Source organism: Vanacampus margaritifer, chromosome 13 (genome assembly GCF_051991255.1).
Source record: "Vanacampus margaritifer isolate UIUO_Vmar chromosome 13, RoL_Vmar_1.0, whole genome shotgun sequence".
NCBI classification, from domain to species: domain Eukaryota; kingdom Metazoa; phylum Chordata; class Actinopteri; order Syngnathiformes; family Syngnathidae; genus Vanacampus; species Vanacampus margaritifer.
This window is the reverse complement of record NC_135444.1, coordinates 5938866-6009844: the sequence shown is the minus strand read 5'-3', so window position 1 is coordinate 6009844 and position 70979 is coordinate 5938866. Positions and strand designations below refer to the sequence as shown.

The following is a 70979-nucleotide window of genomic DNA, read 5'->3' as shown; positions in this document are numbered from 1 at the left end:
GTATTAAAAAAATATCATCATCAGTCTCATAATTGTAGGCGATGAGGGGGATTCTTTCTTACTTGTGAGCTGGTTGATCTTTTGTTTGGCAAAAACAATAGCCTTCCTGGTCTTCTCCACCTTGTCTGCCATCTGCTGTTTCAGTGTGTCCTCTTTCTCCTGCAGCTCCTGCCTTAGTCTACCCAGATCAGTCTGAAGCTTGGATGATTGTTCCTGTGCATTATGCACCTCAATTTCACGCTCTGCAACCACCTTTACAAAGACAAAATGACAACATAAAAGGGGGAACATGTTCGCAGTCAAATTGTGCAATCTTAGTAACTAGAAATTTATGGCCATAGATTGTTTCACAATCATCAAGACCAATGAAAAACATATTTGGCGGCTAACCTTGTTTATATTCTCTAGCTGTCCCTCCAGCTCTTTAATCCTGGTGTCAGCTTGACTTAGAGAGTCTTTAAATCCCTGCAGTTCCTGAACTGAGGTTTGACGAGCCTCTTCTTCTTTGGATGGACCTGCAGCCTCAGCTAAAATCTAGGAGAAGTACAGTAGAAGATTTAATCAGGGTATAAACTATATAGGACATCAGATCATGTGGGACACACTTTACCTTGTCATGTTCCAATTTGAGCTCATCATACTGAGCCTTGTAGCGGCGTCCAAGTCTTCTGACCTGGGCAATTGTCCTTAACTTCTCCTGGATTTCAAGACTTTTTGTAACGACCTCTTCTTTGAGCAAATTTCTCTCATCTGTTATCTTGCTCAAGTTATCAAGCAGGTTCTGTATTTGGCTTTGCTGGGATGTTGTGAGATTGGTGTTCCTATAGAATGATGGTCATAGAACAGAATTAATTGTTATCTAGGTTGTTGTTGTTATCCAGTTAACTAAGGGCTGCCACACTTTGAGTGATGCTGGGGGACTCCCTCCCAAAAAATTCTAAGTATTGATAAGGGACGGGGGGTCCCAGAATGGCACATTCTCGAACGCACGCACGACAAAAGCTATCATTACAATTACAGTACTCACCTGGCAACCTCTGCTTTGATCCTGTTGTTCTCTTCAATGAGCTGCTGGATACGTTTAATATGTACTTCTTTCTCTGAATGTAGACGCTTGTACTCGTCTGGATCAGAATCTTTCTGCTGACTCACCAAATGCTTAAAAAAATATGCATAAAGCAGGGTAAATAAAAACAGCTAAAAATACATTTCTCAAAATCAACAACAGCATAAATAAATACAGTTCTGCTCCATGCATATGGGGCAGAAGGTTAAGGTTGCAGATTTGTAGCTCCACAGCTGCCCCCTGGAGGGCAGAAATGTCTCTGAGTTACCTAAAGTAAAGGCTGACACTGTTTAACGCTGCCACCGATTTCTTTTATGCACTGTCTTCACATTTGTTACAGTACTTACTGCTGGTAGGAAGGCCTATTGGCTAGATTTTGTGTATGGCACCAGTGAGGTGAGGGCCGTTATTCACTTTCCACTAACCTGTGTCCGACACTTCCAGCGCTTGATCTCCTCATCCAGTATTTTTTTCTCCATTTGTAGCATTCCACTCTTCTCACTTAGCTCAGTGTTTGCCTGTTTCAGTGGCAAAACATCTGACTCCAATTTTTGCACCTGCAAGAAAAATTAGGTGATTAATTAGAAGGAATAAAGGGGAATAAAGGCATTACATGCCCAAATACCTTATAATGTCTGTGTATCTGGTCAATTTTCACTTAAATGTAAAATGAATATTTTGGCCCACATATTGAAATTTTTTTTATGATAAACAATTTTTCTTTTGCAAAAAAATATAAATAAATCGAAAATCAAGTGGGGGTATTATACATAGGTTTATGGGGGGATGAAAACTCAATTTGCTTAACTCTTTTACTGCCACACATTATCCAAAAAACAACCCAGACAGTGCCAGCCAATTTCGAACATTTTAACTCATCTTTCAAGGAAAACAAGGAAAACAGAATATTGTGTGCCGTCACTATGTAAACAAGGTGCATACCAGATGAAAGATCGTGTTCCATTCTTTCATTAGAAAAAAAAGTATGTTTACCTTATTCAGTTTTTTCATAATCACCATTTGATAATAGGTAATTTGAGTGACATTGAGCGAAAATTGAAAAGATAAGGAGAAAGGAAGCTTTTTGTGAAAAGATACATTTTCTGCACAACAGTGACTTTGACACTAATCGTTTTTAGTTAGTGACACTCTGTGAATTAGATTTATTGTGACAAAGCAGAGTTTCCCACAGATTTGAAATCTACTTGGGTGGATGGCCTCCGGCGGTGGGGATGGGAGGCGGGTTGGACGGGAGATGGCTCTCAGTCCTGTTACTACGTCTACTCTAGCCTCACGATCCACAAGTGAATGATGGCAAACTAACGTTACATGCTATATATCCTGTCGCGACACGTTTTTCTTTTTCTTTGTAAATATATTTTTAATACATTTTCTTGAAAACTTCTTGGGTGGTGGCCAATTTACTTGGGTGACCCACCCAAGTATTAACACGGTGTGGGAAACACTGCAAAGGCTTTGACCATTCACGTCATCCTTGAAGACGTTCTATTTCACCATATTCATGATGTTTCATTGTAAAGTCCATATTGTCCATATTACCGGGAGACCATTGAAAAGAGATACAATGCTGCCATCTGCTGGCCATTATAAGTGGGTGTTTTGGGATTTTACAACCCAAAATGACAAGGCAGCTCTGCGCTGATGTTAACCTGCCCATTGAGAAATAAAACCATAGTAAACGTCAATTAACGTTTTCAGCTGCATTCATTTGGATTTTACTATACATCATTAAATGGTTTTGGCGCTAAAAGAGCTAACTGGATCGTAGGAGTTGTGAAAAAGGTGTAATTTTATTCAAATATCTTATTTAATATTTGGTGGTTTTGGCATAATTCCCCTACAGAACTAAGGCTTGGTATGTCCCACACGTGTGTTTTTGCCATTGCCAGACTTCTGGGTTGATTCCTTGTTTATAACCTCAGAGCCTAGTGTATTTTCAACAAGTATGTTAAGTAAAGTGTTTTGTGACACACCTCTTACGACTCCCTTTCTTAAGCTCAACAATAGGCCCGTTTCCACCGCAGGAACTTCGGGGTAAATTGACCGGGACAGCCCCGTATGTGTGCGTGTCTCCACTGCAGGAGCCTTCCCAACTGCGCCCCAAATTACAGGAATTTATGGGGACAAGCGGCAGTTCTACTTTAGAGTAGGTACTCTGTCGGTCCGATAAACTCCTGATCAGGGTCCGGCGCTGATTGGTTTAAATATATATCTTATCTTCATGCGCGACGATGATGCATTCTCGGCTATAGGCTCGTCCACCAAAAGAAGTCTCCTAAGAATCTTATGCCTGTTTTCTTTTCACTCTACTGTTAGCCTTTTCAAATTCTTCATCTAGACGCCATCTCCTCTCACTCAAACCATCCATCCACGGCAAGTACACAAAAATAAAAAAGCAGAAAAACCAGCAACCGCCTCACATTTTCCTCTTTCTGATTTTCGTGCCGTGCTTGAGTGGCATCACGGGAGAAACCGTCACACGGTGATTACGTGTTGATCGAAACTCGTTATGTCGTGAGTCAAGCCTTTTCGAATTGTTCATTTAGATGCCATCTCCTCTCACTCAAACCAGCCGGATATCCATGTAATAAAAATAAAAAGCAGAAAAACAGCTACCGCCTCACATTTTCCTTGTAGTTGTTCAGATTTTTGCGCCATGCTTGTGTTACATTACGGGAGAAACAGTCGCACAGCGTTGACGTGCCGATCGAAACTTGTAATGTCGCGAAACTGGGTCGTATTCTGCAGTGGAGACACGAGCAGGCCGGCTGAGAGGACAATTCCTGTGCAAGTCCTTAACCCCCCAATTACCACGAACCCTCAGCCAGAAAGTCCTGAAGTGGAAATCGGGCTAATAATTTTCACTGTTCACCAAAAATCACCGTTAAGAATGTTAATTATCCAATTTTGGTGTAGGAAGGTGTAAACTGCTGGGGGAAAAACAACAACAATTTTGTCTGAGCAAAAGATGAGTACGGTCGTATATTTGAGGGTGTGCTATTCTCGGAAAAAATACATTTATACACAAAACACAATTTACCTTGGTTTGTGTTTGCTTGAGTTCTTTCTCCAATTTGTCCTTTTCCTCTCGCAGTATCTTGTTTGTCTCCATTAAGATGCTCATAGTTTCAGTTTTCTTCATCAGCTCATCATGGTGGGCCAGGGTCTTTGCCGTTACCTGACACACAAGGGCATTTAAGATTTTAAATCAATCAGAATATAGTTTTCATTAATTAACTTCATAAAGTCAAAGTGCATGTCACAAAGCGTTCTACATTTTTATACGTTAGGACACACTCATTAAATAATAGTATGATAAAATGTATCCCAACTATTGGCTAGTGTCATACATATTGGGAAACAAAATTTAAAAAAAAAGGGGGTGGGGGACAGATTCCCACCTCTTGCTTAGGTTTACCAGTACACTGTTGAAAATAAGCATTACTTTGAACTGTGTGTTCCTTCAGCCTACAAACCTACCTGCATCCTCCCTCGAGCAGCACTCAAGCTGTCCTGATCCTCTTTTAGCTCTTGTTCCAGGTGTTCAACCCTTAGACGGTAACGCAAAGTCTCCCCTTGAGCAAACTCAAAACGAGACTCTGCAATCTCCTTTTCGCGACGCACAAACCTATGACACATAATGATAAAAAGATTGTAACTGTATTCTTACATTTTCAGATTATTCAAATCCACTTGTGTTACCCGAATCAAGCAACTTTTATTGCGCATGTTCTTTTTATAGAAGGAATTTTCACCAGGCTCATTCAGACACTATTGTAGAAAAAGTCTTTTTTTTTTTTGACTGTCATTTTAGCCAACACCTGACTAGAAGTGTCAAAATGAATCGACAAGTAATTGATTATTAAATGAATCGACAATGATTTGTAATGGAGTAATCATGATTATCGTTTAGAGCCAATGTTTAACTTAAAATTGTACAAATCCTGGAATTTCAGCCTCTCAAAAAAATTATTCTGATTTCTATAGTCCTTCATGAAAGCGGACGTATTATTTTTTGTTTTAATCAAAATAAGACATTTTCCAACATCTACTTTTACTTTGGAACAATGACTAAACCAGTAACTGAATCAGTTTCAAAAAGGACGAGGACAAAATTAACCCCTCTCGTGCGATATTGCCTAGTTTCTTTTTAATCACTAAACAATACCAAATAAACAATAATTGGATCATACACAACCAGGGAAAAATAATATATACAGTAATACAATTCATGGAAAATTTTACACGATTATTTAATGGAATTATAATAATTGATTCTAAAAATATTCGATAGTGACAGGCTAACAGCCCTACACTCGAACAATGACACCAAGAAGGACGGAGACAACTTATTTCATAGTGCAAACAAAAAATGTTCCTGTGTAAACATGCTACCTTAGAATCTCAAGGACTTGTTCTTGTGATTTGCCTTCTTCAGACAGGGAGATGTTAAGTGGATTCTCACTGGCAGCACGCTGCAAATTCTCAGCCATCTTGCTACTCATTGCCTGAATCTGATCATGCAAGAGAACGTTCTGCCTCTGCAACTCTTCACAGCGGTTTTCTATCTTGGACATCTCCTCCTGTGGGATTACAGAACGGAATGAATGAACGCAAATACATTTAATAGGACTCACTTGTAATCTAGTATGACCTATGAAATTGTCCCAAAACCAACCTTGAGGATCTTTTCCTGCTCCCCCCAGGAGATCCTGGCCTCCATTAGCTCCGCATTTGCTCTTTGGGCTCTCTCCTCTAGCTGATGTCTGAGCTCAACTGCTTGCAGGGCCTGAGCCTTGGCATCCTGCATAGCCTTCACATCTGCAGCATGCAACATCATCTCCTGCTCATACTTGTCTTGTGCTTCGGCTGCCAGTTTAGCCTTAAAAATTTTATAGAAAAGTACATTCAAATTGTATAAAAATATCCGCTATGCTACATAGAAGGGATTATAGAATGGGGGAAAAAACACATCTGCAGGCAAATGGACATCATTGACAGGTCATGTTCATGGCCAATAAAGATGGTGGCTATTTACCTGCTCTCGGCAGTCTTGTAAAGCCTGCAGCTGCTGGGACTCAGCAGCTGACAAGCGCTGTAGAGCAATGTGGTGTTCTGCCTGGGTGCTGCTCAGGTTCCGTTTGAGCCCATTCATCTAATAAGAAAGGTTGGGATGAAGAGATTTTTTTCCCCTTTTATCTTTTTTATTTTATTTTTTATTTTTTTAAGTAAAACCCCATTTTGGGGGAGACGCATTAAAAATGTACAATTTAGAAGAGTTTAAAAAGAAAATTGATTACCTGCTCATTCAGGGAAAGAATAGCCTTCATATTTTGTTCTTCCATATTACGTTTCTCTTTCTCGGCTTCCAGAAGCTTCTCCTCAAGCCTGCGGTGGTGCTCCTCAGCCTCCTTCACACGATTTTCAATCGAGGCATGAGCCTGCTCCATTACCTGCACATTACAAATATGATCCAATAATGAAACATTCAATCTTACAAAAAAAAAACAGCACACCAATAGAAGGTTTGGGGCATTTATCTGAGACAAACGGCTGAAATTATAGATAACTTAACAAGATGGGTGCATGACTTTATTTTAAGTGTACTTCACCTGTTTCTCTTTGTCCAGGGATTCCGCCAGACTCTGAGCCATGGCTCGGTACTGCTCCATGCTGGAAGTGGCTGTGTTAAGGTTCTCTGCTAGCTGCTCTGCCCGCGTTTCAGCCTGCAGCAAGTGACCCTGAAGATCTTCCCGCTCTTGATTTGAAACTTGCAAGACTGAGAAAAGGAACAATTCAATATCATTGTTCAAACATTCACTCGTATGTGAGTCTGGTGGTACTAGTCAAGGGAATATTTGGTGCATAAATGGGACAGATGAACATTGGAAATCAACAATTTCCTTGGATTTGTAATAGTAACAGCAATAATCAGTATGTGTGCATGTTTCTTTGTTCTAACCTCTAGTTTTGGGCGTGGAGGGGGAGCCCAGGATGTGACGTTGTTCGCTGCTACCTTGCTGCAACCTGAGGGAGTCGAGTTCCGCCTCGGCAACATTTAGCAGATCTTTTGTCTTTTGGTGTAAAGCCACTTGCGTCTCCAGTTGCCGCTTTACTTCCATTACTTGGATCTTAGAAGAGAAAGGAGAATTATTTTACGGATATTCTTTTTCTACTCTCAATTCAGTGTTTTACAACTGTGCAGTGTGTTGGGGTGGAAAGGCTTCAATAAGCCATCTCTTGTTTTAAATGGACAACAGTTGACATGCTAGGTCCCATCAACTTAATATAAACAAAAAGGTGCGGTGGCCAACAACAAAGAGGTCAAATAAATTGATTTTTTACTTCTTGGTTTCTGCTCAGCAAATAGCGCTGCTCCACCTCATGCTCCAACCTCTTCTGTAGCTGAGAGATCTCTCGCTCTTGCTTCTCTATCTGACTGTTAAGACGCTGACGTGTATCAGCATCTGAACGCTCAAGTGTAGCCTATGAAAAACACAATAGTTCATGTTAGGAACTGATAGTTTTGTGCCCATGACAGATCCAGATAATTAAATTCACCTGAATAGTCTGAAGGTTGGTCATCAAAAGGTTCTGACTTTGTTGTTGGCTAAGGATCATATCCTTTTCTTGATTCAACCTAGACTCAACCAATTTCAACATGTCTCTCTCTTTACGCAGACCCTCAGAAAGACCCTAAGAAGGAAGATGACTACAGTTAAATTTCACAAATGTCCATAGCAGCCATTTATCTTATTATAAAGTACCTCTGCCATTGAAAGTTTTTCCTGTGAAGCTTTTAGATCCTCATTTATCGTGTTGATGATTTGCTCATGCTTCTGTGTGGCAGAGGCCATTTTCTGCTCCTTCTCTCTGAGGGAAGCAATCTCTTTCCTGTATCCCTCAACATTGTCCTGCAGCATCTCATACCTGTCATTGTTGAAAGAAAGCTTTTTAATCCTAATGATAAATCAAAAATGCAAAAAAATCAACTTTAGCATAATAAGCTTGGGAATTATTATTATTATTATTTTTACAATTTGGCTCATGCCAAACATTCACAAAACCATATTTTTTTTGTTCTCAAGGAGCATTCTGGGTTTATTTTGGATGAAGTTAATTAAAAATTAAGTGATCACAATTAACATTGACTGAACATAAGCTTTACCGGTATGTCAAATTCTAATTGTAAAGCCACTAAGATGATAGAACTGAAAATTTAACCCACGTGTCTGTCATAACAGGGACTAGGATTGCTTTGCTGGTTATACAGTTGTGTTTGAAAGTTTACATACCCTTGGGGTATGTTAACTTATAAGCAGACTGTATGGTGAGAAAAAATATCCCAAAATACAGTAGCAATTGTTTTGATATTTTCAGAGGGTGAAGTTGACCTGAGTAGAGATGTGCATGTGAATTTTGGTGATGATTCATAGTATTTTTGTGTCATTAAGAGACATTTAGCTATTGTATATTTACAGTGGTGCTCATAAGTTTAACTTTCAAGCGCACTTGAATTGTACATGATGACATTGTGCCAGTTGGCTGGTGGAAGCTATGGAGCAATAGGAGTCTACCAATATAAATTAAAATGAACAGAAGGGTGATGAGAATCATATAATGGTTTGGTTCTCCCTTAGAAGTTCCACAGTAATTCAAAGATTCAGCCCAGCAAATGGTCCTGCTTTTGAAGATAGAACAGACCTCTTTGAGGCAAACTCCAACTGTGTTGCCGTTTTAGCATTTTGGGAGCGGAGGTCTGAAAGCTGCTCCAGGAGTTTGTCATTCTGCTCGGTCAGTGCGTTGTCACTCTCCGCTCGTTCCTTCTTATATGAGGAAAACACCTCCTGCAACTGCATATGCAAGAATACACATCTTATTACAACTCGTAAAAAGTTTTAGATACAAATACAGCTCAGGAGTATTATGGTCAACAGCCTGTATAGGTCAGCACAATAATCAGCAAATTTTGTAGTTTCTGACTGATGAAACCAAATTGCGCTGTTCGGACGGATTTCACTCATTTAAATTATTTTGCATTTATTGTGCAACTATTAAACAAATAATACAATTTCCAAGAGGAAATACATAAGTTTACATGCACTATAATTTTTCATTGTTATACACAACTTCATTGTTTTTTACTTTTGTACTCCATATGCACCAATAGGTTTCATGCTAATTTTTATTTACAGATGTTTTATTACAAAAAAAAGTTATGTTGGCCACAAATGGCAGGGTTACAATTTTCAAAATTGCCCTAATTTACTCCCACTTGAGTGTTTTTACTGATTTTTGAATCACTGAGCATTTAAATTTAGATCAAATCAAATCAATGCAACCTTCAGAATCAAAATCAAATTGACTCGCAACCTAAACCATAAAAACAAATTGTGAGGTTCTTATGCACACTACCAGCCCAACTCTCAACACCACCTCCACCCAGCTCTGTACGTAAAAAATATATAACGGCAACATTGATATACCTGTCGCAAAGCTGCCTTGGCCTCCAATGCTTCAGCAGAGTCAGTTGCCATGGAGACTAGTGCAGTGGGTGTCGCGGTGGTGGGAGTGGTTGCAGGTGAACGCCGGGGAGTGGATGTGAGGGCAAGCTCCTCTGGTGATGTACCTTAAACAGAAAATTGAGCTATAAAATAGGAACCCTAACATTGCATTAGATTTGAATGTATTTGCTTTGCGTGGAAGATCATATTCAACGTCGAACATTTTTTTCATGTACAAATAACAAAATGTTGATGATTTGCATTGTCAAGTGGTACCTTGCTGAGGGAAGCTGACACCCGTTGCCCGTGCCAACAGTACACGGTACATGTCCCTTTGCCTCATGATGGACTCTGTCATCTTTACATGCTGGCTGCGTTGCTCCCTCAGAGACTCCACCTCAGCCAGAGTGGTCTCCAAACTCCGCTCCACCTCATTGCGCCTGTGATAGCCCAACCTGATTAATCTAATTCTTCACACAGCCTGGATTTACATTACATTGTTAAAGTGAAATAATTCTGTTTTGCTTTGCTGTCAAGTAGTACAATTCAGACATGTCTGCAGATATGAAATCATTCATCATCACTTCAGAAAGCATAGCCTATTATAAAAATCATAGATCGAGGTGAATAACCATTTATTAGGGATACTGTAATTGAGAACAGTGACCAGTGGCGTAATGCTGAAAGCAATGTGAGGAAGAGCAAGCCAACTAAACGTACCAACTAATATAATTATAATCTTTTTACCAATATTCGCTCTTGTTTACTTCTGTGTTGCTGAAGCCCAGTATTGTCTCGTATTAAGTTGTTTACATTATGAACAGCTGCGCATGTGGGTTGTTCCATTCATTCACTAAATGTAAATAGAGGACACATAAATGTTGGATATTGGTCGCTTGAAAAATACATTTTAATAGAGAGGCAAAAATTGCATAGAGGAAGTAAGTTGAAATTTGACAATTAGACATGCAGTGTAATTCCAGCTGTGGAAACACCAAAGGGTGTCTTACAAGTACAGTGTGTAATAAATGATCACTAGATGTCGCTAATAGAATGTAGCCAAAGGCGGATTCAGCCAGAGCAGCTAACAAGAAGAGCGGCAAGCGGGAGTTGGTCTGAGCCATAGGCTAGAGTGGCTACCAAGAGCGGCCAGTACAATAATAAAATATATATATATATATATATATATATATATATATATATATATATATATATATATATATATATATATATATATATATATATATATATATTTTTTTTAAAGTTAGTAAAAGCTTGCAAAAGCAGAAGGTGACGAGCGATGGGAGCCCAAATCAAAGGACTCAGCAACGACCACCTGCAGGCCCCAACTGTGGAAGGTAAGCGGTGGTCGACCCATTTGATCCGACACAAGATGCAAGCACCACCAGGGCTAACTACATTAGCGAAGTTGTCCTTTGGGCATTCATAGAAGGGAGATGGCGGCGAAACATGTCAGCCCCATGTAAGGTGAAGCTCCAGCGATGAAATATAATTAGTGATTACTGGACCTACGATTATATTAAAAAATGTACACTGATGTGACAATTTTTGGCATATTCTCGAACTCGATAGTGGGTTTTTAAATTGAATGAATTATTAGTTCACCAATAGATGGCGCTAAATATTACACTGCAAGTTTAAAACATTAGCCGATAGAAAGGTAATTTTAGCAAAGGCCCAACAATGTCAAAAATGAAGGAAAAACGGAATCTAAGCGATAACTGATGGTAAAATTGAGTTCACACACAGAACAAATAAATAACATTAGCATACTTGTACCCAGAGGTTTCCAACTCTTCTTTCTCTTGGGCATCACTAAGATCTCTGAGGGCCACAAGAAGACGCTGGTTCTGCTTCTGTAGCTCTTCCACACTCCGGAAGGTCACCAGGTGCTGACTTATCACTTCTGAGGTACTGCTGACATCTGCAGAGTTCAACTCCTCGTCAATTAACACGTGGTTTCCTCTGGCCTCCTCAAGCTCAATAAGGAGCACGCGCACCTTGGGATGTTTGAAAATGTATAATAAAAAAATAAAAAAACATCATCCTGATTCTAAAATACACGCCAATCTTTTTTCTAATCAAAAGAACCTACCTGCTGACCCATGTCTGCAAGCTGCAGTTCAAACCTTTTATTGTCCCTTTCTGCAACAGAGCATCGCTTGTTGGCTTCATCAGTCTCATTCTGCAGGCGGTGCACTTCCTAAAACGCACACAAATGAGCAAACATTGAAAGCTGCGTATAATGGTTAAAATGTTAGCAACAATAGAAAAAGTAGGATGTCCAGTATTGTAATATCTTCCAGGCAAATTAACAAATTCAAATAAAAGGGGCAAAACAAGAATCAAACTTGAAAGTAATTAATGAAAATTTAGGGCTCATACGCCTCAGTCAGGCTCAAGATAACATTAAACTTTCTTACACATAGCAGCTTGCTATGATATTTTAAATATTTGACATATTGCACCTAATTTTTGAACAAGTGAGAAAGAGATGGCACATAGCAGTAGAGAAAGACGAGCAAAATAAGCTATTTGTCTAAGTAGACCTTGCCTGCTTGACAGAGATGATACAAAACAGTTAAACCTAGCCACAAATAAATTGTCACAGTGCTGTTGAAGAAGTAGAAGTAGTAGTAGTAGTAGTAGTAGTAGTAGTAGTAGTAGAAGAAGTAGATGAAGAAATGGAATAAGTAGAAGAAGTAGAAAATATAGTTTATGAAGTATGAAAGCCTCTGCACTGGGCAGAAGCTGGAAATGTCCCTGCACAATAATGCGCACGGCTGAGGGAGGTGTCGGTGGCGGTCTTCCCCCACCGAATGGAATCATGCTGGAATGTACACGGCTTCACCATCGTTAAGGTATACAGATATTGTAATTTGGATATACTACTGGCAATCATACTTAAAATAGCAAAAGATTGTGGCCAAAATGTAGCGAGCATTACAGACCATGTCGGGTACATTCAAATGATTAATTTGAATCCAATTATTATCTTTGCCATGTCCTCTTCCAACTGTCATTTTTTAATATTTGAGTGAACGAGGGTTCAAACTTCGAGTTCATCACACGGCAGGCTTTACGTCCTTGACAAACAACTGCATCAATTATTATTAATTTATACATTTACTGTTTCTCATTGCACAGAACTTAGATTCACATGTTTTTTTTTTTTAAATATTAACTTATGTTTATTAATTATACTTCAGTGATTGTAAAATGTTAAACCATTATTTTTACTATTCCTCTCTGGCTCATTTGAATGAAATGTTTTATTTTTCCAGTTTTACATATTGAAAAGTAAAAGTTGAATTGATTTTTAAAAAGATTTTACTATTAAATAAACAATGATGAACATTTGCTACCACCCAAATAAACTAATAAATAAAATTTAACCAAAAAAATAATAAAAAAGGGAGAGAAAGTACAAAAGTACCGAAAATCTGTACCGTTGAGTATCGATTCCCAGGTACCAAGTATTGGAACCGTACCGGTTTAAATGTGAAAGGTACTCCTCCCTACTCTCAATTAAAGTAAATTTACACACCTGTAACTAATTCAAGCACTTGGGAAGAACTGGAACAGACCACTTACCTTGACAGCCTTCTCCAGTTTGGCTGAAAGACTAGCCACGGATTTCTGCATGCTCTTATGCTCATTACTCTGCCGTTTGAGGATGGGAGCCTTTGCCTCCACTTCTTGCACTATGTCATCAAGATACTTGTTGACCCGCTTGTTCTCCAGGCGCTCCAACTGCAGCTGCTCTTGGCTCTCTACATAGGCAGTATACAACTACAGAAAACATCAGTAACTGTCAGAAGACAAGTCAAAATAACCCACAGTGAGCAAAAAAATAAATAATCAAATGTCAATTCTGAAATACTTAAGGAACGTAGGCAAGGGTAGCGCCAGTTAGGAATAAACATAAGCTTTAGCATTTAGCTCCTTCAATCCATCAGCAGTAAAATCACGCAATCACCATAAAATTGGTAATTTGAGAATTGATAATTACACACACCTCAGTGAGCTTCATTCCAGGTTTAATCTTTGCCACGGCAGCGGCTGTCGGAGACACCGATGACATTTGCGCCTCAGTGAGCGCAGATGTTGTGCCAACTGGACCTAGACACAAAATGAGGAAAGAAGACATACAATGAATGAATGAGAAAAGAAAAATAAATTTAAAGACACGTCTGTTTTTGTTGGGTCACTGATGGTTAGTAAAATGTAAGCTGGTTTACTTATCAAGGAATAAAAACCATTACATAATACACAGTGACACCTTGCATCCGAGGGTACAACAGAACGCAAATTACCTCTTAATTTAGTGTTAGAAAGGAGATCATTGGCATTGTCCAGTTCCTTCACAAGCATTTGGATCCTCTCCTTTAGCTCGGAAACAGTCTTATCCGTAGCAGCATTGGCCACTTGCAAATTTTCCTCAAGAGCTTTGTTGGCTGTAGCAAAAGGAGAAAACAGAGCACCAAAGTGCAGTATTAACAGGGCATTAAGGTAGTCAAAACCAAAGTATCAATAATTTCCCTTCTTGAAAAAAGGGAAAATAATTTTGAGTTGTAGCCGCATACCTTCCCCTGCCTCTTGCAGCAGTTTATGCAACTCCTGTACAGCTTGACTCAGCTCTTCACCTTTGGCCTCAGAATCAGCTGCTGCGCCCTGTAGCCACAACAACTCATTAGCATCTACTACGCTTCCATTTGAATCGATCAAAAATCAAATGTTGCGGTCTTGTTGGAATATACTGTCTCACACAACATACCTTGTATAAATTGGAGAGCTTAATGTTGGCATTCAGCTCATTTCTGAACTTTTCTTCTATAGTGGTCTGCTGCTCCTTGGCCTTAAATGAACAAACAGTGTAAAATTAATTGCGTATTCTGTCTATAAGTCACATTTGAGAAAATATTTAGCGCCTTTGTGGCACTCAAGAAGTTCCAAACAACCTTCAAAAGCCTCCTATCACGTATCTGTGAGTTGTCTGGAAACCCACTTGGCACAAAGCCTAGCTCATTAACATTTTTTCAGCACTTCCATGGCTTTTCCCCAGAATTCAGCAATGTCATCAATGATGACTCTATAGCCTTCTTCAATCACTGCTTTAACCCTAGCACTATTCCTAGGATTAACAGTCAAGATGGTCTGCCACTCCTTTATGGGAGTCATTCAAAGCATACTCTTGTTCACCTATGATGCTGGACATTGGACACCTACTTTTTGACTGTGTTGTAGCCTATTGCAGCGTACACATTTTGAAACTTTTTGAAAATGTTTAGTGTTGGCTCCCTTTTTAATGCAAGAAATTCAATCACAGCTCTCTGCTTCTGACAGGCATCCAACAATGACATATTTTCAAAATGTCTGACAGGAAAAGGACAGGCGTAAAAAAAATAAATCTTCAATCAAGTATTTAAATTGAACGAACATTTCAGAAAAAAATGGAATCAAATATCAGTAGGTTAAATTAAATTGGGATCATTACTTTTTGACTTTGACTCTAATACTTGACAACTGCCAAAAGAAAATAAAAAAAAGAAATCGAAGTAGTAGTCATGTCAACTAATGTATTACATATCACTAGTATAGCATGTGGCATCCTGTTCTTCCTGGCCACAATGTGATGCAGGATCGCAGTAAGCCATTTTAAACTAAAAAGAAACAAAACTTTTCCATAATTAGAAGCGGAAGTTTCATCCAACTGGAACTCGTTTGCTAGCCTGGCAAAAAAGAAAAGAAAAAAGTGGGTCTGGACAGACATCCATAGACAGCGATTCGACACCGTCCGAAAAAAGGCCGGGCCAATCAAATTTGTCTATTTATGTGACGTCGTCTTCGTGAGCAACGTCACTCTTCAAGTTTTTCCCGCAACGACGACATTCAACAACGACATCATTCACTACTGTCTCTCTTCGGCTAGTAGCCATGTTATATTTTTAATTCGTGTCTGGAAAATAAATAAAAAATAAAAAAAGACTTCTACTTGTACTGTTTGCTGCCGCCAACACGGGGTTTGTTCAAAAATTCACTTTGACACCACTGACAGTGAGTGTGTGTTTGAGGAGGCAGAGCATGCTTCCCTCCCACCAATTTCTGAACGCAGCCTAAGTTATAAAGTAATCAGCAGCTCGTGCTTAAACGCTTAAACCAGAGGTCCCCAACCCTGGTCCTCAGGGACCGGTATCCAGCCTGTTTTCCATGCCTCCCACAGCCAACACAGGTGATTCATATCATCAGCTAATCAGCAATCTCTGGAGAAGGCTGATAACGATCTCCACCTGTGTTGGCTGTGGGAGACATGGAAAACAGGCTGGATACCGGTCCCTGAGGATCAGGGTTGAGGACCACTAGCTTAAACGAACTGGGCTCCGGCACTTATTTTTGGGGGCATTCTGAATGACCAAACGGCACATTTGGGCAACGCACTAAGTTTCCAAACAGTGTGAAGCAGTGCGCACTTTGAGCGTATTTCAGAAAATACCCGGGATAAGGGAATGAGGATTGTGGGTGTGAGTGTGAGCTCTACTGTTCTTGGTCTCAGTTCTTGTAAAATAAATTTCTAAAAAACAATAACAAAAAGCAACTTATGTTGCCAAAACGACCTATGATTTGAAAATGATAAACATCAAGTCGGTTGCACATACTTCTTTCAGTTTGTGGATAAGGTCGTCGTTCTGTTTCTGGTGATTTTCATTTAATGTTTTCAGACTGGCCACTTGTTCTTGGACTCTGTTCAACTACAAAATACACAGACCATAAATTCATTACATGGATATGAAGTTATCACGGTTGGTTAGTATATCAATGAAGGAAAAAAACATGCCTCATCTATTTTATTCTCCAGGCTGCATTTCAGATCCAGGATGTCTTTACCCTTCTGTCGGGACAGGCTCAAAAGTTCTTCACTCTTGGCCTTCAACTCCGTTTTCAGCCAAGATGTTTGTTCATGCAGCAGCTCTTTTTCTTGTTCCATACGCTTCTCCTTGTACTGGAATGGCAAACCATGACAAGTCATGTTAGTTTACTGTTTGTACACCAAATACATACAATTTTACAACTTAACTAGGACCCAACTGATATGGCAGGAAGAAATTCTAAAAAGCGACTTATTGGCTGATCATTTAAAAAATATACAATTAATAAAATGCCTTATTTTTGGATCCCCTAGATATGAAGTACAGGCAGAACAATTTTTTAACAATACTTTGTACTTCAGTAACTTAATAAGTGAGAACATTTCAAGAATAAAAACAAGCAAGAGCATGAACTGATGCATTTAGCTTTAAATTTAGACCACCCACACAACGTAATGAGTGAAATTACTGGCAAAACATGATTTATGCATGATACCTTAACGCTAAATTACATTTCTTCTACTCCATTATTTCTTTACCACGAAGTGATGACTTCAAAATAAAAAACAGATGCTTTTCACACGTCAAAACTTCATTTTTCACACACAGAATTGCATTTGATACTTATGATCTGCGGAGAGTTCAACTGAAATGGGAGTCAATTTTAACACTATCAATGCACACTCTGGATGAATATAAATCTAAATATGCGGTATACTGACATTGCGTCTTAATGGGCATATGAGAGGATAGAGAAGGATGTAATTCACACACAACATTGTCCTTTATTTCGTCCCATACCAACTGAACAGCATTTTTCGTTTCAGGAGAAGCTAAGATTATGCATATTGGTGTTTAATCGGTGAAACTCCGGTCGATTATTATTTTGCTGATGCCTAATATCAGCCAATATAAATTGGTCTGGGTTTAGTAATATCATATTGTGTAGTGTGTGTGCAATTTATTCTGTGGCAGAATAATACAAATATGAAGCAAATATACAATAACTTACTTTGATGTTGATTTCTGCTGCTTCAAGCTCCTCTAACCTCAGCTGCTGAGACATTTTGGAGGCACTGACCTCCACCAACTTATCATTCAGTTGCCTCAAGTCATCTAGACAATTGGGGGAGTGGGAGGTTGCATGTTTATATTTTGGCAGTAGACTAGAGAAAAAATTTAAGTTGAACAGCACTCAGCTTGGGAAGGTTCCATCTTACCTGTGACTCTAATAAGGTTAGGCGGTATAAAAAACGATAAATGGATGGATTAAGGCACTCGTACCATTCAAATGTTCCAGTTCCAAGTTTCTCCTCTCAAGTGTCCGCACAAGTTCAAGCTTTTGTGCCTCCAGTTGTTCCTTGGCATTTGAAAGCAGAGTCTAAGAGGAAGTGAATAGTGAATACATAATTGATCAACTGTTAGTGGTGTATTGTCAAAGCACTTACATCTATGTCAGGCAATGTAATGAGACAATCTAAATGACTTGGTTATCTTTAAAATTCAAATAACTCACCAACTAAATGAATTACCTGTTCTGAAAGTGACTTCTCCTGTGCATGTTCATACTGCTGGTTCTTCTCACGCACACTTTTGAGCTCATTCGCTAAGCAATAAGGCAAAATCACATAACATGATTAGCATAAAGGGTCGAGGGACGCGATAAATTGAGATTGCATACTTCACTGTTACCGATTTTCTCCAACTCCTCTTTAAGTTTACTGTGCTCTTGTGTCTCTTTTAGAAAGTCTTCCTGACACTGAGCCAGCTGTTTCACCTGGTCAAAGAAATGTTGCTCTGGGCGATAAAAGGGACAGAAAAGCACTTGTTTACGTTATTGCTAGCTATGCAACTTAGCTTAACAAAACCAACATGCGATAAGACGACTCGTAATTAGTTACTAAATAAAATGCACTGTAGAAAATCACATGAGCTAGATTTAAGTGAAATTAAAAGAGAATTGTGTCCCGGAGTAATGACCTGTTTACCAACTGCGTGCATGGTGAGTAAAGCCGAACATTTTAGCACTACGAGCTAGTGAAATACGGCACATATCTTACCACTGTCAACTCGGAATTGCTCCCGCTGGGCTTTGAGAGTGTCGATTTCATAATTCTGATCCGACAGAATCTTCTCGAGTTTGTTAAGTGTCCCTTTAGACAACTTAGACAGCTCGGAACTATCAATGTCTTGCAGCAAGAGTGCCGCCATTTTTCCAGGGAGTGAAACGCGCAGGCGTCAACATAAGCCTAACTGGTGCATTATGGGAGATGTTTTTTACGACAAGCAAATGGCACATTCGTGGGATTCTTTAAATTAAATTACAAAAACAAAAACACACACAATGGGTTAGTTACAAATTTCATTTGCTATCAGAAGCCCATTAAATACATTTTGGGTATTTTGTGAGGTTTCATTTAATAGATAGGGATTCACCAGCAGATGGTAGTAACAGAAAATAAAATGAGTTCTACAGTTGGTGTTTTATGTACAGCGATATGTTTCAAGGGGATGATACTTTGGGGAAAAAACGTAGTTGTAGTAACTTTACAAATGACTCAGGAGGACCAAAAAAAACCTGTTAAGAAAAATTTTATGCTGAATGCCCCAGTGGACCAGTTTAGTGAAAATAAATACATCTTGGAAACTTTATTTGCCATAGAGGTGAGCAACTAGACAAATTTGAATTATTAAAAAAAACTCGCCTAATACATAAAATAAAATGAGGTTTCAAAATTGCGAAAGAGGAAGCACTTGTCTTCACTCGCAAACAATGTGGGTGTGTCCACTACAGGGTGGCACGGGAAATTCCGCCTTGTCCCATTACTGAGACGCTTAAAAAAAACAGCTTAAAAAAAACCCTGCCCGACCCACTTCGGGTGAAAACGACTCCTGTCTTGTCCTGGTCCCGTTCAGAATGACTCCCACTCCTGTACCACCACTCCATTATGGAGGTCAGCTACATAAATAAATAAATAAATTAAAAAATACAAATGTGTATGTGCGTAATTTTTGCAAATGGAAAGAAAAATACAAAAGGCTAAGCAAGAGTGCATCTGTGCAAGGTTTTTTTTCCCTGGCACGCACACACACACACACACACACACACACACACGCACACACACACACACGCACACACACACACACACACACACACACACACACACACACACACACACACACACAAAAACCTCTCCAGAACCCATAATTTTCAAAATTTTTGATATATTGTACTTTGGTTGAAGAGCGTTTTGACATACTGTCATTCTTTGGAAATCTTGCCACGTTGCTACTAGTACAGGTTTGAGCCGCATACATCCAGGGTTGGGGAATCCAGGTCCATAAAGTAAAAACCCTGCCACAGATTGGCTTTAGCCACAGGTGCTTTTAATTAACTGCCAGGTAAACAAGGTCATAGAAGCACTTGTTGAGTAGAAGCACCTATGGGTAAAGTCAAACTGTTTTAGGGTTTGTTCTCCCTGGACCTGGATTCCCCAATCCTGCATATATCTGCTTAAAGCCTCCGATGACGGGAATTTACTTCGCTGTGTTGCAGAAGGGCTTTCCACTCCGTGACGAGAACTAGCCACCAGCTAGCTTGCGATCTAACAGGATTCTGGGGCAAATTCTCTCAGGGTGGCAGCCTCATTCAGTATAAATAAAACTCAAATAAAACAGACAGATCATTAAAATTGTCAAAATATTGAAATTTTTTGATATAATGGTAAAACAGCACTTCCTTTCCCAGAATACAGTTGTCTGAATTCCCCATTCATTTAAATGCCTGGGCTGCCAGGGGTCCAAATCCCTCAGTCATTTGAATGGCCGGGCTACCAGGGGCGAACAAACTTAGTCGTTTGAATTCCCCATTCATTTTTTGCCCCTACCTCTGCAACCTACCTCCACAGGCAGGCACCTAGCCTTCCAGCCTTGTCTGTGGCATCCACTGACTAGGATGACTACTTCTCCTTCTGTTCAAAGGCCTCCTCCATTCATTCTTCCCACGGCACAGTGAACATGACGATGCTAACTTCTTTGTTGCCCCTGTTAGGCCTGCGGGTGTTCTTAGCAACATTCTGCCCAAATCCATTAACAGCAGCCAGTCCAGATGTTGCTATTGATGTTGTACTTGGCTTCTCTCCAGCTCTGATGAAGTTGATGGCATTCTTTGTGGGTGTTGACCTCCGACAGCTGGCTGATACCACAACAGATACTCTCTGTGATAGTCTTGAGCACCTGGTCGTGACGCCATCGGTATTGGTCTTCCCTAGAGTTTTTGTGCAGCAACTCAATATGCTCAAGGGTCCCCCTTCTCTCACATAGGGGCCATGCTGGTGTATCCAACAAGCCTGAACAGTGCAGGTGGGATGGGCTTGGAAATACATTGTAGATAGCCTGAACAAGTACATGATACGGTGTGGCTCTGTCAGCCAGATGTCAATCCATGAGATCGTTATCTCCGCAACTCAGGGAGAGAATGTGCTTTGAAAGAAAACAAAAAAAGAGAGGTCAAATTGGTAGTTTCCTAATTTCCTAATTAATTATGCTGCTGGACATTCAAGATTAAGGTAATGAATGTTCATCTCAATCAATAACGGTTTACTCCTTCAATTTAAGACAAATTGCTTGCATCCTCTGTGAAATACTAGTGTTGTGGTACAGAAGATTATAGTTTTTTTCATCATCAGTTTTTGTTGTTGTGAACGTGAGCGGAATCTAGAGAGAGGTTTGTCTCCAGGCAGCGGAACTATTATAAACTCAGTTAACATATTTCGTATAAGCTGAACAGTACAAATTTTATGAAGATACAATTTAAGGTGTTGACAGAAACCCCCAAAAGGTGGTGACACAAGCTGCCTCCCATCAGTGAATCATGCTGATAATTGGCATTCCATTGATTGTAATGGTGCAATGGTGGTACTAATGCATGCTTCACATTTTAGCCACAACAGAAATTTACAGGAACGCCCAAAGGACAAAAAATACTGTGCTTCTTTGGCAGGTGCCAGTGCAGAGCACCATTGGCACACTGCGTAGAAGAACCTTGGCGCTCTTATACTAGACACGCCACTGTTGTTTTGCACGAGTTCTGATGTCTTACCTCTTTGCTCCTCAGATAGACGTGTAGCAGCTGAACAGTAGCATCTTTTTCTTGAAAAACAGAAATATTTATTGCAGCAATTCATGCAATAATCAAATTATCATTCACTATAGATGTGATTAGTGTTTATAATTTCATTAATGATGAAAGCCAGTAAACAAATCACAGTTATGTAATATCCTTGACGCCCATTGACCATATTTGGTGAGAGTGAGTGACCGTGAGTGTGCTGTATAGCACACTGATGACATCATCACGGTGACATTTTTTTTATGCGGGTGAACTAGAGCGTGCCAGCTGGGCTTGCACAAGTCCAAACAAAAGGCAAAAACATCCTTTAATTAGTGAATCTGTATAATCAATTGGAAAAGTATAATCATGTCAGATATGGGGGTGGGGTCATGTGATCAATGGAGAGGCAAACATTTCGGCAGGCATTAATTGGACAGTATGAGTCAACCCGTGATGTTTTTTTCAAGAAAAAAAACCCATTATCTCTCCTCACTGAATGCATGATTAATTATTTGCGTAAACTGTGAGTGGGTAAAAGGGGGATCTTTGAAATTAGTTCTTTAATCAATTACTCGATTTTGACATCTTGCAAGGGATTGTCTTTTCTGTATCCTTGATTATGTTAGGGGTCATGTTAGGACCTGGAATCTATTCCAACGGACTTATGACGAGACCCGGAATGATCATTAGTTAGTCACAGGGCAATTGTGAATGGGCCATTGGGCGGCAACGGATTTCACAACAACAACAAAGCCAGCTACGTGAATCACTGCACTTCTAATAAAATGGCAGCATGTCACTGCTGCTATGTCATATCAGATCAACAAATGTCCTTTAAATTCTCATTATTGGACAGTTAAAAGATAACTTTGGATGGAAGACCTACAAATTCTTGTTTAATGAGTCTGACAAATGCTTTAATTTTGTGGAAGAGGTGATCTAGTTTGGTCTTTTAATTTTATTTTATTTATGCACATCCATTCTTTAAGACAGGTTGAGTGAGAGACCAGTTGGCTGACATGTTCCAACACGTCAAGAAAGTCTTGGTTTAAAAATAATCTAATAAATCTTGGGCATGTGAGGTGTTATCAGCTTGAGGCTATGCAAGCCGTGTCAGATGTGGTCGCGTGAAAACACCGACTCATGTACATCTTCAAAGAAATATTTGTAACAGGCAAAATTAAAACGGCTGCAAACTAATTAGAAATCAAGTGCTATTCCACAGGCAATAGGTAATAACATTACGGATTTTTTTGGCATAAATCCACATAAATAGACAAATATAATAATTGGCACAACCACAAAAGGCAGAATTACGTGATTATGCTGACATGCATTTGGTCATTTATTTTCTACCAAAAGGATAAAGCTGGCTATGGTGGTTTGCTTGCAGCAGATGCATAAATGTAATATGCCTTGTTAACATGGCAGTGCTTCAATTACAATTTTTTATTTGGTTTGTGACAGTCTTTACTCAAAACTGGCCCAAATAAATTACTATTTCAACATAATTTATAATTATTTTCTTGGGTGATGATTGACTATATTCATTTTAAGCTATAATAAATATCAATGGAGGTGGATTAGGACAGTCTAGACGTTGGTGCGAGTAAAGGGACAGCTGTTAACAAAGCATTATGTTAACCTCATTTGCTAAATCCTCTCAAACTCTCCACGGATATAAACAATGACTGAAATTGTATAGGACTTTAATATTATACAATGTTGGAAGAATGGCAAATTGATTAGGCCAGGCGCGCCTCTTGAGTCTTGACCAAAAGACAAAACAGATCAAACAGAATAGTGACCTTGGTTAGACATAAAATTTAATAAATGCTTAAACCTTCCATTAATCTATTTTCTATACTGCCATCCCAGTTGACTTCGGGCGAGAGGAAGGCTACACCAGTCTACTCAACACCCATTCGCAGGCATATGTAAATAAATAACCTTTCGCAATCACGTACACCTGTGGACATTTAAACAATGTGCTTATTTGCAATATGGGTGAGTACTCACAGAGAGAGAGAGAGAGAGAGAGAGAGAGAGAGAGAGAGAGAGAGAGAGAGAGAGAGAGAGAGAGAGAGAGAGAGAGAGAGAGAGATAATGCAACCACTGCAGAAACACTTTATGATGTTCCTCTGTATAAAAATGGTTATGTACCGCAACATTTTGCAAAATACCGCAATGCTATAATTTCTGCACTTATTGCCCCTGAAGGAACGTGATTATGTGATTGGAGTAAATGAAGCAAAATGGAAATTTCATGTTGTTTTATTGTTTTGAATTATGGCGAAATTATAATTATCAACATATATGATGTACTGTAATAATTCACATAACGTGATGTTGATGATGTTCTGCAGATCATTCTACTAAATATTCTACTATATACACAACATACTTTACGTTCCATTTGATTCATATCTCATTTATCCTGATGTGTTTACAACCGTTTCCACATCGACACTTCTTTGGTAAATTGTACCAGAAAAAGCCCTTTGGTTAACTATCAAAACAATTTGAAGGACCTTAGTACAAATTCAGGATTTATAAATCAATCCAGTCAAGTACTTTCAAATATTACAGTATGCACATCTTCATTAAGTGTAATATGACAAATATTCTAACATTCAAAAAAAAGAAAGAAAAGTTTACCATATTGGTTAAAGTTATATTAACATAAAAGGGGTTTGCCCTTGTTTGGGCAATGGTGCTTTTATATTTAAATACAAACTCCATACAAATTATGCCAAACCAGATTTGGGAAGCCTTCGCTAATGGGATGTTAAGCAACCTCTCAAACACAGATTTAGTCCTTTTAGCATATACAAATAATGCTCATTAATGCTACATACAACAACACAACCAGACAACTTTTTGTTGTTGTTGTTGTTCCACAGCAGCCACAAATGATTGTTTACTCCACATCATTCTCCTCTTCATCATCCATCATCGGCATTTCTTTCTCTGGCAGCAAGCCGTAACTGTTGAGGAAGGCCTCGACATCTGTAGCAAAGAACTCCTCGTTTAAATGCTGTGTGCAGGCCAAGAAGTTCCCTAGCAGTTCACCTGCCTTGTAGACCAAAAGCGTCGGCAAGACCTCATCTGAGAATCTCTCAGCAGCACCTGAGGAAACGGCGTCAATCCTGCAGAACTTAACAGTGGGATACTCTGTGGCCAGACAGTCAAGGCAGTTGTTGACCTCTTCACAGCCTTTGACTCCAATCTTGTAGATGTGCACTACCACCACTGTGCTGTGATGTTCCTTCTCGATGACTTCAAGGAACGCCTCCCCGCTGTCCAGGTCGTGCACACCTTCAAACTTCGGACCGAAGCTGAGCTTGTCATGCATTTCCTGCATGCATCGCTTTCTGTATTTCTTAAGACAGCCCTCGTCTTCTTCCTTAAGCATCTCATACTCTTGCACACTCATCTGAAAAGGATTCAAAATGCATTTGTAAAAGATTAGCTTTAAATGTTTATTGCGATTTTGCATGGAAAAACTACCATGACCAGGAACACTAGAATATAATTTTCAGATCCATATGGCAACAGCTATATACATAAACAACAAACGCAAACATGCAGCATGATTCATTGAGAAATAGATGCAGCCATGTAGGTAAACAAAATTTGTGGAGGACGCCATTTATGCCCCAATGCATAATTAAGAAATTGGCATATCCCAATATACTGACTATATATATGGTTTGTTACTATTTTACTTCCCTACACGGAAGAGAACATACATCCGTTTCTCACTACTTGGTTTAACCTTTTTTTTTTTTTTTTTAATCACAGCACCACCTGCTGGAACTGGCAGGGAGTTAACTCACTTACCGTCAACCTAATTTTTTTATGTGGCCCCACTTTTCTAAACACTCGCTGTCAACTGAAAAATGACTGAAAATGACACCACAGATTACAAGTGGAAAAATGGCAGCCCCCCGAGATGGATAAAAACAGGTGGATTTTGCTGCTTAACTCATACTCCACAAATTCAATATTAATCAGAATTTCGACTAGTGGGACTGCATAGAATATACTGTATTATTGTAAAGAAAATTTTGGGGTTGACTTTTCCTTGAACTTTTTCCTTCATCTTTGAAACTGTTCGAAGCAAAAAATATACCTTGCGATTGAGATTTACCCGAGAATCGTCCTTTTTCCGATGAGGGGATGACATTTGTCTGAGCAGTTCCCGTTTTGCAGGTGGCAGGTTTTCCTGCTCCATGCTCTCCAACTTAAATCTCCTCCAGTCATTGATAACACCCTTGGGACCTTTTGAAATATTGACAAATTGTATTTAATTGGGTTTGACTACTTGTACAAGTACTAACTGCAGAAGAACAACAAATATATCACTTGGATTATCTGTTATATAGGCTATCTGCAAACAATGTGTACACAAAACCCACAATGTTATAAAATAAAATACAATGGTTTGAACACTGTTTCACTCACCCGTGTGGGTTGCTGTTTCTTCCAAGTCAATCTGGTCACACATGTTTCTGTGTAAAGCAGAAGCGGGGAGGAGTTGAATTTTCCAAATTAGGAGATGGCCGTTGGCACGATAATAGCTACCAATATGCAAGATCATATTGCAATAGTGATTAGATAGTTTTATTAAACTCCAGATTTGTTTACACAGTGATTCCCATGATGTTTAATTAAATTAATGCTGTCTAAGAGGATTAGTTGACTGTAGCGGGTCTCTCTGTGGCTTTGTTAGTCCTTATACTGTAGATACTGTTTGAAAAAACAAAAAACGTACCATATATCCAATAACTTTTTCCAAATAATAAGAACAATTTATGCATGAATTTTGCATGAAAGATACATTGAATAATATTAAATTTAAGTCATCCTGCCATTAAACAGCATGCTACTATGTGAAGTCTGAAATGTAGTTGCATTATGCCAAAGTTGCCAACACTCTTGCTGATGTCTTTGTATCGACTTGGTGGATCTTAATTTTTCCTGTCACAATTAGACCAGTAGATTGATTTTCATTAAAACCTCACTGTATTCAATTATCAATCGCCAGTGTTTCAATTAATATCGTCCTTCCTTCTTGGGTGCAGCCATAAAGCTGATCTGGGCTGATGGTCTTTGTCACTGGGGGAGATTTGTCTTGATTAGTTCTAGCTGGAACACGTGTCCAAATTGTGTATGAATGTTTCATTGTTTAATATCCGGATGTCTTTGAAAGAGAATTACACAGTGAATTCTTTGAGGAAAGATAGACCCCATGACACAGGAGAATAATAAACTGTTCTTTGTTCTTAGATTTTGTTGAATACTGTACAACAATTCATAGATTATTTAAATCTATCTGTATGATTGATACTCAAGTTAACTTTAAATTTTAAATATAAAGTGCTTGAATAATTGAGAGGAAAATAGCATTAAATGCCCCCAGGATTAACGTTTACAAGTAAACATATAGGCCTACTGTTAAATAGAAAGCATGTACAATAAACCATGCATTAATAATAAAGTTGTACAATAATACTGATGTAGAATTTGAACGATTTTTCTTACCTTTCACAACGATATCTTGAGTTGGTGCACTAAGTAACTTCACACTAGTCTGCACTCAATGCACTTCACAGAGTTGTCTGTTGCCGCTTGGCGTGTGTCTTTGCGTGCATGCGTAGGTTCTATCCAGCCAATGAGCAGGGTCTAATGGAGATTTCAAAAAAGACGCTATAGACCTAACGGAAATAGATCCTAAGAGGATTTCACTTCAGGAATTAGAAGCCTCTACTTGATACAGGTCCAACTACCCACGAGAGAGAGAGAGAGAGAGAGAGAGAGAGAGAGAGAGAGAGAGAGAGAGAGAGAGAGAGAGAGAGAATAATTAATATTATCCTCAATGCTACAGCTGAGTTGGTGTTGCCTTTCAGTCTTCCCCCTCTTGACGCATCACGTCCTAAAAGAGAAAAAAAATCACAAAAGTTCACTTAAACAAGAACTATATGTCTTCAAGTTTTAAATGAATGTCTCTTCAAGTTTTAAATGAATGTCTTGTTTGTGATTCAATGAAGTGTCTTACAGGCATTCCAACATTCACACGAAATAAACACATGATGGGAAGCTTACAAAACAGAAAAGGCACCTCTAGCTAGGGATGCTTCATCACGCGGCTTATCAACACAAAAATCACACTGTTGGCCCTGAGCTTTATCTAATGATTTTGATTCGCTCGTGTAACTAATTCCGCTAACCAAAACATTAGAGAGCTCTAATTATGATGCAGTACATTGCTACACCAAACATATTGTTAAATGAATATCTCTCAGACAGTTTCATTTAAAACTGAATAAACACACATTTTATCTTTGCAAAGGAGGATTATTTGAGATTTGACATTGTTGTGTTGTGCAAGTAGTAGTAGTCGATGTACTGTACTGCAGTGTACATCCCATCTTTGTTTTCACCTCTGACTTCACACATTCACCGTAAAGAGAGTTGCAAAAGTGGATTTGTGAAAGGAAATTCTACAATGAACCATTTTACTTGGATTAAATTAAATTGCCCGATTGTAAAATGAGCTTCAGTCAAATGCTGAATCATCAAACGTTTTCTGATTCACGCTGTGGAATTGTTTGACTTCTGTGTTGTCGTCTTTCTGCCCTTTTGTGTCCTGTATTATTGGCTTAAAGGATTAGCAGACTTTTTCAATTCAAGCACACAGAGGAGCCGTGCATGTCAGGTGAGGTTTTCATCATCTCATTCACTCACTAAGCACTGGATGCTTAAAATGGAATACAGTACAGCAGATTATTTAGAAGAGTATGTTCCAAGACCTGACCATGCTTAGTAAGCCTTGCTCTTAAAAAAAAATTAAAAATAAAATCTCTACACCAATGAAAATAAGTCTTTGCCAGATATTTGGATAGCTTTTTTGTTCTGTTTAAAATCCCAATTACAAATGAGATCATAGATCAATGGATCACCACCTTTATGAACTCTACTGTACAGTACTATATGTCATTTAATTACACTAGAGGTCAGCACATTGCATGCAACTATTTCCTGGTATCAAAGAATTTATATATATATATATATATATATATATATATATATATATACATACGCCGAGGCATAGTAGGTATCTGTTACATATAACAAATTACAAGCACCCAAGATACAAATTTAGCACAAAATTTGCTTATCCTCATGTACTCATAGTTTCATGTTGGACATTACTGTCAATGTATTGTTATTGCATCAATCATCATACCTGGAAACGAGGGTGAAAATTAGCCAAATTCCAATTGTACTGACTGGTGCAGTGGCCCAAAACTTTCTTTAAAGGGGACATAAATGTTATGGAAAATTTACTTTTTAATTGCTTATCAAAGTGTGAAAATAAATAGCCAAGTAAATATTTTATGTAAGATGCCTATTTCCAAGAATGTTTATACTTTATAAGCAAGCCATTCTGAATTTTGTGTTGTTGTTTTTTATTCTCTATTTAATTAACAAAAACAAAAAATATTTAACAAAAAAAGTTTTTAATTGACTTCATAAGAATATGAGAACTTTTTTCCTACCAATTACTCATATTTACCTACTTATTCATCTTTAAGAAAAAATCTGACTTGTTATTATTCTTTACAGAGCAATTTAGTAAAACCATATTGTAGGGCTGTAATTTTCCTTTGACCTGTTGCAGATGGATTCCCCCCCACCCCCTCTTCTGATACATTTATCACCCTTGTGAGTGCAAAGGATTGAGATCCTTCCAATGTTTTGACAACTCCAGGCTATTGCGGTGTTATGGGAGACTGTCCCAAATTCCATTCAGCTTCACAGGACTTTGTTATAGTCTGACTCAGGAGTTTTCACCCGCTGGATCTCACATAGCACAGAGAAAAGACATTTGCGTCTCTTAATGGTATGTTTGTCTTAATTTGCGTATCATGGGCTGGAACCTCCTATGTTCCGTTCCGTCTTCAATTCCGCGTATCCGGGGTCGGGTCGCGGGGGCAGCAGCTTTAGCAGGGAAGCCCAGACTTCCCTCTCCCCAGCCACTTCAGCCAGCTCCTCCGACGGGATCCTAAGGCGTTCCCAGGCCAGCCGAGAGACGTAGTCTCTCCAGCGTGTCCTGGGTCGTCCCCGGGGCCTCCCGCTGGTAGGACATGCCCGGAACACCTCCCCAGGGAGGCGTCCAGGAGACATCCGAACCAGATGCCCGAGCCACCGTAACTGGTTCCTCTCAACGTGGAGGAGTAGCGGCTCGATGCTGAGTCCCTCCCGGATGACCGAGCTTCTCACCCTATCTCTAAGGGAGAGCCCGGCTACCCTCGGAGGAAACTCATTTCAACCCACAGCTCGTGACCATAAGTGAGGGCAGGAACGTAGATCGACCGGTAAATCGAGAGCTTTGCCTTTCGGCTCAGCTCCTTCTTCACCACAACGGACCGATACAGCGTCCGCATCACTGCAGACCCCAAGATACTTGAACTCCTCCACTTGGGGCAGGATCTCTTCCCCGACCCGGAGAGGGCACTCCACCCTTTTCCGACTAAGGACCATGGTCTCGGCTTTGGAGGTGCTGATCCTCATCCCTACCGCTTCACACTCAGCTGCGAACCACTCCAGTGAGAGCTGGAGATCACGGCTTGAAGAAGCCAATAGCACCACATCATCTGCAAAAAGCAGAGATGCAATGTTGAGGCTACCAAACCGGACCCCCTCAACGCTTCGGCTACGCCTAGAAATTCTGTCGATAAAAGTTATGAATAGAATCGGTGACAAAGAGCAACCTTGGCGGAGTCCAACCCTCACAGGAAACAAATTCGACTTACTGCCGGCAATGCGGACCAAACTCTGACGGTCGTACAGGGACCGAATAGCCCGTATCAGGGGGCTCGGTACCCCATACTCCCGAAGCACCCCCCACAGGACTCCCCGAGGGACACGGTCAAACGCCTTCTCCATGTCCACAAAGCACATGTGGACTGGTTGGGCGAACTCCCACGCACCCCCGAGGACCCTGCTGAGGGTGTAGAGCTGGTCCACTCTTCCACGGCCGGGACAAAAACCACACTGCTCCTCCTGAATCCGAGATTCAACTTCCCGACGGACCCTCCTCTTCAGCACCCCTGAATAGACCTTACCCGGGAGGCTGAGGAGTGTGATCCCTCTAAAGTTGGAACACACCCTCCGGTCCCCCTTCTTAAAAAGGGGAACCACCACCCCGGTCTGCCAATCCAGAGGCATTGTCCCAGATGTCCACGCGATGCTGCAGAGACGTGTCAACCACAACACCCAGACCCTTTAGGAACTCCGGGCGGATCTCATCCACCCCCGAGGCCCTGCCACCGAGAAGCTACTATTACTATTACTATTACTAACTACTACCTCCTATGTCACAATTTTAATTTTTTTTTAATTTTTACTAATCTAAGCTATTTGTCAGTCCATGTGTAGGTGTTGTCATTCATTCATTCATTCGTACAAATTATTGACCAATCTAAATTGTTGAAAATGACTTGTTCTCTTTCCTGATGCAATGTGTCTGCCATCTTGATTCTGTTGGTGCCTAGCAACAATGGTATCATAAACATGACTTGTTCAATCAGATGTATGAATCTTATATATATATATATATATATATATATATAGCAGCAAGTATGTGTGCATGAATGAGCATGTCAGAACAGGTCACATGCATGCACAATTCCAGTTTGTATCATTTGTATCATCCAAAATATTTTCTTGCAACTTGGATTACAATCAGAGACACATTTTATTCATTGCCTGTTCCTCCACTCTATTCTAGCTACTGTGCATTATTTTCAATATCAAATTTCTATTGTAAAGAAAATGTTTAGAGTTTGGACTTGGGTAGTATCCAACACGATGATGATGATGATGGAAACTTTTGACATGTTTGAATTTCATTACACACATATGATTAACCTTTTCACTGACTCACTGAGTCCCATTGTTTTGAGTTTACCATTGTAATTCATTAATAAACATTGTTCAACCAAAGGTAATACAGCATTACTTGCCAGCCTTGTTTGACTAATTGAATATTCAGTGAACATGTATGTTATCTGTCACTGTATCCACACAGTCCACTTGGAGGAGCTATAGGAACACAAAAACAAACATGCACAGTAACCAGCATATCTATAGGGAGCCATAAAGAGTTGAAAAATGGTGACGTGATGAATGTCAGGGGCCTCATAAAAAGCGGATTTTTAATTTGCAGCACTGAAATGGTGGATCCCAAATGTTTTCTTTTTCCCACAGGGCCTCAAATCCCTGGCAGCGCTTCTGCATGCCTGGAAGAAATAAAAACAGTTCATACTGACATCAATACTCTCTTCTTTTGAAGTAGATTAGGCTCACTCTACCTAAACAAGTCATCAATAAGACATTTTCTAAATTGCTTCTTGTTAAAATGACTGTCCTCACAATCCCAGATTACAGAGATTTTAGATCATCTTGACTTTAGATCATCTTGAAGAAAATCTCCTCCACAAGAAAGACATATTCCACGCTGCCATTCACTTTTGTCACTTGTGCCCCCTTCATCCTAACCACTGTGAACTGTCTTGGTTAATCTAAAAAATAAATAAATGGAATACTGGAATACAGTACAACAAAATGTAAAAATAAAACTCACTTCATTCATCCCAATATCATCGTTTAAAAAGTTAGTGGGATAATGTTTTTAGCCTATTATTAACCTTCTTGATGCTCTGATGTAATGTAACATAATGTATTGTGTAAATACATATGTTACTATATCACATTTCAAAGCTTGTTGTAAATGTTTTGTATTGATTGTATTTTTATTGTATTTTATTTGTATTGATTGTATTTATTTGTATTAAACTACTGGTGTTGTTGTATTGGACAGATAGACTGTGGGATGTGGGGTGAAAAAAGCTTCTGTTTTCAAGTTTTGTGAGCACCATTGGAGCTGGTGGTGAAAAATTGCAAAAATGTGCCCTTTTCACATGCGCAAATGTGGCACAGTAGCGAGTACTATTCTGCTAAACAATCAGTTGCATGGCTCCAGACTGCCGTTAAATGTTGGCATTTTGCCCCTAAAATTAAAGATGACAATATTTTTCATCTCATCGCACATGTACAACCAGTAAGTTTGCTGATTTAAAAAAAAATCTTGAATATTTTTGAATTGTCCTAATACTGAACACACATTCTACTTAACAATTACCATTTCATTATTATAAAAAAAAACATGCAATAAGGGGCACATAAGGTATTATAAAATCAAATTATTATGACATAATCACATAATTAACACTTTGCAGTACATACGAATATTATACGTCCCAACAAGATTGAACTCTCTCATAGCCCATTTCTGCAACTATCCACTCATAACTAAAATTATTTCAATATTAGTGTTTATCATGCTCAGTATTTTAAGTGGGAAATAGTCTAAACTCTAAACCAATGGTCCTCTCCCACATAAACTTCCTGCCAAGGGTTCACTGTGTACTTAACTTCCCCTTCTGTCAGTCTGTTAAAGCCTTGCTCTGGACACGTGCATGTGTCCCTGTAGTCACCATTGAATCTCATGACTCACCTACCCATTGACAATTTCTTTCATTCATTAGTTCTTATTGTTTAGGAAATGCCGACATCACGGAGTGACAGTTTAGTGAATGGTAACCTAATGCTCTTCAACCAATTACATAAAATCCAACCAGTTAATTATAATATCTTTCCAGTGAGCGGCTTTCATTTCATGTTAACGCTGCTCAAGGAGGAAGTAGACAGAGCAAAATAAATAAATAGTTGGACCTACATGTATGTCTCCCTTATAGACAATAATTAACAAACTTTATATTTTTTTTTCAGATTTGAAACTAAAAATAATTCCCTCCTGTAATTAAAGAAAAACTTCTATGCATTTAATGTTATTCAAACTATACACTACCATCAAATTGAATTATTCACTGTTTACATATATTATAACCAAGCGAACACTAACACGAAACTGAAAATTGTTTGTTATTATTATTACAATGATCTGCTGTTGGAAAATAGTCACAAGAGCAACAGATGACCGCTGTAAATAATCCACTGCTTATAAAAGTCTCCACTTAAACTGTAAACTGTTTACCGGTATGTTTCTTGTTTGAGTAGAGTTTTCTATAAACAGAATTGGCCAGCTGGTTCAATTTTTTTTATTTAAGACTTGTGGGCAGTGTGACTGAATGAATTTGTGTAAGCAATGTTGTTTTTATCTGAAGTATCAAGTGCTGTCGTTCACATTATATAATGACGTCAACACACACACACTATTTGTATTAAACAGTTTTGCATGAATGATTTTTTTTTTTTACCTGTCCCATGGCATGTTGTGGCAACACAACACAGAATGTCATGGAAAAATGTGGAAAGGTTGATGGAAAAAAAAAATGCATTGTTATTGTCCATACAACATCTTTGTCCCTGTTTTTACAATGTGATTAATGGAATTTGCATTTAGCATCAATAACCAAGAAACAATTTGACACTCAACGTGACATATCAATTCTACAAAAAAATAAAATAATAATAATAATAAATAATTGCAACCATCTGGAGAACATTAATCACATTAAGCCCGTAAAACAAGCTAAGACATAGTAGGCCTATTATATTTGAGTTTATGGACAATTTCCTGTGAATGTTCTTAAATTATTCATCAATAGGCTACTCAGTGAACTGCTTTTGTAGTTTTTAACTTTTTTTTTGTCCTTGCATCACAGGAATTTCTAATCTAATACCTACATAACAAGTAACAAGTTATGTTATGCTGCCATTCTTATCTCACTTCTCATCCATCCATCCCTCCATCCACTGACTCATGTTCTATCATTGACAACATGCAGCTCCATCTTTTTCATATTTAAATGTTCTTTATAAATACACTTGTGTTGAGTAATCTTATGTTGGCTTCAGTTACAAAGTGAGTATAACAGTATTTCGAAAGCGACATTTACAGGTGGAATGCAGACCAGCAATAGTGGAAGAAGTAAGCAAACAGATATGACAGATATTCAAGGCGTGTCAAGGTGAGAGCACCAAGTCACCGGATGTTACTAACGTGGGAAAACTAGGGAGAGCTGACATTCTCAAGTTATTTGTGATCATGTTCATCGTTTCAAGAAAGTGGAACACAAAAAAGAATGCCACGCATGCAAGGACGCAGCTATTGTTCATTATGAATAGAACTAATAGAGTCAAGTACATTTATATTTATATAATGTAGTGCCGCTGCCAAGGCACTTCACATACAGTCGGAGCAGGTCTAGAACCACACCACTCACATAAAACCAAATAAACCCCTTATAAGCAAGCAGCATGGTGAGGAAAACCATATTTCAAAAAGTAGAAACTTTGAACAGAACAGAGATGCTGTCCTTGTCCTGTTCTGTATATTGCATTTCATTTTTCATTTATGTCTTGTTTCCTTGCTTGTCTCCTGTCTGTCTTGCTCGTTAGGCTTTGTTTCCACCTGCTCTCGTAAAAAACAATCAACTTGTGTCTTGTCCAGGTGTTGTCTCATCAGTTTTCTTGTATTAAGGAGGTTGTCGAATTCAGCAACCGGCTTCATTGTAATGTCACAAAGGCGAATGCCCATGGAGACACAGATCGTGAATGGCAAAACATAATTTGCACCATTATAAACATCTATTTATCGCTTTACTTATTATTTTATTAATTTAGTTAATCGAAATAAGTAACTTCACGTAATGCAACATGATTTGTACTGACTGTGTGAACGAGAACATTAGAACGGCAAACACTTTATCGGAATCGGCCATCTTTGTTGTTTACATTCACCTCGAACTCTTCGAGGTGGGAACTTGGACAATCCAAGTGGGATCAATCCAACTTCCCTCCTTCCTTGAATGCTGTACAGTATTATTCGCTGGTTTCTTTCAATTCTTGTGGTTTCATTAGCTGTTTTTCATGTAAGTTGTCACGTCCTCATGACATGACTGACTGAAGGTGAAAGGCAACAGACAACAGACATTGTGAGCCAGCCTGGTCATCCCATCAGTGACCTCTTAGACACAAAATATTGCTGAAAGCCTTCCTCCAATTTTCCGTTTCTGGTTCACTGCCCCAGTACTTCAGTCTATGTAAAGTATGAAAAAATGGAAGATTCAGAAGATGGCTCTTCTCTACCTTCCATAATTCGACTATTTGAAACCATGTTCACGTTAGAACTCTTCCACAAAAATGACATAGAAAAACAGATGACACACACCAATGAATAATTTTAATCACAATCATGTCATAGCTTCTCACGTTAGCCCAGAAGTCTTAAAGAAGTGATAAGTGTGAGTGTGAAACCACTGTGATTTATGAAACAATGACATCATAGACAATGACATATTTCCCTAGGCAGAGAGAATACTGCCAGAAAGAAACCTGAAAAACACACACAGGCACGTACACACAATTTGGGCATTTGACATATAGTCCCAAAAAGGTCCAAAAGGTGTTACAATACTCCAGAACCCTATCTGTATTTTGTCAAACTTTTTTTTCCCTCTCCAATCTTGGTTCATCAGCGTTGGATCAGCTCTGCTGAAATGTTATCAACAACATCACCTGGCTGTAAACGACTATAAAGTTTAAAAATGAATACACTAACTCAGAGACCACTTAAAGGGGAATTCAAAAATGTTCTTTACAATATTATGTTTTATACAGCCACACCAGTCTAAACCCGGTATTCTGATTAATATTGCATATTAATCAGAATTCATATACACCCCACATACTGTATCAGAGGGTGGCAATTTTGCCACTTGCTGTCACCTGAAAATGACATGCTCGGATAGCAATTAATGACAGCTCACCTGTTTTCTGAAGCTGAGCTGTGATTGGTTGTTACCTAAACTCTGAGCAACTGTGATGTCATTTTCAGTCGACAGCAAGTGGCAAAATGGCCGCCCCCTGAGATGGATAAAAACGGGTGAATTTTACTGTTTGACTCATACTCCTCAAATACAATTTTAATCAGAATGCCATGTTTAGACTAGTGGGGGCACATGCAACATATTTTGGTGTTGACTTCCTCTTTAAGGTTTCTGGTGGATCACACATTATGATACACTGGTATACAACAATGACCTAGCTCAACGTTTAAGTGTTTTATTGAGTCATTCCAGTGTGTATATGTAATGAAACAAAAATAGTGTGACAGGATGTGGTGTAATAGTGGCTAAGGGGTAAATTGGTCATCTTACATAGCCTCAGTCCAGTCAAAGTGACCAGTTACTCATGTTGTCATCTTTGTAAATTTCCCCAAAGTGGGACCACAATATAATCAGACGGGAATTTCATTTTGCGAAGATCCAGGGAGGCATATTGAATGGATAACCTTAGTATGACTTTAGCTTATTTGATGATTTGACATGGCTTGATTAACAAACAGTTGAGAGAATTTATGTATCACGCCATTTGGATGGGTGACTGCCAGAGCTACTAGTGTGCACGGCAGCTGGCATGAACTCACAACAGATTCGAGCCCGTACCTGCAAGGCATCACGTAACTCCCTTTTTGGCTCATTCTCTCCATGCCTAATCTGGGTTCGGTGTTCCAGAGAACGAAAACACACTGAAGCTCCCTGGTCACTTCCCACACTGAACTCACAGCGTGCATATCCTGATTGCACCAACACAAAGCGATACGTGTCTCTTGCTCGTTCTCCTGGACCAGATCCTGAGCATGCCACACATTGCTGCGTAATGGAATAATAACACTCCTTGGGCAAGTGACAGTCTGGAAACCGAACAGTGCGCACACACAATTAGGTCATTTTCATGCCGTGATGGAGCAAATATTTGTGAAAGGGAATCCTACGCGACAAAGCTGGAGGAGGCAAGGCTGTTCAAACGACAAGTGATGCACATGACTTGATTAAAGTAATTTCCTGGAGCTTCTGTGACTGGTTGTGCTTTTTCTACAAATTAATGACCCAGAGTGAACGGGAAAAAAGTCAAACTGTTATCTGTGTTGATGGGAAAATGTGGCTGTCATTGTTTGAGTTTAAAGGCAAGGAGATGATTGTGTGTGGCCTGAGTCGCGTCAACATTGTTTCTACTTTATTTAATTTGGAGTGCGACCCCCCAAAAATAAATGTCTGATGTTGCCAATCACTTTTGCTGACAAATGACTTATTTGGAGGACTGTCTCCAAATTTATCATGTACAGTAAAAAAAAAAGATTGATCAGCTTTCCTGGTGAAACATTTATCTAAACATGGACATTTTCGGCAATGTTCATAAAAGCCTTAAAAAAAACAAGTTTCTTGAAACATGGTAGGCTAATAGTAAGTGCTCATACAATACTCAATTCTAATGAAATTGGAACATTGTGTACAACACAAAAAAACAAACAAAATATAATGATTGGGAAAACTTTTTTAAACTGTGTTTGATTGATTTTTTAAACTTCTTTTTGTTTTTGCAAATATTCTCTCATTTTGAATTTGATGTCTGCAACACGTTCCCAAAAAGCTGGGACAGAGGCATGTTTACTACTGTGTTACACCACCTAACAACACTCAACAAGTGTTTGGGAACTGAGGACAGTAATTGTGAAGCTTTGTAGTTTTCTCATTCTTCCTTGATGTACAACTTGAGTTGCTCAACAGTCTGGGGTTTCCACACATTTTCAATGGGAGATAGGCCAGGACTGCTGGCAGGCTAGCCAACTCGCACACTTTTACGACAAAGCCACTCTGTTATTACACGTGCAGAATATGGCTTGGCATTGTCTTGCTGAAATAAATAGGGACGTCCCTGAAAAAGCTTGGATGGCAGCATATGTTACTCCAAAACCTGCATTAAGTGTGCCTTCACAGATGTGGAACTCATGCCATGGGCATGAACGCACACCCATACCATCATAGACTCTGGCTTTTGAAATTTGAGCTGATAACAGTCCAGATGGTCCTTTTCCTCTTTGGCTTAGAGGACTTGAAGTCCATGATTTCCAAAAACATTTTGAAAGGTGGACTCGTCAAACCACAGCACAATTTTACCATTTGTGTCAGTTCATCATGATGAGCTGTTTTTAATGCACTGCTGCCTGGGGGAATTGAAGGTCATGGGCATTTACATTTGGTTTTCAGTCTTGCCACTTCCATGAAGAGATTTCTCCTAATTCTTTGAATCTTTTGATGATATTAGAGATAGTTGATGAAGTAATCCCGAAATTTCTTGCAATTGTACGTTGAGAAATGTTTTTACACTGATGGACTATTTACTCACACAATTGTTCACGAGGTGGGGAACTTCAATCCATTCTGCTTGTGAACAACTGAGCCTTTTGAGGGTGCTCCTTTTTTACTCAATCATGACACTCACCTGTTTGTGATTAACCACTTCCAGAATGTTCCAAACAAGTGTTTTTTTGAGCACTTCTCAACATTCCCAATCTATTGTTGCCTCTAGTGTATTTAATTAAATATAGGTTAAACATGATTTACAACTTGATGTATTCTGTTTTAATTGATGTTTAGTACTACGTTGGAATTATTTTATTTTTTTAATAAACTTCTACATGTCAGCAAAATTCAGGTCTGTCTGTCTGACAGCTGTAGCGGTACCTTTTAAACTGAAGCAACAGTAGCAAGAGACATGAACTAAAACTCCTTGAAAGAGATACAGTATTTGACACTCATGATAGTATTGATAATAAATACTTAAAGTGCACTCTAAGTATTTATTTTCAAGATTGCATGCAAAACAAATTGCCAAACATTTCAATCAAAATCAATTAAAATTTTATTTGTACAGCACTTTTTATACATTAAAAAAAAAGCTAATCAAAGTGCTTAACAGAAATAAAATCAATAAATTGAAAGAAAAGCCAACAAATCCACAGAAACCCACCCCTCCCATCCATACAGGTAAACACACCCATACAAACACATTCACCCAAATGTATACACAACACATATTAAGTGACAGTGTAGCGACATGGCATTTGGCCATGGGTATATCCGAAATATAATTTAAGGATTAGAAATACTTAACACTTAACACAATCAAGTGGGCCACTGTGGATGTTACCATTAAAGTGCCCCTATTTTACTGTCTACAGTAGTGGTCCAGATCTTAAGAACTAACATGCATTGTGTGACAGTAAAACGGAAGAAAATACATAATCACAACTAGAAGACAAGCAGCTCTTGGACTTACACAACAAAACAAGGTAACAAAACTTACACTATGATGGAATCGTAAACTAGCTTTCAAGTATCAGGTTGCAGTCACTGAGGTCTTTCATTTTACAATAACTTATACAAATACATGGACCTTCAATAAATAAAAATAGACATACAACAATATAGAAAACTCCGTACAAAAAGTCGGTTTACATAAAATTGCTTCTATCATAAATAGAATAAATAATTTAAAAATAAATAAATAAATAAATATTCCAAATAATATATATATTTATATACTGTATATGTATTTTTTTTACAGCTCAGTAGTCCTTTTTTTCAAAATGACTGTAGGGTTGATGTCACCACTGCGTGAGGGGGATGTGCTGGAGTTAATGACGACGGAGCCGGTATCTTTGATGTCAGGTACGTGAAATGATGCCACTGGACAGGGCCCCCGCACATTATTGCATACAAGATTCTGCAGAGATGCTGTATTGACAATGTCAAATCCTACACTTCCTCCAAAGGTGCTGGGCTTCCAGTATTCTGGAGAGCAGATTGGGTTTCCCATCAAGCCTTTGAGCGAGAACGGGGCCCCCATCTCCACCATGGTTTCCCCGAAGATGGCATTGGTTCTGGGTTTTTCCACGAGCAGGCCTGGGTAGAGCTCTACAGCGTCGACATCGCCGTACATCTCCTCGAGCACTGCTGCCATTTCTTTTTCCCCTGAAAGAGGCGGAAGGAGGAAATGAGTGTTTTTAGTTTTTATCAATCTGGTTTATCTAAGAATATCTGCCTTAGACTGGATGCACTTATATATAGAAGGGAGGGGTAAATCTAGCTAGCATATAGGGTGACGTGGTTAACATGTCTAGTTACCTTCCCACATTCCTAAAACATGTATGAGGAAACTCAACTGCCTACAGGTGTGAATTGGAGAGTGAATGACTCTTTGTCTATATGTGCTCTGCCATTGTCCACACATACTTTATACATATGTACCATGAAGTCTTTCTCTGTGAAACAAGAGTCTTCTTTTTGTCTACATCTTGTTCACTGGGATGAAAATCTGTTTACACTATCTCAATTTGAGATGAACATCTACTGTAGACTGTACATTCCAAGATGAGGTAAGCCTGTAGTACTTTCTTCTAACTGTGTTGCAATAATGTCAAATTTCTTAGGCTTCCTGTTGCTTAAGTAGTAACAAACCACAGTACGACAAACTGTATGAAAAGTACTCTTGCCAATGGTAACCTCACCTGTCAAATCTTCAAAAGACTTGTATGGAGCCATAGAGAATCTTTTCCTGTAGGCGTTCAAAGGCTGATAACGCATTTGTCTGCTGTCTTTTATGGATTTAATAGCCACATACAGAATCGGTGCCGGGACATTGCGACCACCAGCAACCTATAAGAAATAATAACAGAAGAGCTGTTACACATAAAGGATCATCACTGTCAATCTTTATGTAATTGTTGCTAAAAATCTATTAATCTTACCCGCCCAGCTATCTGCTTGCTGAAGGACTCCACCAGGTTGGCAATGCCATGCTCAGTCACGAGAGAGGTGTTGAAGACAAACTCTTTATAGTTGTAGCTTTTCTCTTCGATGTGGAAGGAGTCGGGCATCAGCGGGTGCCAGTGGTACAGGGTGTTGAACTCAGATGCAATGCGGTTCTGGTACTGGAAACTCTGGCCGAACAGCAGCTCGGGATCAAATTTCAGCTTGAAGTTATAGCCACTCAGGTGCTGCACGTAGTCCTCAATCACAATCTTGATGGTTTCTCCTGTTAGGCAAATAATCGATTCAGTTTTAGGCCTATAGAAGTAAACCAGTGAATTGAGATGAATTGATATTTCTTCTTTGTGAGGTAAATCCGGTTTCATAATGTGATTGTTAAAACCCCCAATGCGCGCAACAGAGGTAGGTGATTGAAATCGAATGTATAAACTTCCACTTTTAAACAGTCACTAACATCAACGGTTCTATTATAGCCCTGAATGGTGTACTTGAAAGGGGAAGTAAACCCAAAAATAGTCTTTACAATAACATGTTCCATGTAGCCCCACTTGCGAAAACATGGTATTGTGTCTAATATTGTGTTTCTGGAATATGAACAAAGCGACAAAATCCACCTGTATTTCAGGGAGCGGCCATTTTGCCACTTGCTATCGACTGAAAATCGCATCACAGTTGCTCAGTGCTCAAGTAAGGACAAATCATAGCTCAGCTTCAGAAACCAGGCGAGCCGTGATTGGTTATTATCTGAGGCCTGAGCAACTGTGATGTCATCTTCAGTTGACAGCAATTGGCAAAATGACCCCGTAAGATAGATAAAAACAAGTGTATTTTGCTGCTTAAAGGGGAAGTCAGCCCCCCAAAAATTGCAGCCCCACGAGTCTAAATGTGGTATTCTGGTTAAGATTGCGTGAGTCTAATTTGAGTTAAGCAACAAAATCTAGCCGTTTTTATCAATATCCGAAGGCAGCCATTTTGCCACTTGCTGTCGAGTGAGAATGACATCACAGATGCTCAGGTCTCAGGTAACAACCAATCACAGCTCATCTTAAGAAAACAGGTGATCTGTGAAAAATGCAAACTGATCGCCTACCTAAACTGTATTAAAACTGATGGATTTTGCTTCATAACTCATATTCCACAAATGTTCATCAGATTGTCATCTTTAAACTAGTGAGGTCACATATAACATATTATTATCAAGAAATGTTTAAGGTTGACTTCCCCTTTAATTTTAATTCCACAAACACAATATTAATCAGAATTCCATGTTTAGGCCAAAATATTTTTTGGGGGATTGACTTCCACATTGAAGTGACATTACAACATTTATTTCTCATCAACTCACCTATCAGAATGAGCCGCGATGTTTGAAAGAGTCTTTCGTCATCCCAGTAGGGATGGACTTGCTTCAAAACGTCACACACTCGATTGTGTTCGCGAAGCCAAATGGTGGCATACATCATGAGACCAGGGACCAGGCCGAAAGCCTCGTGGCCCACAGCAAAGCGGTGACAGTCGGGGACATGAGGAGGGTAGTGCATATCAACGCCAACATCCTTTACTGTCGGAGGGTACATCTCCCCGTCCAGCATCTGCAGTTATATGTAGGCAAACGTGAGACACTTGTGTCGTCTGGAAAAGACTATAGAGTGACACACCATCTCTACATGTACCTGATATTGAAGTTTTCCATCTTTGAAGAGCCTCAGTTTGCGTTGCCTCTCCAGGTTGTCTCCATAAATATGACTGAGGTCCACCTGAAAACAAAAATCATATGAATATATGAATATATAATGACATTTTAAAAAGTGAAAAGTGTTGTCTTACCCCGTGACCTTTTGCCACTGTGAAGGCAGGGCCTCTCTTCATGTCCGATTTAAAGAACTGGTGTGTAAAGTGCTGTGCGAAGAACGCAAACATAAGGCTGGTGCCTTGCGGGTCAGGGATGAACTTCCTCCTAATCAGTAGCGTCTCTGCAAGAAGCTTCACATCAGGGAGCTCCTTTTTACCTAAATGAACAATTGCGACATGAGACCAAGTCAGTCAAAGATTATACTCAACAGTTTGTGACATTGAAGTGTTTATCAGCAAAATTGTTGTTGAATGAAACGAGACCATGCAGACAAGACAACTTGAAAATGAGCGAGGACAACCACACTTGAGATTTACTTCAAATTTAAACTTGTTGAAAGAACCTCACTTGCCCAGTTTTTTTGCATACACCCCCACCCAAAGCCTGCCAAGCCAGACAAATTCACATTTTACATGATTACCTCCTCTGAGGTAATGGGACTCAGTTGCTGAGTATTCAGGAATCTAAGAAAACAGGTTTGGAGGCTTAGAGAGTACACTCACCTGCTACTCCCATAGGGGTTGGGCAATCCTGTGGCACCGGTGGGAGGGCTCTCGTATAGTACGAAAGGTTGGAATAAGCTTCCCAGTTTTTGTAATCGTAATCCGCATTGTAGGTTGGTGGGCTGTCAATCATGTGGGAGCGAGCTGGGAAAAAAATGAAAGGCTATTAGTTAGTGTTGCTTAACTGATTACGATGCTGTCTCCTGGCCAGGTGTTCTTCTCAGTAACTTACATGTCAACACATATTTCATGATTGCATTTCTGAGAAATGAGATGTTGTTGATGATGTTCCAGAAGCCCTTGAAGTGGGTGAGAAGATAGTGGACTGTATTTGGGGTGGGCTTCAGGAGAACTTTTAACCGGGTGAGAAATTCCGCTGTAAAGATCCCAGAGAAACGTTACTCACTCTGCAAATAAAATATTTTGATAACTCCAAGTAGATTAGATTATATGTACTCACGTGTTGTGCAGTTTGGACCATAATATCCAGTTCGTGTGCAATCACATTCATAAGCGTCAGATCCGAGGGCTGTGCAAACACCTCTGTTCTGGCATGGCTCTGAGCAGCATAGGTTACCTGAGAAACATCAGGAGGAACAGTCATTCATAAAATCCACAGCAACACAATTGATGAATTGGACCAATTAGACTTTTGACTTACCCCCCTCACAGACAAGACAACCAAGAGACAAGAGGACGAGCGTTAAAGTGGATTTGTTCATACTCCAAAGACTTCGCTTGAACTTTTTTTCCCTTCTCGGTCGCACTGCTCTCCACTTCTGTTCTTCCTCTCTCAGGGTTGAACGTTGGAACGTCCCATCCTGCCCACGGGGAGCACCTTTATAGCTTGCGGGTGACGTCATTGGCCGACAGCTCTCTCACACAACACAGACGTGGAAGTCATAGTTTTTTTTTCCCTTACACAAACTCGATTGATTTTCAATTGTTAAGAGTTGAGTCATCTGACGCATACTATCGCTCTCCCCTTCACTATAATTGAATAGATAAGAATAACAAGGGTACATGTGGTTTTCTTGTTTCTCAAAATAAATGCGGAATATGTTCATGTCATTTTCGGTGTTGTTTTATACTGATAATAAATGGAGGCGCCTCTGATTTAACTTTATAAGCGCCTGTAATTGTGGCAATTTCGGTGGAAGAAACATCCCCACATAAATGTTTGACACTTCCGCGTGGTGGACAAGTCAAGACATAATTGAAAGGTGATACCAAACCGTCAAACGTTCACCAGCTTCGTGCTTGAAGTGCTGAATTGATTTATTTTGACAGCAGAGTAAGTCGCGCCCCCAAGTGGATGCAGAAGCTAGGACGGACCGTGCGCACTCGGAGCGGAGCAACGAGCTTCCTCTGCCGAAACTCGAAAGCTTTTTTTGGTGTCATGTTGAGGAAACTAGCGTCTCTATTTTACTATCAGTGTTTTCTGTGGCGCTAACAGGAGCTTACGTGACGCTGCTTCTCCGGCAACTGGCCACAAAGTGAAGCGAGGCGCCGCCTCCCTCCACGACTCTGGTGGAATGATATTCTCTCGATCGGCATGATACTTATTTTTTTTCAGGATTTGTGAGTTGAAACATTACATCTTCATTAAGGTATGTCAACTCTGTTTTTTCCCCTCCTCAAACACGCGTTTAAGTTTTTAGCATGATGACTAAGCCTGGGAGAAGTGCGTTTTGTGGCTACCGTTTCGCAATTTAGATAACGACGAAACCAAAGAGGCGATGTTAACTTTAAAAAAAATTATACAAAAAAAATCAGCCCAATACTCAACTATTGTTGCGGTGATCTGTTTTAAGAGCGCAGATGACTTAAGGGGAAGTATGCACGTCGTTTTTCTTTGACGTGTCTAATAAGTATTTGTAAACTAATATGAACCATAGCTACGTTGTATTCCTATCTAAATACTTTTACAATTTAATAGTCTATTCGGGGAAAAGGAATAAGGAAAAACTTGTAGAGTGGCCTGCAACAAGCGTGTGAGGGAAGCACTAATATTTGTACTGTAGGCTATTGGGAAATGCCCTGTGGTTGTTGTATGAAATCTTTCGTTATTCAATGTTTTTTTTATTCAATCCAATTTCATTTAAACTGAGCTAAATTAACAGAAAAGTTAATGTACAACAACAACAACAACAACATATTACTATTATTGTTATTATTATTATTAAAGATAATGATAATGGTTAATGTTTAGCACCACATTTTTTTATTTTGTACAAATACATACCATAATAAAGCAAGTGAAAGGAAGAATGTTTCACTAACAAGAAGACACCTTTGACTAAGCCAATATTCGCTGTGGGGCGGCAATCTGCCTCGACTGTTGGGTTAAAGAGACAAAAGATGGAGTGGGCAATTATAATTTTAGCAGAACCAAGTGTATAAACATGAGCAATTATGACTATATCAAATACTAATGTAAATGATGCATGGTTGAAAATGGCTGGAGTATTGGATAATCAATCAATCAATCAATCAATCAATCAATCACAATCAAAAACAGACTCATGATTGGAAAACATACAGTACACAGTAAAAAAATATAAGAACATTTAAAAAGGCAACATTATCAGTGTCTCCACATACAGTAGGTCATGGCAGCACAATTACGGAATTTTGAGAACCATTCAATCGACACATAAATCTATATATCAACACAGTAGACAACACGGAGTATTAACTCCTGAACTATCCAGTTCACTTGCCCTGCACATCTTGCATGGCTTTCTAAACAATATGCAAAAGTAGTCATTATAGGCAATGTTAAGTTTATGGATGCTAGACTTTTTTGACTTTATCCACAAGCAAGCAGATTACAGATGAGTACAGTATGTTCTAAGCAAAGTTATCTTGACATTAATTGAGCACCAGTCATGTTAGCTTGCACTTATAAGTTGCAGCGCTATCTATATATCATCATCATTATACGTTTCATCTGTGATGACCAGTCCCAGATACTTTTACCGATTCAATGAGACAAAATTGGTATCATTTCATAGTAATTGGATTTTTGAGACTTTAAGTACTGCTGCAAATACAGTATTTGAAGTGATCCAAGTAGTGGACAGACGATTATGAATACAGTGTATCCTCAAGGTCTTCCCTACCCACCACCTGTAAAACAATTTCATTTTATATCACTGTATATTATATTACAGTGGAAAGATGTACTGTATACCCAGACAGTTAGGTTCATGTTTTTGAAAAAGTTTCTATCGTCTATCAGTGCTAGTTTCTGTTCTCTCTTGCATGACGACTTTGGGTTATATTGGCGCACGCACGGGCACACACATACAAAGCCCAGCATGCGCCCATTGTATGCTGCAGAACAAGGCCATGATGAGCTGGCACTTGTAGAATTTGGACCAGGGAGGCAAACTACGTGACGGGTTGGATGACCACAGAATTTTCCTACGTGCTCCCAGGCTCATCACTGATGGCACCCTTTTGCTGAACAGATGAGAAAACACTGGTTGAGCTCAGCTGTTTTCATTACACAGATACACATCACATACAGTTACACACAACACACACACACACACACACACGCATGGGTCCTGATGTCAAATCTAAAGTCTTTAACAAACTGCCGTAGTGTGTATTAAAACATTGAACAGATGTGCTTCAATTTTCAGGCTCTGATGGTGTAAACTGAGGACTAAGATGTTCTTCTCCTGAATTCCTATCTTAATAAAGGCTTCCACCACTGACACGGAACCATGGCATCTAATATAATTGTACGTATTATTGTTTCATTTGTGCCTCAAGTCCATTTAGACAGATCACCTTTAGCAGCTGTTTGCGTCTTGATGAAAGGAAATTAGGCAAAAATTAATCCCAATTCTGAGTCACACAGTAAAATCATCCCCCATTTATTGCTAGGTCTATAAGAAAAGCAGATGGACAATAAAAAAACTAAACTTTTTTTTTAGACAGTTTTATTCCACCATTTAAACTTATTAAAAGAACTTCATAAAAACTAGTATCCGTTTTCATTCTTTCTCTTGAACAGTTTCCCAAGTAAGCGGTCAAGTGTGCTTGTTTCAAGCTTTTATATACGTCAAACAAAATAGAATTAAAGATTGTACATACAGTATACATAAATAATAAAAGGTTCAAATAATCATATGATTTCGAAAAACGAAAGTCAGCTAGCTTAGCATTTAGCTAAGCAACCTGCTCTGCCTCTTCTTCTTGCTCTTTTTTTCCAATACTGCCAGCATGTTGCGGCACAACTCTTGAATTTGGACCTGCCTATATAGTATGTTCTGTAAAAAAAAATAAAACATGAAAAAAAACATTACTTTAAAATTAGAGAGAAGGAGCGCAATCACAGTTTTGCAACAACAACAACAAAAATAGAGATTTAACCATTTCTGCTCTTATTAATCAAGTGGCGGATTTATGATGAACGTTGCAGCAGAATAAGAATATTTCATTCGATTTTTTTGTGTGTAATAAACTGTACTTTAGACTGATTTAAATGACGATTTTGTGAATATAGTGGAGCTTTATTCCACTATGGTGTAGTTAAAACTAAAAGCGCTACATAAAACGCAGTCCACTTGCCATTTATCATTTACTTCCCTGTATTACGGCATACATCTATTCATGGGATAAATCGTCGCCAACACCTACAATAATTGTACAGGCAGTGAATTAAATAAAATGGTAGCATTTATAACACCTTCAAATTCTTATTTTCTTCACATCAGTTGTTGACGCTGGACCGTCTTTTGGAAATATGTTGAACAATGAAGTCCTCAATTTATTTTCATCCATCCATCTTCTTCAGTTTATCCAAGGTCAGGTCATGAAGGCAGCAGCTTAATGAAGGAAGCCCAGAATTAGATTCAGACTCAGTTATTCTTATATTTGACATTCCTATTTTTAGTGTAAACACACAAAGGCAATGATTATCACCCAACCTGTTGTTGCTATTTTTAACTGAACGCTCCAGTGGGTTTTTTGAGTGACTTCTTTCTCCCCTCTTATCTGATTTGTAAGATATTCCACTTGCCGAGGTGGTGACATTAAAATGACATTGATGCTGTCTTTCAGGTGGAACAACAATTTTCCCACAAGTTCACAGTAACAGTCGATCGGGCCGAGAGCGTCACTAAGGGGGCACTTGGGGACTTGTGTGAGTCTGTTATCTGTCTACATGTAATAACAATAACACTTATTCTGCAGCATATTCAGATATAGTATATTCAGTACCTAGCACATTTTGGACCACCCACCATAAACAACAAGAAGAGACCATCCAGCATCATGATGTATTGTAATGAAGCATTTCAATTTCATTTTACAATCTCAATCAATAAATAACAATGTGTTTTACTACACTGTTAATTAAAACATTTGTGGTTCACAATGATAATTATATTTTGGTAATAAACATATTCTTGGTTAAATATTTTACACACACTTGTGTATTATTATTACATGAACATGGAAACAAATGCTGTTAATTCAGGCCAGCTATGACATAAAACCTTGTGTGCTGTCTGCCTCATATATGTAGTTGAACCAAAGTAATTGAAAAGCACACCAAGGGGGGACTAACAAAAACAGTTTCATTTAAATGCGTCTACCCTTTGTGTGTGTGCAGTGGACACACCAGATCCATATGTGGAGCTGTTCATCAAGACAGCCCCAGAAAGCAGGAAAAAGACAAAGCACATAGACAACAACATCAATCCAAAATGGGACGAGACATTTCATTTCATATTAGACCCCAACCTGCAGAACGTCCTTGAGGTTGGACAATTTGTCTTGCTTTATCTGAAACATTCTTGGTAATGCTGTTTAAATAAGCTTTGTTGGTGCGAAAGCATCATTCATATACTTTGATTGTAAACATGCACCAGTTTAACCCTTAGAAACTAATTTCAAGAGTTAAATGAACTTAAATGAACTGTTGGTTTTACTCAGATAACATTAATGGACGCCAATTATGTAATGGACGAGACCCTTGGGACTGCTTCCTTTGACCTCTCCAAACTCAAAGTGGGCCACAAACAGAAGGAGACCTTCCTCATTGGCAAAGTGAGCCACAACACATTACATTGACACGTTGAGCTTCATTATTCTCTGCAAGCATTGTTAGAATCGTTTGAACAGAACTAGCAGCTGTTGAAGTTGTCTTGAATGTCCTTTGCCATTGTTTTGATAGGCAACCAAGGTCTACTTAGAGATGTTCCTGGAGATATGGTATGTTATTTAAACCTCCATTGAGCTCATCTTCATGGTTATCTGCTGAATTGTGTAGATTAGAACTTTGCCACCATGTCAAGAATGTGCAGGTGTTTTATGGCAGAATGAATCATTCATAACAGGAGAATTCCTGGGATTTATTTACAATAATATTTCACTTCCCAGAATTTATTTGAGAGCATGGTCATTTCACAAGTTTCGTAACTGTGGAAAGGTGAATGAAGAAAAAGGTTCAGACAATCATAAGCTTCTCACCACAACAGCCGCTTTTGTTTGTCTCTTTGCCTCCAGCACCAAATTGGACCTACGGTTCAGCCTGGCTCTGTGTGACAATGAGAAGCAGTTCAGACATTCTCGCAGAGAAAGAGTGATGCTGGGCATCAAGAAACTACTGGACATGGAGAAGCCCCGATTCCTTCCCAGCTCACCGGAAGAGGTGGGAATGTGTTAAGATAAACAACAAAAAACATAAAAGTCTCCTAAAGGGAACGGCACCGGTTTGTGACGTGATGACAAGCACAACGGGAGAGTTGACAAAAAGAGGGGCTGCACAAGGAAGTGCAGTAATAATAATAATGTCATTGAAATGCAACATAAATCATAATACAAAACACTAACTTAACTAACACAATCTTGGACAGAAGGTTATTTAATTTGACGAAACAATAACATTTTTGCACTGTGAAGATTAGTTCCCGTATCTCCATTTCTAGTCATATTTTTGCCAAAATGTAATGCTCCCTTACATGTACGGCCCTCACAGAAAAGCTAAAATCGTTTATGTACATTATGTTCATTATTTTTCATGAACATACAAATGTCAATCTAAACATCCTCAATGGGAAATATATGTCTCGATACTTATGGGACTAAACTCAGAGCAGCTGTAAATCTTGATGTTGTACACTCCTTAGCATTACAACATAACATAAATACTAGGGGTGTGCCAAAAAATCGATTCTCATAAGAATCACGATTCTCATTTTGTCCGATTCAGAATCGATTTTAAATGTCCTAAAATCGATTTTATTTAAATTATTTTATACTGCCTTGCCTTTGTTTGTGTGTGCCTTTATTGGGAGCGCTGTTCATATTGTACTCGATTTGGCCACTTAGGGACAGTGTGGTTCCACGCGGTCTGATACACTATTAAGTTGTAGCCACATTAGAGAGTACAGTAGAAGGAAAAAGTCACGATCAAGTTATTCCAAAAAAAGTAGTTTTTTGCAGGGCGGAGCCGTTCGTTTGAGTGATAAAAGTGCCGCGAGTGGCGCACTAATTAGCATTAGCGAGTCAGACTGGAGTTTCAGATTGATTGATTATTGATAGATTGAAGCAAAAATCATTGTCAATCAAATTATTTTGAATCAAAAATCATTTTTAACCGAAAATCGATTCTGAATCGAATCACAGACCCAAAAATCGGAATTGAATCGAATCGTGAGGCGTTCAAAGATTCCCACCCCTAATAAACACCATATCTTACTTTTTTATTTTATTTTATTTTTTTACAAATTTAGTGTGGCGTCGCTGGAGGTTGCTAGATGTCCTTGCTTGATATATGGTTCCTTTCCAACTAAAGACCCCTTTATTTATTGTTTATTCTCATATCAAAATATCACCCACATGGAAAGCGATAAACATTATGTCCCTGTTACTTGCACTTAGTTTCATGTTCTTCGCTCATGTGGATTTTGCGTGATGCCCTTGAGGCTGCTTGTATTCTGCAACCAGGCCTTGTCATGTTCATCATGTACAGGAAGTTCTTGAGGAATGAGATAACCAGTTGCTGTCTTCACTTCTAACATGTCACAATGTTGCATCTTTTTTTCTGTTGGCTTCCTGGAATAATGTCTGAATTTCCAATGTCTGAATCTCCATTGTCTTTTCAAACATCTGCTCATGACATAACCACACACTGACACAATAGAATATATCTGAAGGAACTTCATTTGGTTGCATAGGCAGAAAAGGTTAGACTAAACGGTGAGACGGTGTGAGGCTCACACGTATGCTCTTGTGTGTGAGACAGGTACCAGTTATTGCTATCTCAGGTTCAGGAGGCGGCTTTCGTGCCATGGTCGGCTACTCGGGTGTGATGAAGGCCCTGTTTGAGTCTGGAGTCCTAGATTGTGCCACCTATATTGCTGGTCTCTCCGGATCCACCTGGTAGGTAGTCCAAAGATGGCCCATTTGTCAGTAACAAGCTCACGTCTACAAAGTAAAAACCTTGCCACAGTTTGGCTTTAGCCACAGGTGTTTCTTCTCAACCGCTTGCACCTGTGGCAAGATTTGCCACCTCAGCTAGTTTCACTCTGTATTATCTTTAAAAAAAAACAAAAAACAACAACATTCAGATGTTCCAATAAGTAAAAATTTCCGAGCACGGCTTCTGCAGAACGAGGAAATAGGTGGAATTTTTTCACTTCTGAGACATTTTGAGTGTTCAAAAGCGTTTATATATTTGTTCTCAAGCTATTTTCACCAGTTCAAATTGGTCAATATAGCATAAATATAATCAGGCAAATTGGGGGCATCCACAGAAACCACTGCATCTTTCAAATCTGATGACATTTTTCGACCTAAATGTTGATATTCCAAAATCTGAAAACGAGCTTAAAGTGATACTTGACTCATTGCGCCATTTTCAGTAATAAGAAGATAATATTCTGTCTATAATTAAAGTGATAACTTCATTATTTTCATGAATAATTAATACCTTTAAAAACGTATTTTGCCACTTGCTGTCGACTGAAGATGACATCACTTGTGCTGAGGAAACAGGTAACGACCAATCATGGTTCAGTTTGCCGACCAAACCTAGAAAAGAGATGAGTCGAGATTGGTTGTTACCTATTTTCTCAGCACAGGTGATGTCATCTTCAGTCGACAGCAAGTGAAAAATGTGTTTTTAATGGTATTATTTGTACATGAAAAATAATGAATTTGTCAAATTAATATGGACAAAATTTTAACTTTTTACTGCTGAAAAGGGCTCAATGAGTCAAGTGTTCCTTTAAAATTACTAATGGATATGTTTTGGGCGGGATTTTTCCTGTGTGCACTTCATTTTAAACACCAGAGCTATAAAATAAGTGCCAGTGTTCAGAGAGGACCTTTTAAGACTGTCTTTCTTTTTACTACTGTCTGGCTCTTTTTACTTTAAACTACACAATTTCGCAATTTCCCAAACCTCTTATTCTGTCGTCTTCGTCAATGTGTGTTAGATGACTTATCACAATGAACCTCTTAAAGTACCATACTTTTTTTTTTTTTTTTTACAACTTCTATTTAAGTAAGTGCCCCTCTACTCATTCCCCTCTGTTTGGGCCTTTAGGTACATGTCAACACTGTACTCGCACCCTGAGTTTCCAAACAAGGGCCCAAAAGAGATAAACAAGGAGCTAATGAAGAGAGTCAGCAGTAACCCATTAAGGCTTTTGCTGCCCCAACATATAACCAACTACATCCAAGCTCTGTGGACCAAGAAGGCCTCTGGACAGCCAGTTACCTTCACCGATATCTTTGGTATGCTCATCGGGGAAACACTCGTACCCGCGGTAAGAGTTGCTTGAAATACGTTTGATCTCATTTTCATTTTGTCCTGTAATATATCAGTTGATGTTTTCATTCTCCTTTAGAGGATGGACATCAAGCTAAGTGACATTCGGGAGAAAATAAACCAGGGGCAAAGTCCACTTCCTCTCTTCACCTGTCTGCATGTCAAGCCAGATGTTTCTGAGCTCATGTTTGCAGGTAAATATTGTTTTGCCTGAGCATTTACATATACGTTCCTGAACTATCTGGCATTTTTCATTTTATTAAACTAGAGTCTGCCACTGTCTTACATTATTATTAAGTCATTACCTGATTTGCCTTGTTGTCAATATAACTCCACTGTTTGTCTGCTCATATATCGTAATTATGACCTTTAAACAATTTTATTTTAAAGCATGACTAGTCTAGCACGCGTTGTCTATTTTGTCTCGACTCTTCCTCTAGCACAAAATCTTGTTTGATAAAAATACCTTCATGTCAAAGGATGGCTTAAGTATGAGCAATTTTACATAGCAATAATTAGTATAATAATTGTGTCAGTGTATGTTTGCGTGCATCTATGTGTCTATTTTTAGTCTCATGCCTGGAGTGCTTGTTGCTGTTCCATCTACTCTGTCATGCAAGTCTGGACAAATATATCATGATGACAAGCAGTGTTTTAAGCCTCAGCCGACTTTCATGTAACCTGAATGGGATAACCCTCTTTATTGGCCCTAAGGCCCATATCGACCGCTTCCTTGTTTGAAAGAGACAAACATCAGACATTAAGCCTGCCCTCGACTGTATTCGGAAAATTAACAACTCATTTCTCACACTTACCCTATTGAGGAGGATAGGTGAGCTCGAGCCTATCCCGGCTGACTTTGGGCAAAAGCAAGCTACACCTTTGACTGGTCACCGATTGAACACAAGGCAAACCATTTACATTGACAATCACACCTGTAGACAACATTTTCCAGGTACAGGACATAGTTTTGGAATGCGGGAGGAAGCCAGAGTACTGATACCGATACTTCTTCGGCTACCTCCCACATTCCACAAACATGCATAATATGTTAATTGAAGACTATTTCTGTATGTGCTCTGTGATTGACTGCCAGCCAATCCAGGGTATTGGTTTCCTGTGTGTGCACCTATGACCCTGAACAGAATTAGTGCAAGAAAATGCATGGATGTCTGGTTTGTTGATGTCTGCTAAGAGCATCTGCTGCCTTTCCACAATTTAGACCTCTTATTGCTACAGAAATCTATTCCAATGTCAAGTTTGACCCTAGAGATGACCTCTCTCCTTCCTCTATTTGGGGAAAATGTATTTTGTTTAGGAATGAATACACAGGGTTGGGAGGGTTACTTTTAAAATATAACCCGTTACAGTTACAAGTTACCTGCTAAAAAATGTGGTTAGTAATGTAATCCAAGTACCATAATATTAAAGTAATGTAACTGGATTATTTTTGGAGTACTCTAATATTGAGTATGCTCATGAAGACAAAATAAAAGTAAAAATCACCACAATATATATTCTATACAATGTGCCCCTTTTATTTGCGGGTGATAGGGGCAGCCTACAAATAGTAAAAATCCTTGTGTAATTAAAAAGCATGTAGGCTATTGATTGAATGATTGAAGGCCATATGCTGTTTTCGAACTGTGACTGAAAGCAACCACACCTCACAGTTTGATAGATAGATAGATAGATAGATAGATAGATAGATAGATAGATAGATAGATAGATAGATAGATGGATCGATTTTTTTCCTGTAACTGTAACGGAATACAGTTAAAAAAAAATTGTAATCTGATTACATAATGGCATCTGTTTCAGATGTGCACAATTTTTTGTAGACAATCTAAATTCTTTGTTTACCAATAAAAGATCAAGGAGAGTTAGTTTGACTAATACAAGAGTAGACATAAAAATGGGGACGCCAGATATTTATCAAATTTTACAATATTGTTCCCTTTCCCCATCAAAACCTCGAAATACTTTAAATACACTTTAATGAATTGGTGGCCCTCAATTCACGGAACAGTCATATTGTTTTTGCGTTAAGTCTGTTTATTCAAGTTAATAAATATAAGCATTAGGAATGTACATGAAATACTGTGTGTATATAATAATATATTATGCACACTAGAAGAATGCATTTCAATGAACAATTGTGAATACTTTCATTGATTCTGAACCAACTTTTGCTCTTTTTTAATTGTTGAATTGGGAAAACTCCGTGCAAGCCTCATTGTGCCTCATTGCACTTAGTTGGGCGTTCCACAGTTCCACTGTATGCTAGGTGTTTACTTGGGCATGCGCCCGGCGCATCTGACACTTTGGTAGTAGGAGAGTGTCTAAAATGTATGCCTGCTGGAACTGGAAGTTTTGGTGGACATAGTCTGGAATTTTTATGACTTTGCCACTAACAGTCCGTCTAAATCAGCCCTTGGTCTTACACTGAGATTTCACTTGCAGACTGGGTGGAGTTTAGCCCTTATGAAATTGGAATGGCAAAGTACGGCACCTTCATGACACCTGACTTGTTTGGAAGCAAGTTCTTCATGGGAACAGTTGTCAAGAAATATGAAGAAAACCCTCTTCACTTTCTAATGGGTGAGAAAAGAGTGGCTGAGATGAACATGCTTTTTAAAGATTGCTTTTCCCATTCAATTGCATTTAAAAGTATGTGCATTGATTGAATATATGTATGTTTGGACTTTGGCAGGTGTGTGGGGCAGCGCCTTCTCCATTCTTTTCAACAGAGTTCTTGGGGTCAAAGACACAGTCGGAGGCTCCACTATGGAGGAGGAGTTAGGTAAGAACTTCCCACTTGATTGTTGTCCTGTTGGGTCTGGTCCACACAGGGTTCTTGTCATCCTTCTCTTAGTTACATTTCTGTAGTGATCTTTTGTGTCTACATTAAGGTCAGAATCCAGAACACTGAGTTGGTCAAATGTACAATGTACATTGTACAAAACAATGTACAGTACATTACGTTTTAACGCTTTGTTTAACGTTGTTTCTCAAAGCAACTTTCAACCAGTTTTATTCACTGCTAATCAGTAAAACACATTTCCAGCTGTGGTATGTAATAGTTGTTTTCATTAAAGTGAAGAAAATAATTTTAGGGAAATAGAAATTTAAAAAATATATATATATAGCTTTCTACAGTCTAATAAGAACCAAGACAACAGTGACATCAAATATTCTGGCTTTGCAAAGAAAGCAATCTTCCAATGATAACAATGTTTATCGATAAAGGTACTAATTCAACCATGTTAATTATTCTGGGCTTAGTGTTCTATAATTACACTGCATAATACTGAGAATAGCCTCTGATAGCGTAGTGATAAATCCATCCGATTTCTATGCATGACGTGTACATCCAGTTCTCATCTATTGATGGTGTGAATGTGTCTGTAAATGGTTTTCTGTCTGTAGTCTGTGATTGACTGGCGACTAATCCAGGGTCTAGTCTGCCTTTTACCCACAGTCGGCTCCAGCTCCCCATGACCCTGACCTTGTTGTTTTTTTTTAGCCATTCAGAGCTGGACTTCCTGGTATGTAAGCTTGAGCTTGAAGGCACAAACAAACGGTTGGCAGACCCAGACATCACACTGCCACCACCATGTTTGACTGTTGCCATGATGCTTCAAATCTTTTTTTTCCCAATTTTGTGTTATTTTTATGGAAGGCATCAGGCCGCACACATTCCAAAATGTTCAGCTTTTGTCTTACTAGTCCATTGACTATTTCTACCAAAAGTCTTGTGTATCGTCAAGACATGTCTCGGAAAATTTGAGATTAAACTTTGTGTTATTTTTTGTCAGTAGTGGGTTTTGCCTTAGAAATCTCCCATGTTTGCCTTGTGTCTTTGAGTCATGACCACTGACCTCAACTGAGACCGGTGAGGCCTGTGGTTCTTTGGCTGTCGTTCTGGGTGCTTTTGTGGCCTCCTGGATTGTCGTTGCGCTGTTGGAGAAATTTGGGATGGCTGACCACATCTGAGAAGGTTCACCACTCTTAACAATTTTCTCCATTTGTGGATTTCTTTTTCTTTGATCACAGTTTCCAAAGCCTTGGAAATGACTTTTTTGTTTTGTTTTCCAGACTTAATAAATTTCCGTCAGTCAGTTACTTTTTAACTTTTTTAGAGCTAGAAAGGTTTGGATCCCCACCCCTTAATAGATAAAACCATCAATTAGTAACTGCATTGTGCATTTAAATGGTTTGTCTTTGTGAGATCGTAAAATTAACTTGATGATCCAAAAGGAAATGAAAGTGTGCTGAATAAAGGTAAAAAAAAAAAAGAGAGAAAAGATTATGATAATCATCATCATCATTATCTTCATCATCAGAAATCAGGAAAGGGGGAAAAAATTCATTGCACGGTGTACATGAAAAATGCATATTCCCTGTGGCACAATGTTTTTAAGTAAACACAAAGATAAAATTGCTAAAATGTTGCATTACACTAGATGCAGTAAAGCCAGTTAATTTCATCACCTTTCTTCTTCATCCGAATGCATTATTCAATCTAAAGTTGTAATTGCATTGTTTGATTTGACAACACTTTTTTGGTGTATTTTGCTATTTTATCAAATCAAACTTTATTTATATAACACCTTTCATACATTAAAATGTAACTCAAAGTGCTGAGTAATGAAAACATAAATTCATGTAAGTATCTCCACACCTTTATGCTGGGTTTACACCTAATGAGCGTCACACTCTCAGACTAAAAACTGAAAATCAGGAGTCACAGCACCATCCTGTCATCTTGATTGTTTAGTGTGAGGAGGTCATCTCGGCTATTTTCGATCTTTTCCTAGTCTTCCGTACGGCAATATCAAACATATTTGAAGTCTTTCAGTCTTTGAAGTGACGTGACACCCAACAACCAATGGATGAGCTCTAACAAAACCGAATGACAAAATTATCTTGTAGTAGTCTTAATAGTAAATAGTGACCCTTCAAGATTCACAGTCTTTGTAAACTCTCAGTCTGAAAACTCTACAACGTCTTTAAATGTGTGCAGTTGTGAACTTGTGAGATATGGTTTTCCAAATCTTCTCAAAGTCTTCTGGATAAAATATTTCAAAAACTTAAATCCAGTTTTGGGACTGAAGTTCTGAAATACCCAACACAGGATCAAATCTGGATTACAGGCAGAATTGGATTTCCAAATCTGGATTTGAATTTTCAAGGTTAAATGTGGTTTGAAAGCCCAATTTTGGATCAGATTTGGGTTTAATCTAATCCACTAGGAGGATTATGTTTGAAATACTGGGCCCTGGTGTACTGGTAGCATTAGATGTCTTTGTGTGTGCGTGTGCGTGCGTGCGTGTGTATAGTGAGAGTATTTATCTGTTGTTCCCACAACAGTTAGGAAGTGTCATCTTCCAGGGAAATTTCTGATGTTTGTTTAGGTCGAATGCATTTGTTTAGGATGACCTTTGCATGTACAGACACAAAGCATTGATTGTGCCAAACTGGTGGAAAGTTCTCCACCCTGTTGAAGAATGCATTTGTTTTTTTGCTTGTATTACGTTTCTGCCCTGATCTATTTTGGGTGTGATAAAGAATTGTCAGAAATGCCAAATCCTTTGGGCACAGTGTGGATGTGTCGAACAATAAGGACCTGATTTACTAAAGATTTTCATGTGCAAGCTTGATAGTCACACAAACAAACATAAAGCTGATCTACACACCTGGGATTGCATCTGCTTTCTAATTGTGGCACAGTTCATTTAGCAGATTCTGGCAGGGATATAAGCAAGCATGCGCAATGTGGCTTATTAATAAACCTGAGATGGGTTGTGATGCCTGATTTGACATATTTACCACCTGTGAAAGGAAGGTGCAAACAGCAGCACTGCGGATAACCTTGTCGAGGAGGCACAGGCACAATGGGAGGTAACGGACAACAGGTCTGTTTCAGCTGTGCAAATGCTAAAATTTTGGAGCTTCTGAATGTTTTAAGGTCTGACTTGGAGCCAGTCACAAGAAGGAGTCATGCATTATTTCTTATGACAAAACTGTTCATTTCCTTACGTTTCGGTCATTTCAGCACACTTTTGACAATAGTTGCTAGCCTCTCTCAGGGCAGTTTTTCAGGTTTGCTGTTTTAAAAGCTATGTTACTTAGGATGGGCTGATGTATCTGTTTGCCAGACTAAACATTGCTTTTATGAGGTAACTGCCTTCCCCAACATTATCAAAGCGATATATATTTTCTGTAATACAGTACTGTTTGTTTTCCTCTTCCACTAACACTTCCAGTTCCATTTATTCAAACTTCATTTTGCGCGTGTGCTTTTCCAAATGTTTCATATCTTGTTTTACAGAGCAGATTAAACCACAACACATCGTTGGAGAAGACAGCATGGACAATGAGGATGAACCCCGCAAAGGTGAGCTACAACAGTCGGTTAACTTATTAAGACATATATTACTAGCAAAGTGGAAATCCTGACCATGTTTTTATCTGCGGAAAGCTTTCCATTTGCATGTATTACAAGCAAGGCCAAAGTCTAGAGGATCAACAGTGTTCCTTCTGTAATGATGTGTTTGCCATGAGACTGTGAAAATGTTGAGTGAATAATGAATAGAAGAACCGGGGAAGGGAAGTAACACACTATCAGCTTCAATTACTTGCACTACGCATGTTAAAACATTTCAAAAAGCCAATGAAAAAACACATTTCCTCCGATCTTTTTCGGTTGGCCTGCAGATTTTTTTGAAAATAGTGAAAATCAAACAAACTCCCAAATTACTTTTATCGGATATTGATCCAGAAATTACTCCCCGTTGCTGCACGGTGGAGTCTCAAATATTTCCTTTTTACTTTTTTCTCCCTCACTTAAAACCAGAGATGGAAAAAAAAACTGCTCAACACTTGACTCAAACCGAAGGTACTGATAGTAAAACAGAATCCCCCATTTTAAAATGTGCAAAACTTACAAGAACAGTCTGTCAGAACTGTCTCCTCTACATGTGCTAGCTAAATTTACTTTCTCAAACATAACGATGTTTAGGTGGCACAGAGAACCAGGAGGCAGAGGACGAGTATCATCGCACTGCTCAGGCCAGCTGGGTTCAAAGGATGTTCACGTCACTGTTCAGTGACTCAGCCTTGTTCAACACCAGAGAGGGCCGTGCCGGCAAGGTGACCAAAACCAAAATATGATCGCTATTAAGCCCATATAGGAATTGAAATGTCACCTAATCGCTGCTCCCCTCATTTTACCAGGTGCATAACTTCATGTTGGGTCTGAACCTGAACACCAGCATTCCTTTCTCTCCTGTCAGTGGGCTCATCTGCTCTGCACGTACACCGGAGGAGGAGGTGGATGCTGTCACAGGTAATGACAACAAGAACAATATTTAGATATCATATCTTCATCATCAAAATATATTTTACCATTTAGCATAGCTTCATGCTTTTTAACTGGATTACTTTTAGCATGTTTAATTAACATAAGGTCAACAATATTGAGGCCTTTGCAACTTTCATATTTAAGTGTTTAGTGTTTCCATGCTAACACATCTGCTACAGGCATTTATTCCAGTCTTAATTGTACATTCTTAGACCCAGATGAGTTTGACCGAATCTATGAGCCTCTGGATGTTAAAAGTAAGAAGATCCACGTAGTGGACAGCGGCCTGACCTACAACCTTCCCTACCCTCTCATCCTGCGGCCCCAACGTGGTGTCGACCTCATCATCTCCTTTGATTTCTCTGCACGGCCAAGTGACTCCAGCCCCCCGTTTAAGGTCTGACTCCACTATGTGTCAAGAAAGATTCGGAATAGAGGTCGAAGAGTACATTCGGACGTACGAGTTCCTACATGGAACATGGACGGATAGGAAAATCAGTTTGTCCTATAGCCACATGCTATTGTAGCCCATGAACAAAAATCTTACAGCTCAGCCGCTAGCTAGCAGACATCTTGGGTAGCGATAGATATGCCTTTGGCAATACGCCACGCTAGCTAGCTACACACTATGGTACTCTGTAAACAATTACAGTACAGCTCAGCCGCTAGCTAGCAGTCATCTTGGGCAGCGCTATGCCTTTGGCAATACAGTATGCTAGTTAGCCACACGCTATGGTACTTTGTCATCAATTAGGCTGTATCAAAATTTACAAGGCCGGGCAACTTGACAGCACACATGCACTTACATTTGAATGGACTGTTGAAGGAATTGTTTGATTACTATATTAAGTGTAATCTTTGCGTGTTCAAAATAATTGTATCCGAGATCTGATGAACAAGGTTCCTTGCAAGGATTTATTTAAAAGCTTCCAAAGACACTGTTAGGACACCACATCTGAATGCAACTTGATGACCCCAAGTGTGTGTCAATCTACAGAACATCCATTCATTTATAGCCAAAAGATAAAAGATTCCTCTTCTCCTACTAAGTTGATCAAAGGACAGACATGTCAACTCCAGGTTTAACAAAGGTGTAATGTTATTAGCAAGCAGATATTTACATACAGTTCCCCTTCTTGACTGGGGGAACAAATGCAGTCAGGATCTTACCCCAGACTTTTAGTCTCTAAGGACAAAAGGCTCTGATAACATCATGCACATTCCTATCTTTAATAGCTATGAGGGTGAGAGGATAAAATAAAGTTCACAAAATCATTATTCCACTGTATTCTTTTAAACACTCATGATTATATCACATTGATATGCCTATAAGTAGACTCAAAAACAGTAAAACATCAAATTGAAAATGTTAAATGTCTTCACTGTACATGCTGCTTGTCTGTAGTGCATTGACAGTCATATATAAATGTAAAGCCGCACGTGCTGTCGAGTCGTGCTGGAAGTGACGTCATGCAGCCGGGAAATTCGGCCTTCGGAGGACCCAGCCTTGTGAGTTTGGACACAGCCATAGCGCTCAGTCATTAGCTAGCAGTCATGGGTAGCACTATGCCTTTGGCAGTACACTACGCTAGCTAGCCACACACTATTATAGATTGTAAACAAATACAGTACAGCTCAGCCGCTAGCTAGCGGACATCTTGTGTAGTGCTATGCCTTTGGAAGTACATCAGGCTAACAGTTGTAAAAAAAATAAAAAATAAAATACATTTAGTTCTTAGATTGGTAACAGAACCATGAACTCATGGTGGTAGGGTGTTGTTGTGTTTTTTTGGTGTGCCATTGCACCCCTAATCAATACGCAAAACCACTTCATCATTTTTTTATGCACACTTTAGGAGCTCCTGTTGGCTGAAAAGTGGGCTCGAATGAATAAGCTTCCATTCCCGAAAATCGATCCAAAAGTCTTCGACCGAGAGGGCCTCAAAGAATGCTACGTGTTCAAGCCCAAAAAAGGCGAAAAGAACTGCCCAACTGTCATCCACTTTGTCCTGGTGAATATCAACTTCAGGACGTTCAAAGCGCCTGGTAAGAGTATACATATGGCGAGCTTTCCACAGGATCTGTGCAAGGAAAAACATTCTAACTGCACTCCTTTATGGCATTTTACCGTAATGGCACATGAGGCATGGCTTCCTTGAAGTTACGCGATAATTTTAGAGGAGAGATAATTATTTCTCGCCAGTTGTGCCCCATTGCTCACTATTCAAATGTGTGCGCTCAGGGTCGCTGTGGTTATCGATGGAAATTATGTGTGTTTAAGCCCACATACATTTCTGGAATTGCCTGCGCACACAGACAGAAACAGCGGCGGTCTGTGTGTGCTTTATGAGCTGTTTGTGAGAATGATGGTTCCTTGAGGAGCCAGGTGCCGGTAGGGAATCTGTCAGTGCAGTGGGAGTGTTATGTGTAAACAGGCCATATGTCATTATACATCCTCACAAAGACATCCAAACACCTCATCTTCGTCTCATCCCCTCTCCAGTGCCTCTTTATGTTCAGTCAGCCATGTGCCCACATACTTCCGCAGTCTGTTTATGGAAGTTACGTAATTTTTTTTTTTTTACCAACAGCATATTCCATAAAAGGACTTCCAGTTTGTAGAGAAGGTCACTATCCAGACTGAACGCTGAATCAGTTTCCGATTGGTTGCTTCAATTTTCCCAACTGCAAATTTTTTCCTGCATATTGCTTTTTGTCTGAGAATTTGCATCAAAAAGTAGCAGATGCGTCATGCGTAAATTTATTTCGCACATGGATGCATGTTAGGCATCTGTCCTATAATGGCAGGTTGGTGTAGAGGTTTACATTGCTCATTTTGTCAAGCTGGTTGTCCAATCTATCACTGGAGATGTACAAACAAATAAACACCCACACTCACATTCACATCAGTTTTGATTCTTGAATTCATGACCAACATACCCACGAGTAGCTTAAAATAAATGAAAGAAGATCTGGATCAACTTTTTGGTTCATTAAAAAAATAAAATAAAAATAAACCTTCAAGGTGGCCACATACAGTTTGAATCGCACATGGATTTTCATCAGATAACAAAAACATTACTTTTATGTTAAACGCAGCCTGTAAATTGTCAAATTTGGATGTGCATAATTATAATAATAATAATTCTTGATAATGATTAGCGGCAATCTAGGGTGTTCCCTGCCTCTTGTCCAAAGTTAGCTGGAATAGAATCCAGCTCATTTTCAGCTTCAATAAGAACAAGCACTATTGAAAATAGATTTATGGATATAACCCGTCAGGTAGGTAGGTACACCTGCACCATCGAGTGAGATTTTATACTATAACTGTGTCCCAAATTCTGCCATTGCCCTAAAAAGATAATAATAATTAGTCTTGAGTGCACTGTAATGTAATAATATTTTCATATTATATGCAGACCTGCACTGAATCACATTGAGAATTGTTTTCAAAATTTTGCACTTCTTATTTAGCAACACAATAAGAAGATATTGACATGCTGTATTATGGGATATTTATGTGCTTTTTTTTGTATCATTACAATCCAATTAAAAAATTTGATTACAGTTCAATTCTGTGATTAGCTCATTCCGTCGCTCCTGATTTTTTATTTTTGTACCCATTTTGATTGTCTGATGGTAGGTGTTCCAAGAGAGACTGAGAAGGAGAAGGAGTTTGCAGACTTCGACATCTTTGACGACCCCGAATCGCCGTTCTCGACGTTCAACTTTCAGTACTCCAACGAGGCTTACACTCGCCTCCACGACCTCATGGAATTCAACACTCTCAACAACTTGGAGGTCAGTGTGGCTTTTGCTGGCTTTGAATTGTAAATTGTATTTATTTATTTATTTAGTTTACAAGATGTCTGTCCATATACTTTATGAACGCTTCAAAATGTAAATTGTATTTATTTAGTTATTTTATTTTACAAAATGTCTGTCCATGTACTTTCTGAAACCATTAAGTATCAAGGCACCAGGTTCAATGAGCTGCATGAGTAGCCTTTATTCAATGTGGTCATTGGGAATGCTTCTGCACGTTTGCATTGTCACGAGTGATGCAACGTTAAAACTTTCTATGGTTACTACACATTTCATCAAGTGCAGCTGCATCACTATGAGAAGGCATCCTGACTTTCACTGACTGCAAATGAGTCACTTCCGAGCTAAATGAGCAGTCAAATGTGACGCAACATTTGGGATTCAATGTTTCATATTCCCATGCTCCCGCTAAAGTTGTGATGTGTCCTTGACGTTTAAGCCTCTGTGAGTGATAACCTTATGTCAAACAGTGATAAAGCACCTTTTTGCAAATGAAAATCTGACTAAGTGACGATAGATGGCTGTTTGGCTGTTGACCAGACATTTGCTGCCAGACAGATGTGCTATAAAGATAAGCCTGTGACCTATTTGTGAAAATTATGCTCGAGCTTGTGTGAAAACACTGGAAGCACATTTTAATTCTTCCCTTAGTATAGTAAATTCTGCAGTGGTGTCCCAGCTCAACTTTATTTCTAGAGCGCTTAAAAAAAAACTGTGAAAAGATTCCCCAGAGGAAGATTATCATTTGGCATACAAAGCTCTTGTTTTACAAGTTGTTTGTTGTGAGAAGTTGCGAGTAGGCTAGATGAGAGAGAGGAACATGATTTACTGTAAGTCTCCACTGACTAGTATGGGCATAGGTAGAGACAAGAAGCCTCTTATGAGCTCTGTCTCTGGTGACGCTAAGCTAGCATGTGTACCACAAGCAAACTGAAAACAAAGGATGCTTGCACATACAGCCATTGAAGAAAAAATTATGAGAGCGCCATATTATATATTTTTTCAATTTCTTGTTCATTTTGATGTCTGGTAAAATTACTAAAATTGTATCAAAAGTATATCTATCTAATATGATAGATATGAAGAAATACAGTAGATACAACAAGCCCCTTTAGAGCTGTGTGCCGCTAGCGACAAAGCTATAGCATTCCATGTGGACGACAAGAAAACTGAAAACAAAGGATGCTGGCACATACAGCCATGGAAAAAAATATAAGAGTGCCATCGTTTGGTCTTTTTTTTTTCTTTCAATTTCTTGTTCACTTTATAATCTGGTGCCACTAAAAGTGTATCAAGTGACTAACAGACACAAAAGAAAACATGGAATGCGTAAAAGCAGTTTTTGGTATTGCCATAGGTGCTGATGTAAGAACTTGTGAAGTGATTTTGGTTATTATCACAAAAACCTTTGGAAAATGTCCCGGTCAGCTCTTACATTCAACTCTTAAGAGCTGTTTTTGTTGTCATTGATATATTGTCCCAAACGAATGTGCATTTAGTTGTACTAGGCTTTTAAAATGAACAGGAAACTGAAGAAACAAGGGTGGTCTCATATTTTTTTCCCCCATAGTTGTAGTTTTGCCATACAATTACAACAAGAGACCTGAAAATAACATTTCACAGGTAAAAGAAAAAAGGGCTTTTTTTTGGTTGTTATTATTATTATTATTATTATTATTCAAATGTTCTGTATTAATACTAGGTGACCAGATGTCTCATTTTAACAAAGACAGTCCCGGTTTAGCGGCTTGTGTCCCATTATGGCATCTCAATTTTTATTTATTTATTTATTTGTTTGTTTATTAAGTCGAGTCAGAAATCCAATTGTTTGGGGCCGGACCATGTGTATATCAATCACACTGTTGTTAAATGATACAGCCAGCTTCCAATAGCTGCCGGAACTGAGCAAAATAGGTTAGATAATAATGAGTGCAACGTCAACCAAGATAGCATTTAGCATTAGCTAAAGTAATAACACAACCACTGGTCACCAGATCGACTTGCGATTAAATTTGTTATAAATATTTCCTGTGAGAATTTCTTGTATATTTGATTTTCAGTGAAATTGTAGTTTTTAATTTTGAAAACCTGGTCACCGTAATACCACAGGTTTTGACCAAAAAAAGGTAAATCTTATTAAAATTGGTTGAGAAATGAGAGAATGGCTGTGATGAGAACGTTGTCCCTCCCAACATGGCCACCACGTAGGCACATGCTGGGCTCCTACAGTGACATGAATGTCGCTCATAGGTAGAGGAACAAAAGTCTAATTGTGCATCAGAATGTATCAAAAAATCCAGAAAACAGGATACATTATGATAACAATGCAAGTAAACTCACTCCACAATGTTGCTATGACACAAAGCCATACTATTGTTGGAGCTAATCTCTCCATTTGCCTCCCTGTAGGTGATTAAAGATGCCATCAAAGATCGCATCCAGTCTCGGAAGGAGAATCCTTCAAACCTCGCGTTGCCCTTTTCCCTCAGTGAGATCCCCAAGAAGAGGCTTCTCAAGCGGAATCTTCACACCAAACCCTGGAATCGCCATGGAAACAATGACCAGTAGCCTGCTCCAAGAAGGATTCTTTGGATTGACTTTTTGATCCGATTTCGATGAAAGCGTTTTCTTTTTGGAGAATGATGACGACTTTCTATGCTTTGTCATGTTACTGCTGAATTGGACCGGTAAGGGATTTAGTAAAGAACGGTGACGTTTACTGGTCGGAAACACACTGACATTTTTCACCCTGGCTTCATTTGCACATATTGGAAAAACTGTTCACGGATCAGAACCAGCTGATGTTTAGTTTCCCCCCTGGCTGAGACTGGATGGCAAACCTTTCATCATATTTTTAATTCTTTCTGTGCTTTTTAAGAGACAACTAAACTAATCTCTGCATTTTTGAACTGGTATTGTGCTTACTTGAGTAAAATTGTTTCTCATCTCACCTACAACACGGAATCAAATTAGGCTCTTGAATGCACTGTAAGAACCTAGCGTGTACTGTAGCTGTTTGTTGGCTGAAATTCTTCTCATCTTCCTCATGCCTTAACAATATACAACTTTTTTTTCCCAGCGGAATGACTCGTCTAAACATGTAATCCTGACTGAAATCATGCAAGCTGAGCTTGTAACCATTTGTTTGATGGTAACTTCTAAACACACTAAGTGCTACCCCTCAAACATTTCAATGTTGTTTACTCACCTACAGGGAGGGAGCGGGGAGTGCCTCATATTAAAGGGCCACTGCATAAAAACAACACCTGTTACCATAGAAACGGCCTCACCACTACTTTAGGACAAAAGGTGTGTTTATTATCCTGAGTATGTTGTTTCAGGCTACAGTTTCAGATAAAACCTAAGGTTTGTCTTCCGGCGGCCATTTCCTCAACCTGACTGACTTTTTGCGCTCCTCAAAGCGGAGCTGGGGTCAGATGAAGGGAAGGCGAGGCTGTGAGATGGCATCATGAATTTGTGGAATTTTACACACTACACCTCCAGCAGTGGAAGTCTGGAATCCGACACATTACACTTCCACCTGCAGGGGCTCAAAGGCTACACACGCACCGCAGTGGAATTTTACACTCAAATGCTTCCGACCGCTGATGTACTCGTGTTGCAGCACTCTGCTTTGGAAGATATCCAGAAAGCAAAACGACGACAAACATTCTCCAGTGGTGTTAGAAAAGGGTTCACTAAATGTGCTGTATTCAAATTGTTTCACTTTTTACTATTGCTCGAGTTGCATTATTATTATTTTTTATACTAAATGAAGATGAGTCTGTGGCACGGTTTGATGAAAGGGGAATATTCTATAGGTTTTTACTAGTGATTATTATTTTCTTCTTTTTTTATGAAAAGATGGCCTATTTTAGAATTCACAGTCAAAGCTGTGTAAACAAATGGTCTTTTCACATACTGTACACAAGATGACTGGTAATCACTTATTATTTCAGTCTATTAGAATTTGTTAATTATTATGACGCTTTACATTGTAAAATGAAAATGGCTAATTATTTAGGTGTATGTTGAAGTGTTAGGTGTACATCAACTTGTATGGCTGGTGAATGCAACCCTGTTTAATGGAATTAAACAAAATAAATGTAATTTTAAAAAAAGAAGAAGAATGTTTGCCTTTGAAATATCTTTGCTGGGAGTCCGTATCAATATAACCTTGCTGAATAAAAAAATCATCATGTTTTCATCTATCCTTTGTGAATTATGAGATAGTAATGAGGAAATTTAGATAAAAAAGCAAATAGTGGTATTATAATAGTGAATTAAAGTAAAAGTGAGTCCTACTTTGAAAAAAAATTACACATTTAAACTTAATTGTCAGTTAAACTTGCTCAAGCAGCATTTTTGTACACATGATGAACATTATTCTGTACATATTGCATTCTAGTAATACATAATCCATCCATCCATTTTCTTAACTGCTTTTCCTCACAAGGGTCACGGGGGGCGCTGGAACCTATCCCAGGTGGCGTCGGGCAGTAGGCGGGGTACACCCTGAACTGGTTGCCAGCCAATCGCAGGGCACACAGAGACAAACAACCATCCACACTCACAACCACACCTATGGACAATCTGGAGTGTACAATTAACCTGCCACGCATGTCTTTGGAATGTGGGAGGAAACCGGAGTACCCGGAGGAAACCCACGCAAGCACGGGGGGAACATGCAAACTCCACCCAGGAAGGCCGAAGCCCGGACTCGATCTCACGTCCATCTGCACTGGGAGGCGGACGTGCTAACCAGTCAGCCACCGCGCCGCCCCTAATACATAATCTACCGCCACAATCTTGACATACAGATGCGAGTGTATTACAAAATAAAAAGATAAAAAGTCTTCTGCCAACAAATGTGCCTGGATGATGATCATTGAAATATCTTTTGGAAAATTTGTAACATAAAACAGGTGGGGAAAAAATATGGCTCCATTGCCACGGAGCATTTACATTATCAGGAGTCCAGTATATAAAAAAATTGCATGGACGAGCATCAAATTGATTACTTAAACTATATCATGTTTTACTGATTACTCAATAATTGTATTATAAATAAAATGTTACATAGTTTACATACATATTTTAAACCTTAGTATCTACAAATACTTTGGCACATCTTTTTGTTTAAAAAATAATAATAATAAAAATAATAATAATACGGTAATCAAATGTGATTCTTGAGCAGAAAAAAGAAAAGAAAGCCAAAGCCTGTATTAAAAGTTGAGCCATGTTATATCCCAAATCTAAGTTTGGGAAAGGTCAAAGTGCAGGGGTCACCAACATGCTGCTCGTGGGCACCAAGTCACCCCACATGAGTCGCCTACTACAGGTATGTTCTATACAAAATAGCTCAGACATTGTGATTTCCAGTGTGGTAGAAATTATCATTTTAAATTGTAAATTTTTGCAGACATTTATAGTATAAGTGATGCAAAAGTGTATTTGTCAAGAATGGGTGAGTACCGATACAAGGTGGCAGTGACCGATACCAATATCTTATATATCAATATCTTGTTTTATGAATAGGAAGAAAACATTAGAAATTAGAAGAATTGAAAATTGCCATTAATCTAATGCAATTTTAAGGAAAAAATGCTATATTGGGATATATAGGTCTTTCTTACTATCTGTATCGGTATTGGTATCAGTATCAGTGACTACTCAAGAGTTGAGTACTCTGGGGAAAAAAGTGAGATTGAACATCACTAATATTTATCCGATTCATGAACTTGTTCAATGATTGTTAATAATTATTGTGAGAAATCATTAACATGAGGATGAACCATTTTTAATAATGGCATATAATGTTCTTTCAGTAGTGTTATATTCAACTGGTAGCCCTTCACGTTAATCAGTAGTAAGAAGTTGCTCATGTTTAGGAGGATCATTGTTGACTACTGTTTACACTCTGGCAGCAACTGGAAGAAGCTGCATGGTACCTTCGTTGTAATAATATTTATAAACTATCATGACATTATTAAGTGATTTAAAAAATGGAATGATGAATGAATAAACCAGTTCAGGGTGTACCCCGCCTACTGCCCGAAGCCAGCTGGGATAGGCTCCAGCACCCCCGCGACCCTAGTGAGGAAAAGCGGCTAAGAAAATGGATGGATGGATGGATGAATGAATACAATTGAAAATTCAAAAAAAAATATTTGATAGAATTTCTATTAAATGAAAGTCATTAACGTCTTGTTCCTTGTTATTCCCAGTGGTGTACAATAGAAAACAACAAACTAAGTTACAGTAACCGCCAAAAATCTATTTAAAAAAAACACCTAGAATGTCCCACCCTACACATATCATTACATTACTC

General features: G+C 38.9%; 4 protein-coding genes across 9 annotated transcripts in view; 1 reads left to right on the top strand and 3 right to left on the bottom strand.

Annotated features, from left to right (window-relative positions):
* The window catches only part of tprb (translocated promoter region b, nuclear basket protein), a 31444-nt gene extending 12735 nt beyond the window's left edge, over positions 1–18709 (bottom strand). For 3 of the 5 annotated variants that reach the window (XM_077583442.1, XM_077583447.1, XM_077583443.1), the window contains exons 1-33: positions 18539–18709; positions 18171–18275; positions 18011–18084; positions 17763–17859; positions 17491–17594; positions 16448–16612; positions 16269–16361; positions 14390–14470; positions 14199–14286; positions 13929–14069; positions 13631–13734; positions 13207–13404; positions 11708–11815; positions 11386–11612; positions 9868–10031; positions 9574–9716; positions 8792–8940; positions 7855–8017; positions 7649–7783; positions 7433–7573; positions 7050–7218; positions 6700–6866; positions 6388–6540; positions 6126–6242; positions 5766–5969; positions 5483–5670; positions 4568–4715; positions 4128–4265; positions 1492–1623; positions 1028–1158; positions 611–821; positions 391–534; positions 63–252 (exon numbers count right to left, since the gene is read on the bottom strand). In XM_077583442.1, coding sequence (XP_077439568.1) covers positions 63–252; positions 391–534; positions 611–821; positions 1028–1158; positions 1492–1623; positions 4128–4265; positions 4568–4715; positions 5483–5670; positions 5766–5969; positions 6126–6242; positions 6388–6540; positions 6700–6866; positions 7050–7218; positions 7433–7573; positions 7649–7783; positions 7855–8017; positions 8792–8940; positions 9574–9716; positions 9868–10031; positions 11386–11612; positions 11708–11815; positions 13207–13404; positions 13631–13734; positions 13929–14069; positions 14199–14286; positions 14390–14470; positions 16269–16361; positions 16448–16612; positions 17491–17594; positions 17763–17859; positions 18011–18084; positions 18171–18275; positions 18539–18689 — 4723 coding nt within the window. In that variant the 5' untranslated portion in view covers positions 18690–18709. Of the gene's footprint in view, positions 1–62; positions 253–390; positions 535–610; positions 822–1027; positions 1159–1491; positions 1624–4127; positions 4266–4567; positions 4716–5482; positions 5671–5765; positions 5970–6125; positions 6243–6387; positions 6541–6699; positions 6867–7049; positions 7219–7432; positions 7574–7648; positions 7784–7854; positions 8018–8791; positions 8941–9573; positions 9717–9867; positions 10032–11385; positions 11613–11707; positions 11816–13206; positions 13405–13630; positions 13735–13928; positions 14070–14198; positions 14287–14389; positions 14471–16268; positions 16362–16447; positions 16613–17490; positions 17595–17698; positions 17739–17762; positions 17860–18010; positions 18085–18170; positions 18276–18538 lie in introns of those variants that run through there. The other 2 variants (XM_077583446.1, XM_077583448.1) reach the window with 2 other exon arrangements.
* A 5140-nt stretch (positions 18710–23849) lies between these two features.
* On the bottom strand, positions 23850–27298 carry pdcb (phosducin b). 2 transcript variants are annotated; one of them, XM_077584487.1, is made up of 4 exons: positions 27139–27298; positions 26059–26105; positions 25727–25875; positions 23850–25027 (listed from the first exon to the last, which is right to left on the bottom strand). In XM_077584487.1, the coding sequence occupies exons 2-4, from the start codon at positions 26099–26101 to the stop codon at positions 24512–24514; spliced, it is 708 nt and encodes a 235-aa protein (XP_077440613.1). In that variant the 5' UTR covers positions 26102–26105; positions 27139–27298; the 3' UTR covers positions 23850–24511. The 2 variants fall into 2 exon arrangements, with proteins under 2 accessions (XP_077440613.1, XP_077440614.1); XM_077584488.1 differs by having other exon boundaries at positions 25745–25875.
* Positions 27299–39372: 12074 nt separating this feature from the next.
* ptgs2b (prostaglandin-endoperoxide synthase 2b) lies at positions 39373–44458 on the bottom strand. Its single transcript, XM_077584485.1, has 10 exons — positions 44317–44458; positions 44116–44232; positions 43888–44031; positions 43656–43799; positions 43128–43309; positions 42974–43057; positions 42646–42892; positions 41279–41565; positions 41039–41186; positions 39373–40502 (listed from the first exon to the last, which is right to left on the bottom strand). The coding sequence occupies exons 1-10, from the start codon at positions 44375–44377 to the stop codon at positions 40090–40092; spliced, it is 1827 nt and encodes a 608-aa protein (XP_077440611.1). The 5' UTR covers positions 44378–44458; the 3' UTR covers positions 39373–40089.
* A 494-nt stretch (positions 44459–44952) lies between these two features.
* On the top strand, positions 44953–67723 carry LOC144063098 (cytosolic phospholipase A2-like). Its single transcript, XM_077585075.1, has 19 exons — positions 44953–45265; positions 47309–47410; positions 48735–48816; positions 49288–49436; positions 49611–49724; positions 49852–49889; positions 50184–50328; positions 51925–52061; positions 53230–53452; positions 53534–53648; positions 55918–56055; positions 56168–56257; positions 59789–59854; positions 60479–60609; positions 60694–60805; positions 61033–61217; positions 62677–62866; positions 64464–64621; positions 67055–67723. Exons 2-19 carry the CDS (start codon positions 47393–47395, stop codon positions 67211–67213), a joined length of 2250 nt encoding a protein of 749 aa, XP_077441201.1. The 5' UTR covers positions 44953–45265; positions 47309–47392; the 3' UTR covers positions 67214–67723.
* Positions 67724–70979: the final 3256 nt, after the last annotated feature.

Bases quoted from the DNA above. Each gene is read 5' to 3' on its own strand.
- pdcb (XM_077584487.1), bottom strand. From the start codon at position 26,101: ATGTGTGACCAGATTGACTTGGAAGAAACAGCAACCCACACGG. The intron at 25,876-26,058 runs GTGAGTGAAACA...ATATTTCAAAAG, and splicing joins AGAAACAGCAACCCACACGG to GTCCCAAGGGTGTTATCAAT. The intron at 25,028-25,726 runs GTATATTTTTTG...AATCCTTTTCAG, and splicing joins GGGTAAATCTCAATCGCAAG to ATGAGTGTGCAAGAGTATGA.
- ptgs2b (XM_077584485.1), bottom strand. From the start codon at position 44,377: ATGAACAAATCCACTTTAACGCTCGTCCTCTTGTCTCTTGGTTGTCTT. The intron at 43,800-43,887 runs GTAAGTTACTGA...TTTTTTTCCCAG, and splicing joins CATGAAATATGTGTTGACAT to CTCGCTCCCACATGATTGAC. The intron at 41,187-41,278 runs GTAAGATTAATA...TATTTCTTATAG, and splicing joins GCAAGCAGATAGCTGGGCGG to GTTGCTGGTGGTCGCAATGT.
- LOC144063098 (XM_077585075.1), top strand. The intron at 56,258-59,788 runs GTAAGAACTTCC...CTTGTTTTACAG, and splicing joins CACTATGGAGGAGGAGTTAG to AGCAGATTAAACCACAACAC. The intron at 61,218-62,676 runs GTCTGACTCCAC...TGCACACTTTAG, and splicing joins ACTCCAGCCCCCCGTTTAAG to GAGCTCCTGTTGGCTGAAAA.